General features: G+C 38.2%; 1 protein-coding gene and 1 long non-coding RNA gene across 3 annotated transcripts; one reads left to right on the top strand and one right to left on the bottom strand.

Moving 5' to 3' along the window:
* The first annotated feature begins 772 nt into the window (after positions 1 to 772).
* FAM171B (family with sequence similarity 171 member B) lies at positions 773 to 36,367 on the top strand. 2 transcript variants are annotated; one of them, XM_056349998.1, is made up of 9 exons: positions 773 to 1,079; positions 20,584 to 20,652; positions 23,406 to 23,639; positions 24,362 to 24,454; positions 24,747 to 24,905; positions 26,018 to 26,185; positions 29,919 to 30,035; positions 30,825 to 30,948; positions 31,190 to 36,367. In XM_056349998.1, exons 1-9 carry the CDS (start codon positions 920 to 922, stop codon positions 32,523 to 32,525), a joined length of 2,460 nt encoding a protein of 819 aa, XP_056205973.1. In that variant the 5' UTR covers positions 773 to 919; the 3' UTR covers positions 32,526 to 36,367. The 2 variants fall into 2 exon arrangements, with proteins under 2 accessions (XP_056205973.1, XP_056205974.1); XM_056349999.1 differs by lacking the exon at positions 20,584 to 20,652.
* Positions 36,368 to 41,263: 4,896 nt separating this feature from the next.
* Positions 41,264 to 45,069, bottom strand: LOC130154091 (uncharacterized). Its single transcript, XR_008823605.1, has 3 exons — positions 45,004 to 45,069; positions 41,899 to 42,116; positions 41,264 to 41,630 (listed from the first exon to the last, which is right to left on the bottom strand). It is a non-coding gene; the product is annotated as an uncharacterized LOC130154091 (long non-coding RNA).
* Positions 45,070 to 72,089: the final 27,020 nt, after the last annotated feature.

The raw sequence follows: 72,089 nt of genomic DNA on the forward strand, positions 1-72,089 counted from the left end.
GAAGGTGCAAGTTTCATCTGTCCAGATGTGCTGCCTTTGCTCAGGTGTAGCAGTCTGAGCTGCCGGTCAACAACTTCAGGAGTTTTTCTGTGAGCCCACCCTAGGTAACGTCCATTCCAATTTTACCCAAGTTAATGCGTATCCTTAATTCTAACACACGTGTTGTTTGATATCAGGACCGTTAATGTGAATAAACATCTAAGTAAGGCAAAGGCACGCTTGTGTGTGGAATGAAAGCTTTAGGAGATGCTACGAACACAGCAGGCTCACCCCCGCGCCTGCCGCTCACCAGGGCCGGAGTACGGGCGGCTCTGAGCCGGCACACGGCAGTCCGAGGCGTCTGCCCTCTAACGCGACGGGATGCTCCGGGGTTGCAAATACGCCTTGGCGCTCTCAGCAACAAGCGTGGCCGCAGCCGACTTCAACGCCGCCGGTTCGGAGGGGGCTGAAAGCCAGCGAGCGCGGCGGGTTTGATGTCCGCGCCCACCCGGCTACAGACCGCAGCGCCGGCCGGCCCCGCGCCCTCCCCTCTCGGCCCGGCTCTCCCTGCCCTCGGCCGTTACCGCCAGGCGTTAACGGCGAGGCGCCTTCGGAAAGCCGTTAGCCCGCCCCGCGCTCCGCAGGGCCCGCAGGCAGCGGGGCTTCCCGCCGGGGCGGCCGCCCCCCGCTGCGGAACAGGACCCCCCCAGCCCGCGCCCACCGCCCCCGGCCCGCCCCGCGGCCCCGCCCCGCGCTCAGGCCCCGCCCCCTGCACGTCCGAGGGGCGGGGCGGGCTCACGGCTGCCCGGCCGGCAGCTGCCGTGCGTGGGGGCGGCCGCTCGCCGCCGCAGTCCCGCCGCCGCCGCCGGAGCCGCTGGTCCCGGCCCCCCGCCCGCGCCCTCGCCCGCAATATGCCTCCGCTGCCCTCGGGCTGCTCGACATGCCGGGGACCTGCGGGCGCCTCTCCTCCCTGCTCCTGGGGCTGGCGGCCGCGTTGCTGATGGGGCGGCCGCCTCCCGCCGCCGCAGCCGCCGCCACCCTCCCGCAGCAGCAGCGGGCGGCGCTGCCGGGGGGCGCCCCCGCCGCCGCGGCGGCCTCAGGTACCGATCCCCGCCCCGTTTCTCCTGCCGCCGGGTACATAGCCGCTTCCCGCCTTCCCTGCGGGCATTCCGTCGGGACCCCCGCTACCCGGCGCGTCCCGCTCCTCCGGGGTGGGGGCTCGGCGCCCCCCTCCGCCGCCCCCCCTCCGGGCTGCTGGGGGCCGCGCCGCTGGAGGCCGGGGCCGCGTTGCCGCCGCTGGGCTGTGAAACCGGGGGGGTTGCGCTGCCGTGCGAGGGACGGACGGGGGGGTCCACCGCTGTGCTTTGCATGAGGCAGGTAGCGGAGCCGCGGCGGCTGCTGCGGGGCGAGCGGGATCCATCTTTAATGTCCCGGGATCTGCCGGTGGGCCGGGCGGGGGGCGCTCCCGGGGCCCGGCGGACGGGCTCGGGGAAGGGCCCGGTGCGTTCCTGCCCGCTGGCAGGAGTCACCAGGGCGAGAGGTGCAATATACGTATAAAAATATATGTAATGTTCAATTATTTATTTGGATGTACATTTGCATCAATATAAAAATAAATAAAACCCCAGCTGATAACGTGTGTAAGCGTCTCGAGCCTGTCAAAAATGGGTGATGGGGCTGGTGAGCTCGTTGGTTGTTGCGTCTCCTCTGCAGAATGAGGAAACACGTCGTTTATCCAACAGCTGAGAGTATGGAAATCATGTGCTTATGTCAGTATTAGGCCGTGGTGCTACGGTCAGATTTGTGAGGTTACCCCCTTGCAGAACTGGGGCAGGTGATGAGGTGTTTGTTCTGTCACCCGGTGTAAAAAATAATGTGTCTGTTCTGAAGGCTCAGGCTCAATTGGGATAAAAACAGTGTTCTTCTTGACGTATTGCCTTTCACCAAAGAATTTCAAAATGGTTTCAAACATGAATTATTTAAGACCTTCTAGCACCAAGGCTCTGTTTGGGCATATCACTGGAGCATATGTTTCATTTTTAACATGTATGCATGTTTCTATTTCCAGTTGACTTCAAGAAGGTATAAAATGTTCTTCGTTTTAGTCATATGCTTAATATTTTGCTGAATTGAAGCCAATTTGCAAAGCTGCCAAAGTATGTATGTTAATTAAGAAATATAAGCAAAGATCTTGAGTTATGGTCTTTACTTGTAACTTCTTAAAGATGTAGAACAAGAAACTAGGTTTGGTAGACTATGAACACATTTAAATCTTCCTGATAGGCTCTTTAAAATGCCTTGCTTGACTTGCTTTTTGGTTTCCTTCTTGTGTAGCTTTGTTTTTTGGGTTTTTTTTCCCCAAAACGTTTAAAATATAGGGCCTTAAAGAAGGGTATTTGATAAACAGCTTGGTTCCTGGTTTTCATTTTCAGCTGATGCTTTTTCATTATTTTGTTTCTTACTGTGCTTTTAGAGGAATATACCATTAATCACCAGCAAACCCCATTTAGACGGCATTGGCAGCATTTCTGACTTGTGCAGTGAATGTTTTTCTCATTAAAAATTGAGTGGCAAAAAAAAAAGGGGGGGGGACGACACAGTTTTTGTAATTCAGTGATCTTCTTTGGTTTCAGCTATTGATTTCTTTTCAAGAAGCTCTGTTACTTCGTTGCCTTCAGCCCTGGCTGAAGTCTTTGTTGGTACCAAACAATTTGATGCTCTTGGTTTGCTGTTGTTGCTGTTGCAGACCCACGTGCCTAGTTGCTGTTGCTTTCTTTTATTTGTTTATTTTGCTTCATAGGTTTTGAGGTATGAGAGTCCTGAAAGTGCCTTGTAGTATGCAGCTTTCACAATCAATCCCAGTTTATGAATGTTAAAAATGTATTTTTTGAGCTGATCCTCAGCATTCGTTTATGTTATGTTTAAATACAGTTAAAGCTTTATTTTACTGGTTGGCTGGCTTTCTAAATGATCTTGATTAATTTTTTCTTTCATAAAAAATCGAAAAAAGGCAATAGTGATGAATCTTTTTCGTAGCAGTGATTAGCTGGTCTTCATAACTTTCATTATTATGAAGAAGCTGCTAATAACCTTTGGAGTTTTGTGTGGCATTTCCTTTCAGTAAAGCATGTAAGTAATTTTTGCTATGTTGATGTTTTTGAAATTTTAAAAAGGAAGAGCCTGACTCCAGTTATGTATTTATCGGATACTAATGTCTTATTCCATGAAATTATCTTTTGATGGTTTACAGCCAAAAGGTAGGGAGGATAAACGGCTGTTGCTTTTGCAGCAGAAGACTGGCAGCAGAGTAATCCCTAAGGGGAACGCTCTGAAGAGGCCACTCCTGCAGCAGCTGCAGGTCCTGTGCTGGGAACTCCCAGGCAGGCAGCGGCTTCTGGAAGTAAGGAGGAGCCTGGCTGAATTTGGATTTATGCTGCGTGCTTGTGACCCCGGTGTTGCTGGAGCAAATGAGCCTTATCCTCCTAGAATAGGGAAGGTGCTGTGCTAAGGCTGAAGTTCACAACCTTTTCTCAGTTGATGTTCCTGTATCGATGTCCCTGTTCTGTCGAAGCTAATTATTCAGTTCTACAGATCAGTTCCCTCCTGGATTAACACAGGCTTCTGCCAGTGTAATAATTGTGCTGTCTAGAAGAGATGCTAAAGTCAGCACAGCTGTGTACAAAAGTTTTGAGTGCGGACTCTACTGCTGACATGTAAATGCAGCAGTGAGAAGGTAGTTGCACATCATGACTGAATAGGTTTTCTTGCTAATCTCCTCTTTCTCCTCCCTTAAAAACAACAACAAATTCACTGCTGCCAAAAGAAATAAGTAAATTCTAAAGCAAGGCAGAGAAGACATGCACAAGAGGAACTCTGTTCAAGGAGTTACTCTGACTTGTGTTATCTAAGGGATGTAGCTATTCCAAAATTCAGCCATCACCACCCTAACCAGAGAGATCCATCTCTCTCTCCTCAGTTTTTTTTTGCCCTGAAGTGGAGAACCTGTCTTGGTTCCTTGTTATTCATTTTTTCCATTTTCTATGTGGCAGTTCAGAAATCTGGACTCTGGTGTGCAGAAGCAATTGAAGAGAAGTTGCTGGGAGCTTCAAATAGTCAGTGTTGAAGTCAGTGGGCTTGAGCACAGAATTCAGTAAATTATAGTCCTGGCTTTGATCCAGGCAAATCTGTTTTGGTTTTCTTTGTTCCCTTTTGTTTATCTTTATTGAGATGCATTCTTTACAGGAGATGTGAGTTGTGTTCTTTAATATTCACTGTGGTTGGGATATTTTGGATGTGGTACATTGTTATTCTCTTCATAATGCAGATACAGCGCAATAAACAGAGCAGAGACCACTAATTGAATAAGGGTTACTTAACTGCATCAGTTCCATGGCAGATCTGATGTGTGCTGAATGTACAAGATTCTTCTGGAAAAAACAGCAGTTGTGTAAACGGAAGCTGTCACATTATGTATAGACAGCACATAGGATGACATATGCCATCTTAATGTTGGAAGTGTTGGAAGTTTTTTTTCCATGTTCGAGACCTTAAGTTAGACTCGAACTATGCTTTAAAATAGGTGTTATTCCTTCAAGTTTCTGCCCTATAACTACATGTTCTATGCTGTGGGTACTCTATACCTTTTGTAATCCCAGTATAAGCAAGAAGACTTGACATGGGTTTGTTATAGACCATTCCCAATTTGCTTTCTATCCCAGAATTCAGAGAAGAAGAAATTTTTTTATTAGTTTTTTTATTATTTTTTTTTAACGCAGGTGACTTTGCATACAATGGGAAGATTAGCTTGATTTTTATAGGGTGAAATTAAAAAGTGGTGGCAGCTAATGGTGGTCCTGAATAAAGGAGAGGAGAGAATTGGAATAGCTGTACACATTTCTGCAGTTAATTGTTGAGACTGATCAGATAAATACGTGATTGCTGGCAAACCCAGAAGAATATAAGAGATTACTTTTGTACCTGTTGGAAACAAATACGCTATTTGGATGCTGCCTGTGAATTTGATCCTGTGCCCATTTGTCAATAGTGACTGCTTGCATGTGATGATGAGTTGCTATCTAATTCAAACCAGTATTCCAGACAAGAGATTTCTAGTTAAGATTTTTCTAAAAACTCTTATGTATGTTGTCTTCTTGATCATTCAAGGAGGACATAACTTTCTCGTGGTTCCTTTTTATTTGAGATAGCGCAACAGAAATATTTCTTTGACACATTGTAAGTGTGATTTACTGATTTGGTAATCTTTGTTTTCAGTGATTCTGGTTGTGAAATGTTTTTCCTACTAACTTGCATATTGGTGTGTAGGTGGTACTTGGATATTTAGAGGAACATTTGGTTTTGATATCTTGTTCTGTTAATCTGGGTTGGAATCTGAGTGATAATATATAATGATGCACTTTTTTAAAAAATGAAGTATCCAGTGCTGTGTGACTAGCTTGATTGTCCCTTTGTGGAACAACCTGTATGGTTTACTGTCTCTGTAGTCACTGGATAGGGGATGAGTATGGCAGCAAAAAATTCAGTTCTGTTCTGGAGCTGCTGTCGCAGTCAGATACAGACCCCAAGAAAATGAGTGAGGAGATAAAAGCTATATAGGAGATTCTGTAGCATTCCTATAAAGAAGGAAATACAGTAATTTTCACTGAGGGATTATGTAGGATGCAGTTTCTGCTCCAGAAGTCAGGGCTGTCTAACTAGGGACTTCTGATCAGCACTGTGGTTAATAGATACACAATCAACAGCACAGCCTTCTTCTCTAGTGGCTAATGGAATATACTTGGTGTCGGGAAAAGGTTTATTGTTAAGTTGTCAAAGCTTACGGGTTAAATTGTAGTAACTGTTTTCTATTTGGACGTGGAGGAGATGGTTTGCAGTCTTTACAATAAGACTTTTGATTTGTTTTAGGTATATCAGATGTAAACATTTGTTGGGAATCTATGTGTTTCTTATATGGAAAACCTTAATGAAACTTTGGAAAGCTGACTTCTGATTGCATGAAAAATAATTTTCATTATGAAGTAGAACTCCAAAAGTATTACATGCACACCCCAGCAAAATGGCTTAATGCAAGCAACTTCACCTATGGAAATACACTTAGAAAATGTCCTTTGGCTTGCTGTTCACTTTTCTCAGCATTCTCAGCCTCTGGGATTTGCAATAATAGTTTCTCAGCTAGGTGAGAAAGTAAAGGAAGAATGTAAGACTTAGACTTGTCCTGATTTATTTGAGCTGATGTTCTTAAGTGGCTTAGCTTTCTGTGCTGATCTAAGGCTTAGTAGTGCAACAAAATATCAGGAAGGGCATTAGGACACTGGAGAGGTGATAAAGCGTCAGCAGTTTGAGACAGAAATAAATAATGAAAAAGATATATTAACAGATAATTTCATTCATGTGTCCATGTGTTCCATGATTTAGGTCAATCAGTTGCTTATACAAGAAAAAGAAGGGTTTGGGGTTTTCCACAGTAGAGCACAAATGAAAAAACAGGTACTTTTTTATTTTTCAGGATGAGAATCAGTATAAACAAAAAGGTACTGAGGAGTTCTGAAGACGTAGGCAGCTCTCCTGAGTTGAAAGCTTGCTTTTATTAAAGCTTGTAATGTATTATACAGCATCACACTCTGTACTTCAGAAAACTTGTTTTCAAGAAACTTGTGCTGATAGTAGCTTTCATTATAAAGAACTGAGAGAGACAAGGGCAGAAATGTGTTTTAGTATTCACAGAAATGGGGCCCAGAGTTATGCGGTGAGAAAGTGGCAGGAAGCGAGGGTAATCAATAACATCAGGAAGCTACCTATTGCAAGGTGGTAGGTTTTGCGGTGCTTATTTATTTTATTAAAGTTTCACTATTTCTTGTCAATCTGTTGGCAGAGGACACAGCATCAAAGGCCAATTGATATGTAAAAACATTCACAGAATTGCTGTCAGGCTGCGAAAAAGGCATTTTCGGGATTTGGAACGCAACTGCTATCTGGGTCACTGGGGATCTATAGCTTGCTTTCTCTGTGAACTAGCTCAGTAGATGAAGTCTTTGAAGACAGACAAAGATCTGAGAAGAAAGCTTAATCAAAATAAACTTTATTTTTGTCATATCAAACTTATAAATATAGTGCAGGTTGCTTTGTTGTCTTGAAAGTTGCATTTTTTTTTATAGACTATATTCTTCTTTAATGAATGGGGATTTAAAGCACAATGTGACAGAGCAGTTGAGTCCTCTGTATTATTCCTGGTATTCCGTTTAATTCCTAATTCATAGATCTAGCAATCTGGTGTGCAGTAGGAGCACCCAGATCCCGTGATCAGGAATTTCCATTGCACCGTAGGGGTCAGTGTACTCTTGAATAATGCTTATGTGTTCAGTAGGGTAGAACTACCACATCTAGCTCCTCCTACCTAATCGCAACTTGCTAGAGGTGTTCCAGTACACCTCATGTTCTCCTAAACTGTCATCTGCTGCACATCTCTACAAGAAACTGTATTCAGCAAGCTGCAAGGCAACTATTGCATTTCTTGCTTTGTGTTTCTATCACTACATGTTGTAAGGAGTATATGAGGCTTGAGAGCAATTTTGATGCCAACACATGCTGGAGGGGAGGATGTGAGAGTGCCCAGCTTTACAGTTGGCAGTATGAAAGTGCATTTGCTGAAACAGCCTGTGCTGGGGACCTTAAGGTTAGAATGTATTGCCTTGTCATTTTCGGAGGGACATAGATCAGGAAGGGATGATGCTCAGACCTTCCGTATGAGAAGGCACACATATACCGTATTATGAGCAGGTTCTTGTGACTAGGAGATAAACATCAACAGGCATAATCCAGTGTGTGTGGAGGACACACCAAAAGCACCAGTTACCTTAAGCATAGCTTCTCGGGCAGAACACTAGACTAATGTGTGGCACCAGCAGTTCTGTCAAAAAAAACTTGTCTTGTACGCTATGAATTTCACAAGCAGTTGTCAGCTGTCTGTAGATGATGTGAAAACAATCTCCTCCCATCTCAGTTGGACTAGCTGCCATAACTTTCCAGCTTTCTCTTCCATCTTTAACCCAGGCCCCAGGGAGGCAGCAGACTTCCCAAAGAAGTGGGTCCAGCCGGCATATTGGCTCTTCTGTTCCCTTCAGAAGGGAGCCTGCCATGACAGTGACCTGTCTTTTCTTTTACTTGATGGAGCAGTTTTGATGCAGGACATAGGCTGACCTTACCTCGGCGACACCTCCGTGCTAGGTGAACCATCGTCCTCGTCATTGTTCAGTTCCACTTGCAGAGCCTCATAGCTTTTATGCAAGAGCACCTGGGAAGGTGCATGCATGGCTCAATCCTGCTGATGTGTGTTCTTGTCTGGTGTAGCTCCCAGAAGCCATCCTGTGTGACCTGCTGGGATTGGCAGGGCTGAGGAACGATGTTCTTTCCTGTCTGTGCATGTATAAGCCCCCTAAAGCTCACCAAGTGCAAACATGAATCCTGTTGGGTTCCCATGCTATCCTTATTCTTTCCCCCTCAATTACTTGTCCTTCTCTCTCTTCCCTGAGGTTGTGATGATGCTTCATCGTGGGGGCTCTTCTGGTTGAAAGATGTAAGTCAGACTTCAGGGCAGAGTTGTTACCCTTTACAATATGGAAATGAGACAGTTGAAGGAGATGGATCACCGGGTCAGATCTTCCTGCTGGACTTCCCACATGACCTTTCTCACTTCAGCATTCTGCACTTACTGCTGATGGTGCCAGGTACCTGAGACAGTGCGGTCCTACCAGTGGAAGAGGCAAGAGGTGGCTTCTCATGGAGGTTACGTGGAAATAAATTGTGGCTGTTGATGGGTTAGAGGGTAAAAAAAATCTTGGCAGTCAACCTGATTTTCCTTGTCTTATTTTGAAAAATGTGTCTGTTTTGGTCTTGGTCTTAGGTGTACAACCGACACCTATAGCAGGTTAACCTGCAAATGGTGGTGGATAGCTGTGCTGGGGAGTGGGTTTTCTGTGTTGAATATGATGCAGCAGTTACAGGTATGAGTGCGAGGCTCATATGGAATCATGTGCATTAAGAGGTCATGAAGCTGCAAAATACAGAGAATTCACAACTGCTTCATCATGTCCCTGACAGGCTGCTGTTGAAATGCATTATTGACATGACCACTGCACCCCAAAAGCACTCTAAGGTCTGTGGAGTGTCGTTCGATTAATGAGCGCTTTAGCCTGTACAACTGAGTATTTGCTTGAGCACTTTTACTAAACATGGTGTAGTTATAGTCAGATAAATTGGAGCACTGACCCATTATGATGCAGTTTTTCTTGCAGGAAAGAGCTGAATTCAGGTGGTTGTTTGTTTGGTTTTTTTTTTAGTTTGTAGACGGTCAATAGTAGTTCATCTGCCTCTTCTGAAATGTGTTCTTCTGGTTGAGATACGACTTTTATTTCTTGACTTCTTATGAATCTTTTACCTGTATTCAACAACTGAGCTTTTCCACTGGAGCGTGCCTGTAGCTTTCAGGTTTCATGCTGTAGGTTGTTTTATTTGCAGGTCCGAGCAACCCTTTAATTACCCTGATTTTACTTTTACAATCAGTATTTCTGGTTTTATGCACTGCAGGTGTTCTTAAGTTAGGCCATGCAAGAAAAAGTATGTCTAGTGTTATTGAGTAAGGCCAAGCAAGTTAAAGTACATCTTTTCACCCCATTTCCTTAATAAAGCATAAGATTTGCATCAGGTTGTGAGCACCAAATTATCATGGGATGCTGTACTCCTACTAAAACATCCAGTCAGATTTGCTAAGTGTATTAAAATTAGCAGCTGAAATAAGCCACCATCAAGTGAAGATGATGTTTGTTCTTGGTTTTTTTTTTTCTTTCAGTGTTTTCTGTGATTTGAAAGTAACTATGAAGATCTGGAACCATGATGGTATGTAGGCTGGAGGAGTCTCTAGTCTGACCTGCTTAAAGCAGGGTTGATACTGAATTCGGCTGTGGGAGTTCTTTGCTGTCAGGCCATGAAAGCCTCCAAGAATGGAGAACCTCTCTGGACAACCTATTCCAATGATTGTCCTCAGAGAGAAAAAAATTTTCCTTGTGTCCAGTCAGATCCTTTCCTACCCATTTGTGACTGTTGCTGTTTGTTATCCTGCTATGCATCTGCCTTCTGGGTAAACTCATGGGTTTTGGAAGGCTTGTTCGGGTCCCCCAAAGCCTTTTTTTTGCAAGGTTAAACAAGGCTTATTTCTTTGTGTGGGTCCAAAACTGAATGTGGTTTCCAGATGCAGTGTAGCGAGTGCTAAGTGGCAGGTATTAATTACTTCTCTTGCTGTTTGCTTTGCTTCTGTTGATGCAGTGTGATGTGCTGTTAGCCTTCATCGTTTCCAGGGTGCACTCCTGACATGTTTAGCTTATTGCTGGCCAGGACTCCCTGGCGTTCTCAGCAGAGCTACTGCCCTGCCAGTCAATCTCTTGTTGGTACTGGTGGAAAGGGTCAGATGCATCGTTTTGTATTTATCCCTGTTGAATTTCACCCGGTTCCTGTTGGTCCATATCTCTGTCTAAGTCCCTTGGAGCATATTGACTGCATCCTCAGCTCATTGGCACCTACAGACTTTGAGGGTGCGTTTTGTCCCCTCCTCAAGTCACTGACTTGGACTTGTACACAGCTATGGGGTGTGTCAGCTGCTGCTGTTTCTCTTGAAACTTTTGCATTTCATTTTGGGTAGGCCGTTTTCCTCTAATGCATGTAAACTAGGAGAAAGTGGGATTACATCCTTTGCTGCAGACTTGGGGCTGTTTTATAAATATGATATATACAGTTGGCTCAGTCCATTGAAATAGATACTAGTGTGTAGCATGGACTTTTGGTTATGAAATTTGTTAAGACACCAGATTTATTATAAATTACTTATTATTAATGACTTTATATAGGCAAGGCTCCCAAATGAAACTGAATGGAACACTCTCATGTAAGTTATTTTCTATGAGGTAGCAAATCTGGCTAATAATTTATCTGTGCTAATGCGAGCTAAACTAGAAAAAAGGTCAATGATGTCAAGATATTTGAAAATATAGGCTGTTTCGCTGGAATAAATAAGGAGGTGCTTGCCCTCTCCAGCTATTATAGACACTAATGAAGTTATAAAGTTTTTTTGGGTCATTGTGGAAAATGTTCCTCTTATTTGAAGGCTTTCATTAAGTGACTGAACAGGAGAAATTAGTAGTTTGATGTGCTGGATTTACCCAACATAAGTAGACTGTGTTTGGAATAATAGAAGTTGTTAATAACATGAATTATGCCTTGTGATAATTTATCACAGGAGCTTATTTCATTGTTTGTGAGAGCAAGGGAGAAAACTCACTGGGCTGAAGGAGAGATTTTTCTTTGGATTATGGACCACTGATGTTGAGAAAATCCTGTAATTAAATTGACTGGAATGGAGACCCAGCAAAACATTAGTGAGATGCTGTGTAGTTTTGGTGCAGCATTGGGCAAAAGAATCTGTCATGGCTGAATGCCTCTTAATAAGTTGTCAGGTTCCTTTTCCCCCTTTTGTCTGTTTTTGGGTTGGTTTGGGTTTTTTTACTAAGCGCAGTATAGATAACGTGTCCCTCTACAATTCTGCCTCCTGGATTTTTCAGTGTTTCATGGAACAGATTGTCTTAGAAATACTTAAGTGCATTTGCATCCCCCCAGTCCAGTTCTCACAATGTCAGAGGTGCTGAATGAATCTGAGAATCTGGGAAGGAAAACTGTTCCGTTTTCAGTCTTGGTGCCAATAAAAATATTTCCATCATCTTAGAAAGGTTTCCATGGTGCTAAGTTGTTTTCCAATTATTCCCTACAGGAATTTGGCCACTTGCTGTGAAGGGAGAAGTTGTGTGTCTGTGGTGGTGGTGGTTGTGTTGGAGACACGGTTGGTGGGCAGCGTGTTCATCTCTAACAGCTGTCCTTCAGCTGTGGGTCCTGGAGCACTTCATCCTGTGCTGAGCGGTAGAGAGGCAATAATGATTTGGTGGCAGTGGCCGAATCATTAATATATGCATTATTGACACGTACCTCAATGGCATCCATGTGTGCAGAAGAGTTACATTATTGTGAGGGTAATCTTGATTAAATTGTTTTGCCTTATCCTATGATCTGATTTGACAGATCCTTCTCTTTTTTTTAAACTCTTTTTACGGCATCTGTGGAATTTTATTTAATTAGAACTAGTAGGAATCTGCAGTCATTTTCTTCTGCAATCGTTTTTCTAAAAATCAATTGTCATTTATTGTTGTTCTATGCTTTTTGATCATTCATTTTATGAAACTCAACTTTAATAAAAATTCATGTATGAAAAGATGGTAGATTGTTGGGTGCTCTTGTTGCTGCAGTATGGATTTCCTAACCAGTGCATTAAAAAATTCCTGTCCTGCATGTACAGGACTACAGTTAGGAAATGTTGGCCTGCAAACTTGCAATTTTATTTTCTCCATATATGTCTTTACGCACTGGCCTTCTTCCAAGGGACTAGAGGGTCTTTTCCTATAAGGGAAGATAAACAGTGCTGTAACATTGCAAATAGTTTTCTTTAAGTAGTATGAAATTATGCAGCTTTGGGGGAAGAAAGGTATTTTCAGGAAAGAAGAGTGACCAGCATGTTATTGAATAATGTCACTGAATACAACAGTAGCTTTCCTTTGTGACTAGTGAGTAACGTGCACTGACGTTTGAATTACTAGTTTGTAGGTTATATTATAACATTGTGAGTTTATGCAGGCATATTTGTCTTAAGGTTAAAACCTTCAGGGCATTAAATGTCATGTTTGAAGACAGTACTGCTTTGTTTTCCTTTTGGGTTTTTTTCTACTCTGCCAAATTAAGGGAATGTTTGAACTTGCACAGATTTTATTTTCTTTTTCCAGCTAATTCCACTCACTAGCTGCCACTAAGAATAACGTGAAACTAATCTGGTACCTAACCCACTGAGTTAAAAAAAATTGATTCATGCTATAGGGTTACTGGAATATTCTTACCCTGTCCAATTGACTGTTAAAGGGTAGGTTTGACAAGCCATTAGAAATTACAAGAAATGGTCTCATTTTGTCAAGATGATGCATAATGACATATTTTTTCTGTTTACATAATGAAGGTTTGATTGTAAAGTTCATGAGTGGGAAATGCATGTTTACTTATCACCTAATAGGTACTTGCAGTTGCACTGGTGGGTATTTAAGATAATATTTTAAATAGTACATTATGTGGATTTTGATGTTTTCCTTCTGTACGTTTCCACCAGTATTCTATAACAAACTGTGGATTTTGAATATTCATTTTTTCATTCTTTCAACAATGATGCAAGGTAGAATGATACAGGTAGTCATCTAAAAAATAAAAGAGCAGCATCGTAGGTTTAGTATTAGCCAGTGAGTAAATGGAGCATGAAAGAATAATCTTATAATGGCCTCTGAAATGCCTGGGCAAAGGTGTTCTATTTTGTAGGCTTCAGGAGCTCTGTTGCTAGTATTTAATTGCTCATTCACGTCTTTCACTTGCAAATTTATCTTTAGTTGATATATAAGGTTTTTTAAGATTTTTGGTCTTGTAATAGTAATCATTTATCTCACTTACCTGAGATTACAGAAGATGATATTTAAAATGAATGAATTCTAAGTAAGTGAAGCTCTGCAGACTGCAGCATTTCATCTTGTCTGCTCCATCTCCCCCTTGCCCCAGGAAGGTGAATTTCTGAGCTTCCGTCTTCCATAGTAACCAAAGGAGGCTGGCTGATGCAATGAAATAGCAGCAAATAAAAATGCAAAGTTGCTATGGTAATTGGAATTGTCATAGCTTTACTAGCAGGTGTAAATTTTGAATTGTATTGAAGTTCTTATTATTTATGACAATATACCAGTACAGCAAGACATGTGAATTATAATGCTGTAACAAAAAATCCTGTGAGTTCTCATGTTCTGTCTTGAGTGGTGAAACATTCTGATTTTAGTATGTGAATTGAATGAGGAAAGCATCTAATGGTGAAAAAACACAATGCAGCTACTTAGCAAATGAGTACCTTACCACAGAACACGGTGTGCACTTAAAAATGTTTCAGTGGGTTTTTTTAATGACATGTATACCACACAGCGTTAAAGGAAAACAGGAAAAAAAATCTGATGTAAATTTCATAGCTGCTTTCATGTCTACATTTCATAGCTCTTGCTTAGGTAGCCCATAAAAGTATTGAAAAGGAAATGCTTGTTTTCTTTCTATTTTCTTTATCTAACTAGGTGCACTTGAAAGTGTTATGGGGTACGTTCCCACTGGATAGGTGAGTTGTTAGCAGCTTTATGGATTAGCCTGATGACGTTCTTGCGTAGTTCTTACAAACATGATCATTCCAGGAAGGTGTTTATTGATTATGCAGTAGTAATCATGAAGGACACAGTCTATAGTGATCCATTTTATTTTATTGATTTTGCTGGACCTTAATTTCATCAATGTTTGGTTCGTGTCAACATTTGTGGAATGAATATCATGCTTACTCAGGTTTTTTTATGCATCTGGTCTGAGATCTTGGTTGGAAGTGTAACCATTTATAATAGTATTACTCAGCTGTTGGTTGTAGAAGACAGTTGTTTTGCTGTTTTTATTTATTTAAATATTTCATTAAATCAGTCCACTTGTATATACAACAGATCTTAAAATTGAAAAAGCTGAAATGTTATTTTACCTATGCAATAGTATAGATTTTGAGCTCTAAGGCTGTGCAGATGTTAAATTGATCCAAATCAAATAAAATGATTGCAAGCATTAGCAGTTTGCATGTTTGTGAGGTGTGGTAATTTTTTTAAAAATAAAGAGTTCAAGGTAGCGCTGCAGGCAGTATCTGTGCAAGTGTGTCACGGAACTAGATAGCTGGAATGTTATGTCTATTTGAAAAATACTAGGAGTTTCTAAACTCTCTGACTTCTCTGAAGAATTAGCTGATGCTAGATGAGTATATCCTCTATCAAAAATTGAAAGCTCAAGTTTGCCAGTGTTGAATGTTGTCCATATTTAGTCCTGATTAGATTTTATCTTTCTTCTAAGTTGCTTCTGAGTTTGGAGGAACTGATTTCAAAAGTTGTGGGGAAATTAGTTTGTTGTTTTACACTGATGTAATGGCTATTTGCTACTATGGAAATTGTTTTAGTGCCTAAGTACTCATAAGGTATACATTTAAACTAATAGTTAAGGACAAGATTTCTAGTAAGATTTCTTTGTAATTTTCTTTACCTTCCTCATTAAAAAAGAAGTAAACATCCTTTTCCTCTGTTGTTTGCTTAAGAAGTGTGTTTATATAGGCACAGGCATAGCAGACAAAATAGAACCCCTGAAATAGGTTGGTGTAAGAGGAAAATAATTATTCTGTTGAAGTGCAACAAAGTTGCTTTAAGTAAATAAATTCAAAAGCATCAATAAAAATTCGGTGTTACTTCTATGTAAGGAAGTGGTGCTAAGTCTATAAATTGCTGGAACAAAACCCCTAGAATATATGACTGAGAAAACCAGTCTATTTCTAAAGTAGTGTGATTTTTCTATTCTCTCTGCTACCAAAATCCCTTTTAGAAGGGAAAGAGGCCTTGGTCATATCTGTAAAATACACCACACTTTCATGTATTTCAGTAGATGGTCAGCTTCTCCATGCTGTCTGATGCAGTTTTATTATAACATGAAACTGGATTTTGGGTCTGTTTTTGAACTAAAAGAATAATTAGTCTTTGACCTACTAATTTACTTAGGACCTTGAAGTTTGCTCAGGATCATGTGCTGATTTGCTGCAGGCAATCCCCTGTTGTTTTTCAGTCTGCTAGATTTGAAGTCTCCATTTGAGGTGTACATCCTGATGGGTTTGATTCAATGCAGTTAATTTTATGTAATGCAGTTACTCCCCTGTTGTTGGTTTATGAAGCTTGCAAAAAAACCTCACCTTTAAAAAAAGTATTGATATCTTTTCATGATCAGCAATCTCAAAGGCTAAAATATTAGGGGCAGTCATCATCACAGAGATTACTCTGAATGCTGGGAGGTAGGAGACAGCAGAGCTCCACCAAGAGAACTATGAAATGCATGGAGAAATAGGAACTGGGAAAGACTGTTTGCAGAAAGCAATGAATGAGCAAGGATGACATGGTTTTTATTTGAGATTATGGTAGATTGTTGGGTTTACATCTTTCCTACACTGCTGTTTTGTTCAGGTCTTAAAAGCAAACGTATCCAGTTGTTTCAAGAGATGCAGCCTAGTCTTCATTCAGAACTGAGGAATTGGATAGTGTAGGAAATGTTTTCTGACATAAAGTTTTTGTTTCTTCCTAGTAAGGTGGGAAGAAGGGCCACTCGAAGACTACGGTATGTGCTGGAATAATGCATGTATCTACATGAGTGAGCCTCTAGTAAATAACTTTTTTTTTTTTTTCTTACCAGTGTACAGGTGCTTAAGGACTCTGGCACTGCGGTCTGCATGTGCCTATCACAATATACATTATTGAAGTAAGGAAGCATTTCTCTGTAGCTGAAAGAATGGTTTATTTGAAGAAAATGTGAAAGAAAATGTTTGAAAAGCTCTCAAAGTTAGAAATGTATCCCCCCCCCTTCCCCCAGCAAAAGCTCACCAGAGTAGCCTCATGGGTGACAAATCCCCCACCTAAGTAACAGTGTGTTCAAGTTTTTTCTAATTTCTAATCTATTACAGTTTTTCTTGAATATGAAGGAAGTGCTTGTAGAAGACATCTGGGTTTGACTAGATTGGGTTAAACTGTCTCCTGTAAAATGACTGTAACAGCCGTTCTCTGTGTAAGACACTGCTTTTCCCCCTCAGGATCTAGCCTTAGCTCCTTCATAATTGGGATTTTGTTGATGGCTTCTGTGGAAATTGGTTGACCAGAAATAGGGCAATGGGAACACTGTGGTGTCCTACTTTCTCAGACCTGGTTTTACTGCCGAGTCCCTGAAGTCAGTGATGTATTTTGTGCCGCTGCAGAAATTTGTGCCAAAGTTGATCTTCTAAATATAAACCTTAAAGTTCAATTTTGTGTTAATTTTTTTTTTTTTTAAAGAGACTGCTAAGCGCTAAGCTACAGAACTGTACTGTATAGATTATGTGGTGGTAAATGTTGATTAGCTTCGGGTTCAGATTTATTTAATATTATTTTTTTACAATATCTGTGTATTGCTTAAAAGCAGTTCTTTGTAAGTCTCTATAGTTGAACACTATTGAACAGCATCCCTGACACAGGGCAGTAAAATGTCAGTTTTTCTTTCTCCAAAGTGCATTTCAAAGAGCAGTCTATACTTGCTTTAAAATTAGAGTAATTGTTCTGCCATTTTACTTAAAAGATCAACCTAAACAAGGGCAGGCTTTGGCTATGACTGTAACCCAGGTCTGTCATTATGCACCTGTTTTCTTTACTGGTCACTTCATAGTTATAGTTAGTTGCATGGCTGTTTGCTAATTAGATGAAAGTTTTAACTCCTGGAGTAATTCCAGAGAGGGGCAGTACAACTTTTAACCTTGTGCTAAGTGCAAGAATGAAACTGTGTCAGCTAGTTCTTAGATTTCAGGTGTTTTCTCTTTTCAGCCAGGTAGAATGATTGTATCTGTTATCCTGTGTGTGTGTTGTTTTTAGGTAAATGTAGCATTCTCTTTTCCAGATAAATAGATTTTTACACCTGGTTAGGTATTTGTTGAATTTTCTCAGACCTTTTGTGAACTGTGCGAAGTTCTTTGCTTCTCAGTTTGGTTACAACGTATTCAAAATAAAATGTGTAGATTTTACTTGTGAATAATGAGTAAAGACAAAGTTAAAATTGCATACTGAGAAACATTCGCAATGTTTTTTTTTATTTTAGTAGTATTCCTGTGTCATTTTAGGGAGAAAAAATATTCTGCATCTATTTTATGCTATTATTTTAATCAAAGGAACAGCATATAAATAGCATATAAATGTCTTTATAAAGAATCACATAATTAGTTTTTAAATCAGATATTCTGTTACCAGTTTGGAATATGTAGAATTGTTTGTATAGAGTCAGAAATGTCTTTATACATGTACATGCCCATCTGTATGTAGGGTCTATAAATGACTGTATGGAGTGAGAGAACATAAAAAGAACACTGAATAGCAAATGAAGACTATGTTAGGATGTAGGGGTTATTAATGAGATTTGCAGGCTATTTGATATCTATATGAAGCATAATTGGAAACTGGTCGGAGAGTTTATCCTAGTATCTGACAGTAACTCTCAGAATATAGCCATAAAATAGTTATTGGAGTTTAGGGGTCACCTATTATGTCATTTTAATGCACTATGCAAGGCAGAAAAATCTGTACTGTGTCAGTGCATTGTACCTTAATAAAGAGCAAAAGGTAACCGCAGACTGATGGTGCACTGTGGTGAGGACAGCTTACTTCAGCGTTAAATCATTCCATGTCAGTTAGCTGCTGCCACAACTCACCTTTATGTACATGGATTTTTAATGAGCTTTAAAGGTATAATAGGCTTTTACTTTTTATAGATATGCTTTTGTAGTTTGTCACTGGCATTACTGTAGTTTTAAGGAAATTTTAAGAAGTAATGATTGGGTTTTGTGTGTAGGAGGATTGCTTTTATATGCCCTTTTTTTACTAAAGCCAGATGTGTGTTGACTGTCTAAATTATATATAACATTGATTCCTGCCCGCTCCACCCCCCCGTGGTGATATCCATTGCAATACTGAATGTGTAGTAAAGCCTGATATTCTTAGAACATGTGATTTCTTCTTTACAGATCAGCATACCTTTCAAATTCCTAATTATATTAAGCCAAAAAATACAGTGTTCTATGAATGTAAAAGATGGAAGAATGATTGTTCAGTCAGCTAAGACCAAGCAAATTGCACAGCACGCATTTTATCTGCTGAGCTGTTAAGCATGTAATACAGTGTAGACAGTTTTCATAAAACACATGTAAGCATGTGCCTAGTCTGGCATGGGTTTAGACATCTCTAGGCAAGGATGAGAAAGGTCTCTTTCGAAGGAAGAAACTAATGAATAATGTAATTGTAGTTACTGTTCTTTCCGCTCCATAAGATAATCACTTAATTGGGTAGTTGTGTGTCTGAGGAGGGTAACTGCCTCCTTCGAGGTGTAGAACCTCTTTTGCTATAGACCCTTGTTGATAAATAGGAAAAGGGATTTATGGCTGGGCTGCAGAATGTGTAGGGGTGCTTTCAGGGCAGTGCCCTGCATGTGTGTGCTCACTGCTATATGTCACAGTTAATGATACGTGTAGTTTGGAATATACTGCTACTTGTAAGGTCTCTGGCCTTGACCATGTTAATTTAATCTCCATAGATATGGTGATGAGATGACACGCTTATCTTCAGGTAGACTTTAGAACAAATTGCATAGGGGTGTTATAATGAGAGTATTCTTTTTCGCTGTTGTGTTTTGTACCCAGCTTACAATTCCAGGCAGTTCTTTGGCTTAATTCTGTGATACGATTTCTGAGTTAGGACAATGATGTGAAGTCAAATTCCAGGCATTGGATGATGATGCTTGAAGAAATGAGGTCATTTTACTGGCTGTGACATTTCTGAAGTAGCTAAATGTGGTAGAAGGCCTTGCTTTCCTTTGTCAACTGCTGCATTTGTATGAACATCTATCAGCAAATGTTCAAATGTCGTAGAAGCTGGCATTTCCAGTGGACTTGCCAAGAGACAAATCTCCCTTCCTCTGAGGCAGCACAAATCAAATTAGCTAAGACTGAGTTCTTCTGATTGTAGGAGTTCTGTCAGATCTGTTTAATATTGAGACACAGCTGACCCACTTGTGTTTGGCAAGTGTTAGTGACCAGAAAAAAAGCACAAGTTTCATCTATTGTTGAATTTTTGGTTTTGTTAAACAGTTAACTAACAGTTCATTTTTGCATCTGAAATGTTTTTCAGTACATTTTATTGTGATTTAAAAATCCTACCACAGCCATCTTCATATTTGAGACTTAAAAGTGTCCTTAAGGACTTGTACGTTAAGATCTTTCTAAAAAGAAAATAAAAAGCAGGACTTTCTTAGATGTCTTGAGTGTTAATACGACATGCCATTAAATGTCTGTTGAATTTGCATGTTAAAGGCATTTGAGGGAGTTGGTTTGAGGAGGAAGTTGGTCAAGGGGTGTCATGTTTGGGAAGGTACAGATCAGTCATACATGTGGTACAACCACTGCACACACGGTCTGAGCTCCTGGGATTTTGTGTTTGTTTTGCTTTTAACTAGGCTCTTAAAGCTGGCCTGCCGTAGGATGCTCTGGTACACTGTTGTATACAAAGCAGTGGTGAAACGTAGCTGTGAGGGAGGAAAATTATTGTTACTGTTGGAATCTGGCTTTTTTAACTGGGATTTTTTACATATTGTCATTTCACTAGTAGTTGGATTCAGAGGCATAATACTGTGTGCCTGTCGTGTCTTCCACACTGTTACTGTTGAAGAATGGAGAGATTTTTATTATTATTTTAAAAGTCTTTCCAAAACCATTGCACACAAACTTCAAGTGACTGTTAGCAGAGTGTATTCTGGTTGATATTGGTAAATCTAAACGATTTTGCTTGTATATATTGCTTGCAGGGAGGGAACAAGTCCCAGCTAACTGGCATACTTTCCCTTGTCGGAAAGACTCTTGTGTTGGCACAAAAGGTAAGGCCAAAAGCAGTGAGAGCTGGAGACAGTCCCCTTTAATCTGTTTCTTAATATTAGCAGGTGAGAAGTGAGCATTTTTCACTTGGGTTACTGCTGTTTACATATGACAGTAATACACAGGCAATTGCTCTTCCAGAGCTTGCATTGTATAGGGCTGTGCCTGTTTCCACATGGGAGACCTTTGTCTCGGTAACTCCCCCCCTCCCCCCAGGATTTCAGTCTGCATTTACAACTACGCTTCAGCATCTTCTCAGCACCATTTCAGGCAAGAGTATCTGTTTTGAAAAACTGCGGCAATGTCTGAACCCGTAGAAGAAAGAAGTAAGGAAAGTTGAGCATGGCTACAGGCAACCAATGATATTTGCCAGTTCACAATGAGAAAAAGTGAAAACAGTAGACCTTTCTCCATTTTTGCAGTCTATTTTTTTTTTTTTTTTCAGCCAAAAGCTTCTTAAAAAAACCTGGGGTTTAATATGGATGTAACTGAAGGGGATAAGAAAAAGAAATATTTTTGCCCAAAATAACCTTTAAATTTACTAACAGCTGGAGGAGGAATGCAGCGATTCCCCCACCACTGCATTTTCGTTAGGCTTTTTGTTATCAGGAAGTGGAAAAATACACACTAAAAGGGTGAAATGATTGGAAGGAAGTGTCTAAGTGTATTCTAGGTTTTCATTTTTTTTAATGATATATTTCAGCTGCTAATACTACACTCTTTTTCTTGTGACTTAATTCCAGCTGGTAAAATACTACTTTAAACTAGACATTTCTGGTATTGATTCTTACTGGCATGAGCTTGAATTTTGTACAGCTGAAGTTCTTACCTTTTAGGTAACAGGTCATGGGATACTCCTGGCTTCGAAGCCATTACAGGATCCAAATATCATACACAAGTCCTTGCCCTATTTGGTTACCTTTTAAATAGTCGTTGGCCAAGGGCCAGTGACCTGTCTTCCAAATTTTGGAAACCACTCGAATCATGCTAGTGTATGTGTAACTGTATCAACACCTGGAAGATCTGTTTAGTAGCCATAATTTGCTTACATGACATAAATTATTTCTTTTAATCATTATGTGATTTCAAAACCCTCTAGCAACACCAGTTTAAAAGCATTTTTATTCTTAAAATATCATGCATAAGGAAAAAAATACAGATGACATTGTTCTAAGATTATTGTGCTTTTTCTGTTCTAATCAGTCAAATATGTTTGAATACCACTGGGATCTCTTTTTGAAAGTATATATTAATTTTCACAAGGAGACGTAGATTTTTCTGTAACAATGTAGAGAATCAAACTGGCACAGCTGGTGAGTTTTTGCTGCGTATGCGATAAATAGTAATAAATTAAGGCCAGTGTAGCTTTGGTTGTGTGCAGGTTATTTTTTGCTTGAATATATGGTATGCTGCATGCATACAGCAGGTCTAAATAAATACTTATTTCAGGGAGTCCCAACTTGGATGTCTTCACTACATACTGTGGGGTTTGTTGTTTTGTTTTGTTTTTTTAATGGATTATGCTCAGCTTCTCAAGGCCTTTTCATTTAAGTCGAGGTCAATGGTAGTAATCTCTTGGTGAGATGTCCATCTCAATTATAGAGGAGATAACATAATGAAATTGAACTTATGTTCATTATGAAATTATGTAGATAAATTTCAAGCAATCTTAGCCTGATATTTGATGTAAATAGAAATGTGTATTCATAATTAATGTATTTGAAAATTTTTGGGTATAATGTAGTACAGTGGTGTTGAATAGCATTATGTCTATAACCAAAATACTGGAAAATCAGTATTTTAAATATTTTCAACAGTGATCTATACATATTTTAAGGTAATAAATTAATTTCACACTAGATGAAACATGGAATTCTGTCTATTCTCACGTACCTGCTGTCTATGAAAAGACTCCCTAATTATTTGTAATTAAGGTGGGAGAGACTGAATGTAATTAAGAGCATCTTTGAGACTCTTGTTCAAGCATACTGTTTTAAACATGCTGCACAGTCACTCTGATTATGATCTCTTAAAAGGTATCGTAAAGGAATGTCAAATCCTTTAATTAGCAGTAGACAAATACTATTTAGAAGTTGCAATACAGAAGAGTGAAAACGAGACCAGAATTGTAAATCTGGGAGATGGTGGGAGATCATAGTTTAAAAGAGTTAAATTGTCTGGATGCATTTGGTTACTTCATAATGATCTTGAACATGTGAAAATAAACATGTTATCCCACAGTCTGCAGACATTAGGTTCTCTGCTTTTAGAAACTCAAGGTGCATCTTCCAATGTGTGACCCAAGCCGAGGGTTACGCTTGGATAACAAGTCCGTCTCTATTATCAGTGTGATCCTGCAGAGCACTTGCCAGGCACGTAGAGTCTCACGTCACAGATGCATTGTTCAAGCTTAAACAAAAAGAGGAAGAAGTGCTTTGTAATTTTGGGTTTGTTTGGTTTTTTTTTTCTGATTGGTTAGGTGTTACATTTGCTGAGTTTGGTAAATGCTTTTTGGCATCTTTGTGCCCCATCTCAAGGATTTTTGCTTCCTTCTTCTCTGTGGTATATAATTATGGGATATAAATATGGGGTATGATTACCCCTCCCTTTGGCCAGAGCTTACCCCTTGTTGAGATAGAGACCCACTGTACATGATGAATAGCTAAGGCATAAACTGTAGGTTTTCTTTAAAAATTTAAGTTGTGATCCTTAGTTATGATGTATTATGACCTCTTGTTTTTCTTTCTGTTAATAGGATCTGTTTTTACACTAAAAGTTCAAGTAAATGACATCATCAGCCATCAGTACCTGCAACAGGCAGTTGTAGAAGTGTTTGTTAACTACACGAAGACAAATTCTACCCTTACTGGAAACAATGGAGCAGTATTAATAAAAGTTCCTTACAAATTAGGATTAAGTTTAACTATCATATCGTACAAGGATGGTTACATGTTAACACCTTTGCCTTGGAAGACTGGGAGAATGCCAAGTACGTAAGAGCCTTACATCCTATTATTAAACTGTATCTGCCGGTAATTAAATTTCTGTCTTCCTCAGCAGTCGGGGTAGTTACTGTCAACTGAGAAATGACTGAATTAAGTCAGTCAAGGGATGTGCTTGTCAATGCAGACATAATGGTGAATGATCTGTTAGAGTTATCAAAATTCTTATTACTGTAAAAAGAGAAAACAGACCTTTTTAACTCTTAAGTAGGTTATATTGCCATACCCGAGTGTATTGTGAGAGATTGTTTACCTAGACTTAACAAAGGGCTGGTAATGTGTTTTGACAAAAATCACGTTGTCTTAGTGATTTCTGGAGTGCCAGTACTTGTACACATACTATGACATGTATAACTGTAGTTGTATCTTCCTTTCAGCAGTGCTTCTTCACAAGTTTTCATGTTTAACTATTGCATACTTTTTAAAAAGTGACATGATTTTTTTAAAAAAAATCAAGATGGACTCTTAAAAATTCTAGCCACTTGTTTATCTATAGAAGGTATGAGACAGTAGCAAACATACACAGAGGTCTTCCTGCCTAGCCACTAAAATTCCTGCTCTGGACAGCAGGAGTAATTTATTTATCCAGTTCTCAGATGTTCTCTTTTGGTTTTTTTTCAACTGCTCTTTTCACTATTCCTTTAGAATCGGGGATCTTGCAGGATTTTTTTCAGTTGCACTGTCTAACAGATGTTACCGCTTTCCACAGTATACTCATCTGTGACGCTTTCGTTATTCCCACAAAGTCAAGCTAATATATGGCTGTTTGAAGATACAGTCTTAATTACTGGAAAGCTGTCTGGTAAGTTCGTTGTATGCAGACCATAATCTAAACGCTTTGTGATAACCATCTGTACACATACCCCCCAAAAAATAAATCTAGCAATTTATATTCTCATGTACTACTCAAAGCCAGATTTTCAGTTAATTGTGTAGCTGTATGTGTGGCTGTGACAACCACTAGACTAGAAATACACAAACCATGGAGAAAATGGGTGAAAACAGGTTGTTGTGCTAAATTGATTTCTGAACAGTTACAAAAACACTGTTTGTGTATTTTACCATTGCTAAGACAAGACATCACTCTTTTACAGATGCCAAATCTCAACCAAGTGTTCAGTTTCCAAAATCTTTAATAAAGCTTCCACCAAACCACAACATTACAAATGTTACAGCCTATCTGACAGTACCAGAGCAATTTTTGAAAGTGGACAGCTTTCTCTATACAGCAGGAATTCTTCTCAATAAATCAGGTATGTAAATACAGTATTTAAGTGTTTTCCCAAGAAGAAGAAATCTTCAAATTGTAACACATATGAGGACATAGTGTTTCAGCGTGTGAGAAGGCCACTACATGGCTTGTTTGAACTTGTCACTGTCCTTTAATTTTCATTGAATTAAAATAATAAGATATTGATATCTTGACTTACCTATTTTAAAACTTTTCTTATCTATATTTTACCTCTGTAAATGTAAAGCGTAAGGGAATGAGCATTGTTTCTCCCCTTTGAGTTCTTCTTTCAATGTCTGGCATGTGTTTTAAATTATTCATATACTCCTAAAGGAATAAGCTTCCTTTCAGGGCATGTGGAAGCTAATTGATATCTGATGCACAAGGAGTTTTCTCACAACCAGCTCCTAAGGGCCTGCATAGATTTAACATTATTCTGGTATTTACTAATTCTGTTTCAGCGGCTTTCACCATCCTGTCGTTTTGTGCATTCTGAAGTATCTGCGTAGTGTAAGGAAAACAAAGGAAACAAACTTTCAGGTTGCATTGTAAAGCTTTTTATATGAAATGTTTCCTCTGAGTGCTTTGAGCCTTATGATTAACTATTCGGTTAATTATAACTGCCAAATTAGGAAGTTAATCCTTACAGGAAAGTTTAAGAGGACTGCTCAACTAAGGAGAAATTCAGCAGTCATATTTGCATATGTCTTCAGTTTTGATTCAACGTTACATATATAGCAATTATACAAAACTCCTCATATTATCTATATTTCACATAGGTTAGCTTTTTTGTAATCAAATCATCTGAGGGGAAGAACCCTTTTTCTCCCACCCCCAAGCAAAGTTTTGCCTAACTATTGGTTCTACAGTCAGCATTGAACGTGTATTTCAGAAGTCTGTTTCTCTTTTAGAGATATGGTATAGAAATAACTGGGTTTTATTTTAATCACAAGATTTTTAAAAGTCCAGAAGAGATGTTGATTTTTACTTGACCAAGTCGGTGACAGCTGACTGTGTAGCTTGATGTGAATGAGGGCTTGCCTTTAGTTAGAGGATAGATTCTTAATTCTAAATGTTTTTCTTTAAAATACACTATGAACGGAGAATTACAGGCAAGGTATTTCTCATATTCAGGTTTCAAAAGCATGGAATTGGCTCCTCTTGCTGCAATATGTGTAAACGTTCTTTTGACTGGGAAAGAACTGAAAGTAAATGGTCCCATTCAGATTACGCTTCCTCTTCCCACAAGTACTGTAAAATCAGGAGATGCTATACCTGCATGGACATTTGATATGAAAACAGGTAAGTGGACTACATTATTTGTTATTCTACCTTTTAACACAGGTGTATAGTTTTGGGCACATGACATTGTGTGTCATGGAACAGTGATGGCACTAAATATATGAGGTGGTGATAAATAGTCATAATTTTTCTTAGTGGTTCTGTATTGGTTTTTGATTGACTAGCTCGAGTTGTTCAAAGGAATTTCCCTGCTTTCATTGGTTCAAAAAGCTTTAGTAAAATTCATTAGCATTCCTATTGAACAAATTTTAACATAATTTTTATTTTCATGGGAGGCTAGGGATTCAGGTAATGTACCTTAAAAGGTGATGTTAAATTTTAAACCTGGTAATTTTCTGAATGCCACCTTAGAGGAAAACGAATCGGAACTGAGGATTTGGATGCTTTTTTCCTAGAGTATAGCTCTAAAGATCCTTTGGCGCAGAAAATGGAATAGATATTACTTCAGTTAACAAAAGCAATTCATAAAGTGAAATGAAGGGGAAGTAAGAGTTATCAAAGGGAACAACACAGTTCTTAGAATATGCATGGGAAAAAGGGGCTGGGGATTAGACATTCCGGACCTTTTGTCATCTCTTCATGTCTAATTTTAGTCAAGAGTGAGTAATGAGCTGCATACACTTATCCCATTTAGATGTCCTGTATTAGGTGTGTGTGCATGACCGTACTGATTGTCTTACATTGTACCTTACACTTTCCATCACACTTCATCTTGAAATAAGCTAGTGAGTGCAGAGGGTAGTGTCTTACTCCTTATTAAGGCAAAAAGCTGTTATTCCACTGTTGGAAGTACAGGAGAGGACATACACTCACAAAGTTTTGTTTACATGTTCAAGAAATAAACTTACCATCTTAATGAAGAACAAAGAACATTAAAATTTGGCTAGGTCGTCTCTTGCGAAAAGTGTGTATAGGGTAAGTTTTAATATAGAAGATAATACACCTAGAAGACTTCAGAGAGGTAACTGGCGATTAAAGCATTCTTCATCAAAGAAAGAGTTTTAGTCTGATATGGTAAAATAGAACAAAAGGTTTTAATTTCTTGCTACCACAGCCACTTCTGCCAGCTCCTGTGCTCATCTGTACCTATGCTGAGCTGTTTTAACTCAATAAACAGAAAACTAGGTCAACAATGTTACTAAAACAAAAAGTTGACAGAGCTAGAGCAGCTCTGTCACATGGTTGGGTTGGGGTATAAAGCAGCGTAAGGGGTGTGTGTGTGGGGGGGTATGCAGGTGTTGAGGGGCCTACTCAACATGTCCCCTTAGGCATGTTGGCACTGAGGGCAGAGCAAGAACAGGAGCATGGCATGCTGACCCAATAAAAATAATTACAACAGACATTCTTTTCCTCTTAGACGAGGTGTACTCTGATAGAGGTTCCATAAAGGTAAATATTTTGTGATGGGTGCTCACTGAGGCATAGTGTTTGCATGGAGCCTTCACTGCTGGCAGAGGAGATGACAAGGAGAACTGCGGAGAAGGAGGGAGAATTGTGGGGGCTTTTTCTTCCTCTTCCTCATCTCTTCTCTACCATGAAAATTTGCAACTGTATTCGCTGTTCTAGATGTTTAATCTTAAACATGTTTCTTGTATTTTTACCTTTGATCTGACACGTGCAAAGCGACTTTTTTGTAAGGAAATGGAGTAATAGCAAGGCATTCCTTAGTCAAGGTTCTGGTGACTGGGGACAGCTGAACATCTTAGCCCACCAGCAAGCATTCGAGACTGTCCGTAAGTAGCAGTAGGCCCTCATCGGAGCTGAATGGAGGGCTACCACTGCACTGAATAACGAGGCTCTGGCATCCAAGATGTTGCATGTGGGATGTCCCCAACAAGATGTTGACACGCACTTAAATTCTGAAGTCCTTGCGTAATATGTCATAATGATAATAACCAGACCTTCAGTGTCAGCATCGATAGTGGTAAGAGAACGGGTCTGTGTTTGGTGTTGCGTAGACTGGTCCACATGCACCAGAAAAAAAAGACAGAAACTGCTTTCACATGTCTGTCTGTGCAGTGTTTGTGGGATTACTTGAAGTGTAATAGTATTGAGGCTGTTCCTGGAAAATAAGCTTTGTAATTATATTCCAGCTGCCATAGGTGCAGAATTTGTTGATGTATATTGAATGTGGCTTCCTTCTTACTAAATATTTTGCCTCATTAGTACTGAAAGTACTTTGTGGATTTTAATACAATTACAAAAAAGCAAGCTTGCATTGCAACATTAAATTGAGAACAATATCCTTCTGTTTGAATGGCAGTAAATCATAGAGAATATGTGCTTACTCATAAATCACTTTTTAATGTTTTTCTTTGGACTGTTTTCTATGGAATATATTGGGGAGGAGATAGAATTTACTGAAGCGGAGGACAGCAAAGATTATATATAGCTTCTTACAGATTTTTCAGTCAAGAGAACTTCTGGAGATCTATATTATTTGGATTTTGCCTTTTATATGTGTTTTGTGTTTTATTTTATCTGCCTAACAGTAGCCCACTCTCTGTACTTGTAAAACAATAGTTTTGCAGTGTAGTGACATCTTACCTTAGAGTTGGTAGGACAGAGAATTTGAGGGTCTGTTGTTGTTGCCTTCATACCAGAGTTAGGGATGGAAGACTGTTCCAGCTGGTCTTGCTCCTGAGTCTGGACAAGTGGTTTTTCAAGTAACTAAGAAACCACCTCTTTCAGGGCTCTAGGTGGTTTCCTGCTGCTATTGCCCTCTGCCAGCCATCACAAGTACCAGGAGAAGGCTGCAAGTTTTACTGCAGATGATATTTTGTGTATGTCTGTGCGTGTGCACGTGTGGCATATGTCAGTTCTCATCTTTATCTCCTGTCTTATTGATATTTCCTTTGATTTGCTGTAAGAAGGGTCCTGGAGGAAAGTTGAAATTATAGGGCTTATATGAATTATACTTTTTGTATGCTTTGATTATTGTTTTTAAAAAGCTGGTGGTTCTCCCTCCTCAATACTTGCAGTTTGAAAATGTAAGGTTGTTTATATGGGTTGTTTTCTGTTGTTACAATTTCACAGATGGCCCACAATAAATGTGTTCAAGTGCATTAAGTATAATTCTGTCTCTTCTACTGCATGCTTTATTAATTGTAGAGACTGGCATACCATAATACCTTTGCACAGCCAAACAGATGGTGTGGAATCTGTGTCCTCGCAATAGACCTTCCTTGTGCTAACTGAACTGTTCCTGCCTGGGGGCAGGAAGGAGGACAGAAACATTAAAGACAAACATTGATTATCCTGTTGTAGCCTATTAGATGAAAATGCTTTCCCACTAAGTGCTGCTAGCTAATGTTAAACTGGTATTCGTATGCTTTAATTACCTGCTTCTTGATTTTGATTTTTTTCAGTCTTTGCCTTCATACATGCTTACGTTCATATAATAGGATTTTTTAAATTATTTGTGTGCATATCTATGAAAGACATTTGTTAACAGAAAAAGTATTATATTAAACTAATTCTGGTAAGTAATGTTGATGCTTTGTTTCAAAGTGAATGTCCACACAGGGATATTTGCAATGAAATTGTCAAGACACAAAGTTTGCATGTTTAGCTAAAGCTGTGTAATAATAGTGTATGGGCCAGAAGTTTCAGTTTTCCTTGTGACCTTGTGTATTTTTGTTAATAGTTTAGATTTGAGGTATGGAGGAATCCTGCACAGCATGTGCAATATTTTGTCCTTTTTTTTCTTTTTTTTCTTTTTTTTTTTCCCCAGGTGCTTGGGTAAGCCGTGGGCTAGGAATGGTAAAGGAAGCAGATGGTCAATTAGTATGGACATACACTGCTCAACACTTAGGCTACTGGATAGCAGCTCCACTGCCTGGAACAAGAGGTATTGCAACTACTGGCAAAGAAATTACTGAGTAACCTAAGTAACAATGTATTACAAGGCTGTCAGCCTGATTGTTTTATTTAACAACAGAAGGGGAAAAATGACACAATAATTTCAACAGTTGGATAACTTCTGCTTGAATCCTGATAGTGTGCCTTTGTGCATATAACCACAGAACTTAAAATGCTATAGGGGACAAGTCCAGACTGTATTTGAACTTGTATGTTTATACTATAGCCATCTTTTGGAAGAAGCCTGCAAGGGAACTGTGATTATGAAAATCTAAAAATTAGTGGGACTATAGCCCTTACTGTTGACGCTCATGTATGACAGGAGGAAATACAGCAAGAAAATTAGTCCTGGGCAGAACAGTCCCAGTGGATTCTGTTTTCCATAGACATGTTGCATGTTTTGTAAATTCATATGAAGGGTGAATATGGATTCTTCATATGAATTCAGCATTTAAAAACAGATAACTCTTTCTGTCAGAAGCATTAAATAGGAAATTTAGACCATGTTTCTAAGTCAGCCTGGGCAACTAATACAAATGTAATTTGACTGTAATTAAGTGGATGGTAAGGCTTTAGTACTTGAGATGAACCATTGTAGCCACTATTTGTGTATTTTCTGGTTTGCTGAAATAGCAAGGTTAACTGGGAAGGATGAACATAGTGTCATAGAACACAAAATCACAGGAAAAGTACGGTTTATTAGCTACAGCCCTGCATATCAAGTGGAATGACTTGTTTTTGAGAACTAATTCTGTTCTGATTTTGTTTGATTGTTTAGAATCCATTATTAGTGCGGTTTCCAAGGACATAACAGCCTATCATACAGTGTTCCTTACAGCCATACTGGGAGGTACTGTTGTCATTATCATTGGATTTTTTGCTGTTCTTCTTTGTTACTGCAGGTAAGCAAAACCAGAAGCTCTAATAATCTCAGCATGAATGAAATTTGATTGATCAAATAGTCTTTTGAGGTTGAGACATGTTCCCTCAGCTAAACTATAATGTGTAGTTTAATATTTCTTCAAAAATTACAGTTACTGCTGTACTGAACTTTGTGACGTCGTATTACACTACAACTTCTTAACCAAAATATAATCTTCAGTCTAGTATGCTCTGCAGTCACCTTGCATCTCTTTTGCATAGGGATAAATGTGGTCGGACACAAAAGAAGGAGAAGAATACAACTAAGCTGGAGGTCATAAAAAAAGACCAGACAACATCAACAACTCACATAAATCACATCAATGCTGTCAAAGAATCTTTCAAGTTGAAGGAGAAGTCACAGTTATATACACCGAAGACTTCTTCATACAGCCCTCAAAGAAGGATGTCCATAGACACAGAAGATGGAAAATCACGAGACAATTTTAAAATCTACACAGAGGATGCTCCTTATCAGTCGTCCTGTCAGACTGGTCAGCCAAGAAATTCAGCCCATTCGTTGGAGCCCAATGCTGGAGTTAGGCATTTACAGCAGCCGATGCATAGTAACACTGCTATTTCCCAGGCTCCTAGGGACATCCAAGACCAAAATAGATACCTTTCACTGAAAGAGGAGATGTATGGGCTTTCCCATATCCCAGAACATCTAATGCATATTTACAATCAACCTATTGCTATTCTTCAAACCTCTGACCTTTTCCACTCCCCAGAACAATTACATCCTGCTAAATCAGCAACTCTGCCAAGAAAAGGGCAGTTAGTATATAATCCCATGATGGAACCCATGAATCGTGATGGTTACATGCAAACATTACCGAAAATGCCAGTGCACTGTCATCCGCAGCCTTCTGTCTGCAGAGATGAAAACAGTACCTTAGATAGTGAAGAGGGCTTACCTTCTCAAACGTCAAACTGGGGCCGGTACACTAATAGCTTACTGGAATCTGTCTCCGTTCCTGGGACATTGAATGAAGCAGTTGTAATGACTCCATTTTCATCTGAACTTCAAGGTATTTCAGAACAAACATTATTGGAACTCTCTAAAGGAAAACCATCTCCGCATCCTCGAGCATGGTTTGTGTCCCTGGATGGAAAGCCAATCGCTCAAGTGAGGCATTCTTTCATAGATCTGAAGAAGGGCAGAAAAACAGAGAGCAATGATACCAGTCTGGACTCTGGTGTGGACATGAATGAGCATCATCCTAGTAGGAAACTGGAGAGAGAGAAAACTTTCATTAAAAATATGCTGCATTCTAAGATCCTTTACTTGGAAGATCTGGATCTGAGTAGCAGTGAAAGTGGGACCACTGTTTGCACTCCAGAGGACCAGGCTGTGAGGCACATAATGGATGGAGGGAATGGGCCAGTCATAGAACAGCGCGATGAAGAAGGTCTAAGAAGAAAAACTATTTCGGGAGGTCATGAACCGGCTGTCTCTTCTGCTAAAAAAAGAGATAGACTGTCTATCACCAAAAGAGATAGCAAAACCAATATCTGGAAGAAAAGAGAGGAGAGGCCACTTATTCCTATAAATTAAAAGTGTTCTTCGTGGTGTTGCTCTCCCTGCTGGTTATTGACCTCTTGGCTGCTTCTGTAATTCTGCAGTGTTGGGTTTACAAGGGAAATGTTGTTTTCTAGTATCAAGAAAAGTTACATTTTTTTTAAATACAGATTGAGTTACTAAACTTCAACTGGGCAATTTATATTCAATGTGAATTGAAAACAGGGAAATGCTATTATTAAGATTTTCCAGTTTCTAATTTTGCTGGCAATATAGGGAAGGCCCACATTTTAATTAGACTGTCATTCTTGGACGCACCTCTGGGAATGCACGGTGAGAAATGTAGGCACATATTTTAATTTTTTTCATACATGTTAATGTGTTGATAGACTAGTTAAAGCCATTCCTCAGCCTTGTTCCTAATCAATGTGACCATCTGTACAGTGTTTTATATGTGAACTTTTCTAGGGATCTGTTACTACTTCTTTGTATAATGTAAAATGTTTCGTCAGTCCCACAACACCAGCAGATGAGCTCTGTGGGATTTATCAGCAGAGCTTTGTAGCGTTACTGCCCTCCCTGTGTGCCCATCCATGTGCAAAAGGTTGGCGTGTCATATAGCAGTGACAGAACAGAGAAGCGTACAAGCTCTGTGGCCGCTGCAGTTCGTCGTCCCTGCTGTCTTAAGATGTTACCCATCTGCTTTGTTTTAATCTGCTTTGTTATGAACTGTGGACGCTGAAGACTGACACCTGCTATCAAGTGTCCACATCCAGTAGAAAAAGACTGGTTCTGGTAGCAGTCAAAGCTGCTGCTACTTGTAATCGCCATGTCTTGTTTTGGCTTCGTTGTCAGTTAAAATCTTCTGTTCTGCATGCTGTTGAGCCCGTAGTGCTCCACAATGTAGTCCCGAGTACCTGCCTATTTGTAAATTAGAGTTTGGCCCATAATGAAAAAGTATGCAAGTTTAGGCAAATTATACCTTTGAAATAGTTTCATTTAGCAAGAAAGTTCAGCACTGTTGGTTTTTATTTTATGTTTTAAAACAAATGGAAGATCATCAGAGGTTTATGTGCCTACATTTTGCCAGCCTGAGCTGCTTTTGTCTAGGTTGTGGATCACAGAGGGGGTTCAGCAGGCTTTAAAAGTTGGGGAGGTTTATGAGCATGAGCAAGCAGATCACAAAATTTGGTCTATAATGCAATATAACTACTACTTATGACTCCTCTTAAATTTACCAAAAGTCATGAATGCATGAAATGTAACTAAGATATGTATAGAGGAAAGAAAAGGCCATCGGATTATCCTTTATTTTTAATGTTCATCTTGTCAAAGTGATAGTTTCAACTTTGGCTAACAGAAAAGTAGATGCATCCCTAAATGTGCTTCATATAGTATATAGAATGTCTTTCCATGGCTTTGAAGCTGTTTCCCTGATGAAATAAGCTACAGCATTTTGGCTTTGGCAGTTTGATTATAAATCATCCTAAAAAAGCTTTATAAATATTTCCCTTAGAGCTTGGTTAAGGTTCTGTACCAAGACCCAAACATACACTGCCTGTATCTGATTTGTGGGGTGAGATGCACTAAGTTGTCTGCCCTGTAGTACACTCAAGAGTTGGGAAATTCCCTGTGCAGCTGGGCTTCTGTGAATATTTACTCAGGAAACCTTACTGTGAAGTATCTCTGTTGCATTGGGGTTGTCGGTTGTCTGGTCCACTTTCTAGAAGAATATGCAAAGTAACCAAAACGGTACTAGCAGTACGTCAGTCCAGCTTCTGGTGTGCAGTTGCTTTGTGAACAAAATAGGATGTTCTTGTTGAGTTCACAAGCATGAAAGTGCAAAATAAGTTTTTTGAGATAGGTGTGCAAATAAGTCTACAATTAAATTGGCCAAAAGAACTAGTTTAATTGTATGATTCATCGACTTCAGGGGTGAAGATGCCTTTGGTAGTCTTTTTAGGTAACTGTAATTCAGTTTTCTTATACCTAATACATTTCCACAATACTTTTTTTCTATATGCAGTTGCACTGGATTTTGTAGGTGACAAAAATCTAGTCCCAAATACTGATATTTTCATCCTTTGCTTTGTTATATAATTAGTAGGAATCAATTCCTATATTTTGTGTAGATGCACATTTCTTCTGAAAGCTGCTTTGACTTTTGAGGTTTAATATTGCCCTGCTCTTAGAGTTGCATCAGTTTGAATGGTTCCCTTTTCAAAAAGAATATTCTGTTCTGTTGAACATAACAGAAAATCCCTGACAAGCCAATGGTTTTGAGGAGTTGATATTAAATTGATATGTCTCTATTTGTAATTTTGTTCACCTACAGTAACTTAAAATATATTGCAGATTTTAATGTATTTTTTTCATTGTATGTACCAAAAAGACCTAATTCCTCAAACTTGCTTGTATTGTTAAAAAACACAGACTACTGTAAATGGCTTTATTCATATGAGTTCAAAGGAATGAAGTTTTGCGCTCCACTGTTCTTGTTGTGCACCAGAGTAGGTATCTGGTCACCAAAGAAAAAAGATTAGAAGTGTTGGAAAGATCAGTTAGAACTTTGGAACTTCAAGGCAATGGTGCCAAAAGGTGTAGTGATGTAATGCAGATTCTTTTCTGTTCTGCTAGCTGATCAAGGGCCAAGAGTGGAGCTGGGTTCCGTACCATCCTTCTAGAGGAGCCTTTGGCTGTCTGGATTAGTCACAATTTTACCCTGCACCTATGGTAGTGCAAAATGGCCCCTTTAAAGGCTGTGCATCCAGTTGAGCTTTTAGCCAGCAAAGCAGGTCGGAGTGCAACAGATCTTCTTGCAAGAGTTTCTTTCTGCTGGGCTTCTCAGTACTAGGAGGAAAGGTAGAACAAAGTTTTCTGAAAAATAGGCATCTCGTCATACGTAGGATTGGTATCTCTACTAGATAGTAGCTTCTTCCTTTGCTTAAGGAGGATGTGGACATTTCTTGTAGTGGAGTATTTAAGTTCTTTTCTGGAGTGTGCACGCTGCAGTTCTGGTAATACCGTTTCCGGGACTGTCTTTGGCTGTTGCTTCTGTCCATGCCAGTCAAGCAACAGCCGTCTTTGCTTGCTTTGTAGATCCCATACACCAACTTTTCTGTCTGTAACTTGCTAGCATGCATCACATAATGTCTTATGCTGCTGGTTACACTTGAAAAGGCTTTTCTAAAGCAGAATTTTATACTGAAAATAAATACATGACTTCTTTTCTGTGTCAGAATATGAGAAAATTCCATTTGATTAACAGGAAAATTATACTACTGTCGGAAAATAAAAGAACTCTGGTACCTTATAAGCCTGAAAGCAAAACTGATTTGATGATTAGGGATATTATTTACCAACATAGAGCTAGAGATAATGCATAGAAAATAATCCAGTATTGTAGGAATGTTTAGTTGTCTGCTTTGGTTTTATGCAGTAATTTGTACCAAAGAGGATGAAATTAATGGGCTTGAGTCTAAACTCTTGTCATTAGTTAAAAAGTAAAACAGGTTAACAATATTACTGATGTAATATTGTGCAAATTAAAAGAAAGTATATTACATTTGTTGTCTAGTACTGCATATTAGGAAAATCTGGAGATTAATTAGCCTGCTGAAGTGCCTTTCTCTTTCATCAGACTTATTTTATCAGTGGGACACCTAACTATCTGAAAAGCACATTATGGCATCTTTCTGTTAGCCAAATAAACCTCAATTCATAGTTAGAATTAGCTTTTATATTTTAAAAGGTGGATCAAGTGTTTTTTATGTTGGAATACTGACTCCTGCATGTTGATGATGATGCTAATTGTTGTAAACCCTGTTTTTTGTATTTTATGTTTAAAAAGAAATTAAAAAAATATATCTTTAGCAATCTGAACAGTAGTATCTTTTAAAAATGCACATATGGGACCTGATTCAGCTTCATAAATCAAGAGTGTCTTGAAGCCACTGGATTTACAGGTATGAATCTGATGGGCATTTAAACTTCAAAAATGAAATTTCTATGTGTTTGTATATAAAACTATTATAATGATAAAAATCCTTTTTTTCAGCTGCTAACACTTTCTGCATCTATGGCAAGGAACGTATGGAGATAGGTATTTAATTCTTACTTTCTAGAAACAATTTTTACCTCAATTTGGAGCCTAACTTGTATTGTTTATATAACCCAAGCTTTTCCTCTTTAATTTTTTTTAATTCAGTGGAATTATAAAAACACAGTAATATGCCTACAGAGTTAAAAATAAGCATTCTTTTATAGTAGTTTGCACTAATTTGTGCCACATTTCTAAGAGTAGGCAGCTGCCTTTGTGTTAATGAATTGATATGAAAGGTGGTTTAAATTACTTTAATCTGAGCTTCATTTTCTTTTAAAAGCAGTGTTCTGATTACCAAAAAAAAAAAAAAAAGCTTCAGGTAGTTTTCCCCTGCCAGTCTTAAAAAAACCCAACAATGTCATTATCGGCACTCTCAGCTTGAAAATTATTTTACAAAATTATTTTTTTTTTCCAGTCTCTTTAAGACCTAGTGAACGTTCCTATATTCCCCCTCCCCAAAATGTACTGGTACTTTATTCCCCAGGTAACTGATTCAGTTCCTTTGAAGCACTTGTTGCACTTCAGTCCATGTTAGAGCAGTAGTTACAACCTCTTACTGTGTAGAAAGTCTCTTTTCAGTGCTTGTTAGAGCATGGAATTCATAAGAAGCCTGGCTCTGAGATGCTGAAAGGTAGGTGAACTGATGGCACTGACTGTGCTCACCGCCTTGCACGTTGGAGCCTTATATTTCACAAACAGTTCATTACCTTGGCAATCATTTTCAAAAACACTCTAGTATGGATATTGTTCATGTAAAACATTCTTGATATTCTGCATCCCGGTTTTAAGTATTTCTACCTTTTTTTTTTTTTTTTCTACTTTTTTCGGAGGTGGTGTTTCATCTCTGTATTTACTACAGTATCAGTGTATCTGTTGCTGAAATTATAACTAAGATTTGTAAAATGTTATAGCTTATGCAATATAATAAAGATTTTAAAAAGTCATCAGTGCCTTTTCTAATGTCTTTGAAGTCATACTTTTTTAGGAACATACCCTTCTCACTTAAACTTTTTTTGCTAAATGTTACTAAAATTGTGTATTGCTTCCATCACCATAATTCCGATGACAAAAGAAAGTTGTTATCCTTAAGTTTACCAGTCCTAATTGTCACATTCTCTGTTCCATTTCTGCTGAAGAAAGACTTCTGCAGCCACATTAAATCAGTTTCCTGTTTCTTGGTTAGTGCAGCTAAGATTATTCCTTGTGTAAATTGATTTTTTTGCAATTGGTAAGAAGAACCCAGAGAAGAATATTTTCTCAGGTTTTGTTCTTATGTCTAATCTCTCTATTTTCCATTCTTTCATTTAGAGACTTTTTGTGGCTCCAAGAACAAATAAAATATTGTTTCTGTATGTCTGCACAGTGCATGAGATAGAGGCATCAATTCCAGCTATAAATAAGCTCAAAGTACTTAATTACGGGTGGAAGAAGACAATATTGTGAGATAGAAGATCTTAAGCTAAACTGCAGGGTGTAATGTCCTATTCTTAGTTGTGTCTGACAGTAGTATTTCTCAAGCATTTTTTTTTTCTAAGCTTCACAAAAGCCACATTTCAGTGTTTTCACCATTGTTCAGAAAGCCTGCAAGACTGCAGGCAAGCACATTGCAAAGGTTTTCCTACCATGGGGGGCACTTGCATGAGTTGTGTGATCACTCCTTTAATGCTCTGAGAAACTACAGTCTTCTAATAAACTATTGGTTTTCTTTTTACTTTCACAGCTTTTTTTTTTTGTATTTTCAGCCATCCTGAGAAGTAATTGGGTTTTTTTAACCATTGCAAATCCATTAGATACTTCAAAATAGATGGAGTGAAATTACTGCAGGGTGCTGAAGAAATCACAGGAATTTTATTTCCAATTGAACAAAAGAGAACAGTATTTTCTGGCATACTCCACTTACATCTTAGTCATTGGCTAATCTGTAAATACAGATATTTATGTCGAAATTGACTGTAGTTTAACTTGTTCTGTGTCATCATAGAAAATGCAAAATCCAAACTATACAGATTACTTATTTAAATAAGAATTAAAGTACATGTGACTAGGTGATACTGGGTTTTTTGTTCTAAATAAGTTGTAAAATGTGCTATCAAATTTTGATTTCTATTTAAAAAAAAATTGAAAAAATCAAGTTGTAAATCTGACTAAGCTACAAGAATTTCCTGTTTTTCTTAGATTCTTAGACTAAAACTTAAAAATGGCAGGTTCTTATATATGTCTCTTTGTTCTGTTTAATCAACAGCTGGCAACTGGGTTGAAATAAAAGCATTTCTCATTCAGTCAGGCTTTACATTTGTTGCAGGTATTGAGGTTTAAATCTTCATTCCAGATTATTGGTAATGTCAACCTTAAAACCAAAATTACTAAAATTTAAATTTTATTATATTACCATTTAGGGAATAATTGTTAGACTCGAGGAATTCTTTGGTTTTTCCATCTGTACATGATTGAAAATGGCCAAGTGGGTGGTTCCTGTATACTCCTTGGAGGCTTAGCTTCTCTTTTGAGTATTAACTACCAGGAAACCATATCAGATCTTACAGAATGTACCTGATGCTATAAATAGGTGGGTTTCCATCTTACTTTTACTATTGCGCATTTGAAAATGGGATATCTGACTCCATTGTTTTCAGCGGTAATGTTGAAATGAGTCTGGATTTATTATACCTCTGAATAAGAACCATTACCTAACTGGTCTTTCAGGGATATAAAAGCTTTCTACATTTTACATTTGAGTAATTTACTTGACTGAAGGTTTAAAACTTGCAAATAAGAAATAGTGATAATTTTACATGTATGTGGCTATTTTCTGAAATTACATCTACACCAGCCAAATCAGTTGCTCCATTTATTTGAGAAGATTTAATATATGAGCATTTCTCACAGCATTGAGCAGCACTGAGTTAATTTTTACAGTACTTGCAGTTCATGACACTTTATTAGTCACTTACTGTTTCTTGGTCTCTAAGAAAACTGGATGTGGAGTATTAAACTAAGAATGTTATCTAAAACAAGACAACCATGAACTGGTATGCAGTGTAATTCCTTCCAATAATAAATGTATTTTTCTTGTTTTAATGTTCAGATTATTATGTTTAGGTGGTGGTCTTGTTATGAGCCTCCATTGATGGCTGACGTTTCCCACATACTGTCCGTTTTTGAGGAATGGCTTCCTGTGAACAAATTGATTTCAAAATTCAACTTCCTCGGATATCTTAGAGTTGTGGAATTATTACAGCTATCTCTTTTGAAAATAGCTACTTTGTATTGCCACAGTCAAACTGGTGCTGGCGTCTCAAAGCATTATGAATGTCATCCTTTTTAATGGTACGGGACTTTGCAAGGAAGGCTGTTTCAAAAGAGCTTAGAGTGTAATCATTAATATGCCTGGAAAAATCACTTTGATTTCTACTGCTGTTCTTATCAGATTCTCCTAAATGGAGGTTGCTAAAAAAATCTTAAATCCTTCTGGGACTTTGGCACATCTTTGCTAGAAAGTTTTCTGGAGCGACTCTGAGAATTTTCAGATTATATTTCCCTGAGAAATAATACATTTCCAGATAGGTAGATCCACTGGTTCCACTTGCTTTGCAGGTTTGCTAAGATTTGCATGAGAGCCTGTTGGGTAGTTTCAATGTTTGGCTGGCATATCCTTCCAAGTCAGAGGATTGTATATGACATATTCATCAATCGGATGCGTTTCTTTGCTGCAGTAGCCAACAGTTTGTTTCTCTGCGTATCATCTCCCATTTTTGTGCAATAAAGCTGTCAGTTAGGTTCTGATAATTTGTTGTATCAAATATATATAAGTGAAAAAATAACATTCTTAAAAACACTGTTAGCCACGGAATAGTTTCACTATGAAAATCTAAAATATTTTTTCAGTAATTTTGCTATGTATTTCTAAACGACATGGAGAGAATTATTTAGTTTTCTAGGTATATTTAATTTTAACTATGTTAAGATTACTTGTTGCTTCATTAGCAGTATTAATTACTGTATGTGCTTTAAAATCTTTTTTTTGCCCTTTCTACAGATACTGTTAAAGAAACTGTTAAAAGAATATTTTATGTTTGTCATGATAGGTAGCATGGAAAAAAGTAAGTATCTTCCTTCTCCTGAAGATATAATGTCTCTTTTTCAGCATTATTTCCTGAGTTAAAGCTTTTAAATGTTCTTTCTTGGGCTAATAATTCTGAACACTGTTGAAGAGCTCCCCATTTCTTATTTCTTTTCTGTAATGTGCAAAAGTAATTGAGACAAATTGAACTTGGAGATGATAAACACTCTTTTAAATGATGATAAGAGAGGCTGAGAACAATTCAACAAATCTGTTTCCTAACGTTTTGATGTAGCAAATACAATTAAACATCTTAAGCAAAATCTCTAAAAATAAAATTTGGAGAATGGCAAAAGCCAGTGAAACGTTCATGTCATAGGTGATACTCAACACACAGAGTACACCTAAAAGGAAAACCAAACCCACATCAACAGAATAAGGAGCTAGGGTAACAAGCAGTTAACATGTTATGATAAAGTAGTAGTTAAATTTATTTGGAAAAGGACAATCCCAAATACCTACTACAGAACTGTTTGGAGATGTGTCGCGCTAAAAGCAAGTTTAAAAATAAAAAAAACCCTTTGCTTTGTTTTCCATGGGTTTTTATTTGTTTACAAAGCACATATTGTCTAGTCTGTAGGTGAAAACAGTTACTTACAATAAAGGCAGAGAAATAGGCAACAAGCTGTAAGATATACTCAAAGGCGTATCACTGTCAAAATACTTGCTTAAAAATACTTGTAGCACATAACATTGGAAACACTCTACAGTTACTAGGAGGGATTCCAAGGTGCCTATCAAGTCTTGTTTGTTGCAGTCACATGTTACTTAGAGTTTCTGAATTCTTCTGCAATGATCCTCAGAGGTGCAAATTTTTCTTCTCAAAGTGGGTATTTCACTACAGTCATTCTCCAGTTGGTCTTGGTGGTCAGGCCAAGTTTTCATACATGTTATGTGAACGTTGTTACCATGGCTGTATCTACCAAAACAGAATACCAATTTCTTTAATCTCCAGAAGCATATAAGAAAAATCACATAGCAATGCTAAGTAGTCTTCCCTTTTCTTTTCTTCATTCCCCTCCACCCACACTTCAACTTGTAGGACTGCTGAATTTTTCCGGATTGGAAAAGGCCTATAACACTTGTTAGGTATTTTTCCTTGCATATAGAAGCTAGCTATATTAGCAGATCTTGTAACATTTATTCTATCATTAAAAATGTAGCAAGACAAAGAACAAATTGTGTACTTAATCTGCAGGAAGTGATGAGAAGCATTTTCTTTAATAACTTCTCCCAACAAGTGGGGCAAACATCCTCTTCATCAGTTTCTTTCTGATCAATGCATCTATCATTCTCCCGGTATAGTGTTTGTGAGAAGAGTTTCCTCGAGGTTGTGTTCATTCTTGATGCAATCGCTGGAGCCTATCCTCCCATTTCTTTCCAGAAGACCCAACTTAAAAAGCATCTAGCAAAAGTAAACAGAAAAATTAAAAGCATTTTGGCAGAACTCCACACTTACCTCACTTGTAATAATTTGCCATTTATGAAATGCAGTAAGTACTCTCTAACAAATATTTGCAGTACATTTCAGCCCAAAAAATAATAAACTCTTTTTAATAACTTGCACAGAAACTGTTAACAATATTACTTATGCAAGTTCTTACCTAAAATAGTGTCCAAGGGAAAATTAAATCAAAAATGTTTCTAAACTGTGAAGTTTTCAGTAATTATTCAGTAAGTTAAATTTGGTTCATTAAATGTATTGATGAAAGCAGCATTTAATCCTAAGAGGCCTTTGTAAATAGGTTTGTCAGAGTAAAAAAGTTTTTGCTTCTAAGTACTGGGAATGAACAACTATGGAGGATTTTCTAGAAATACTGTTTCTTGGAAAGATAAACAGCATAGTGTTTTTCTCTCTAGTCACCTCTGTTAAAAACAAACATTAAAAATGCTTTTCAAACCCCAAATAATTACGCCCTAGACCATCATTTGAAACATGGAATAAAGAAGTAAAAATTTCTGTAATATAATTCACGACGCTTGTGAATTGAATGTGTTTTGCTTCTCATTCAAGATTCAGGAGGCTAATCTCGTAAATGCTAGTGCTTTAGTAAAACACTGAAGGGCCTTCCTTGAAGCTTCCTATTTTCACAAGGAGAAGATGATGCAAGGTAGGAAATTTCTCTGCTATAACAGTCAGCTTTGGCAAATAAGTCTGTTCTCTGAAACTCGGACGGGGAACAGTTATAGTACCACACATCACTATATTCTGTAGCCAGAAACTAGTTACAAATTCTAGTGATGAGTGAAGATGAAAGCCAACTTGCTGGTTTCTGCTGAACTTATTTTGCCTATACAGAACTTCCAAAAGTAAAATGTTCTGAAATCTAGTTCAGATAGAAAAATACAAGCTAGGTTCTGACTACGTGCAACTGACTATGTTTGGGTTTGTATGTAACTTTTTTAATAAGTGACTTCTTGAGTGGTGGTTATTCTTTAGGGTTTGTTTGTGTTTAGCTCATTTGTTACTACTTGGGAAAAGACCTCTAGACTAATTATTTTGTGGGATGTTTATTCTCTGTGTTGTTTGAGTTCCTAAGGTTCTAGGAAATGAAATCTAACAAGCCAGTTGAGAATCTGGATCATAGTAGCCTGACTCATGCCAGAAAGCTAACCTGGCTATAAAGATTATGCCCACTGGACTAGTAAACTTTGTGGTTTTGGTGACAGAAAGCCACAAATGTCAAATAAGTAAAGGATTCCATTTTGCACAGCTCGCTTACTTCAGATACCCATAGCTTTGAGGGCGAGTCTCCATGACATCTGCAGCATTCATGAAATACTGAAGTTTACATGATGTGAAAGTAAAAACATCACCCTAAACTAGGAAAGTCATTGCAGCTGTATTAGTTTATGCTGAAGGACTTGCTTACACAAAACTGATAAAAGATGAATTGTAGTTCTATAGCTAATTTTCTTAAATGAAGCAGTGAATTTGTAAGTGGCTACCCACTACCTTAAGAGCACTAGATTAATTTCAATACAAGATGCTTTTATAAACCAGTAGCTTTTGCTGTATGTATTTTAAATTGTTGCTTTTCCTGCATATTATTTTTTTCTTGAAACTGCAGTTGTCGTCAGTGATAAAACACAAGGTCTTCTGTATCAGAAAAAATGAAACAAATTGGAAAATGACTGGGAGTACTAAACTTTTTTTCAAGTGGAAGAAGGGGAGGAGGAACAAGATAGTGATCTGTAAAGAAATTTTATGAAAACTTGCGAGGACGTGCTTTGTGCATTTGAGGTGCCTAAGCTCTACGTGCAAGCCATAACAGAGAGGCTTGTACTTGCATTTATGATCTCTTGGTCATCAATGCTTTTTCAGTAGTGCCCTATATTTGTAATCAAAATACCTGATACGTAAAAATATCAATTTAAAGGTAGTTGTTTAACTTGACAATTTAAATGGAGCAGCCTTATAACAGTTTTACCCGTTCTTACATTGCGTGATGAGAGAACTGAGTAATCTTGCTGTAGTAAAATTGGTTTAATGCATTTAAAGCAATTCAATGAAATTAATTTAAATCAAGGGCATAGTCCCACTCCACGATTACCTTTGGCTCACTTCCTTCCACTCTATTAGACTGCAAAAAAAATAGCCTAGCCCAAACTCTAGTAACTTTATGTTGATGAAGTGGGGTTTGGTTCAGCCTGCCCCAGTGCAGGGCCAGTTCTGCGGGCGAGGGGGAACGGGGCGAAGACTGGGCCAGCAGGAGCGTCGGCGGGACCCGTGGGGGCAGGTGCCGCGCGGCCTGCGCGGGCTGTTGGCGGGAGCCGCGTCGCTATCTTCGCGAGTCTGACACGGATCTGGCCCGGCTGGTTTTAACACCAGCTTTATCTTTGCCCCGACAGAAACATACCTCCCGCCCCTCTCCGCCTCTTCCGTGCTGAACCCGAGCAGCTCCGTGCAGGTGGGCGGTGGCGCCGCGCTGCCAGGCCGCGCTGCTCAGCGCCCCGGCCCGCTCCCGCCAACGCCCGCTCCCGCCTCGCCCGCCGGTCCCCGTGGCAGCGCTTGGCCACCGTTACCAGGGGCTCCTCAGCGCCCACCCGGCGGGCTGCCGGCCTCCGCGGGCCGCCGCTCCCCTCAGCGGCGCCGCTGCCTGAGGCGGTCCCTGCGGCGGTCGTCGTGCCCAGCCCGGGCACCTGCGGGCCTCGCCCTTGCTCCCCCGGCTGCCTGCGGCGTGTGGCAGCCGTGGTCTCTTAAAGCCGCGACCGCCCTCGGTGTGTGGTGCGAGCTTGTGCTTTCCGTTATCGGCGGGATCTTTTCAGAAAGTGAAGGGCCGCCGCCTCACCCGGTTTTGCTCTCTTTCCTCGGCACCCGTCGGTTCTTTTTAGTGCGCTTGTAATACCCGTGGTTTGACGTGTGCGTTCCGTAAAGCAGAACAGGGCGGGAAGCACGTACCAGGAGGGCGGGCCGGCCTCCATTTTGTGTCGCGGTCGCTAGGGGGGACTGTTGCACTCCCTATAGACTAAACATGCGTTTGTTTCACCTTTACGTTAAAAGTTGTCCCGATTCTTCAAACAATTAATCGTTACTAGTCCTTTGATAATATCAGAGTAATTTGTATAGTTTTTACTGGCATATAAGCAGATATAACGTGGTGATGGGGGCTCTAACTCCCATTTACCTTTTTCAAAGGCGTAAGAAAGTCTTTTCTTGTCCTGTGCTACCTTCTCTGAGATGCTTTTTTATTACAGAAGTGACTAAGCCCTGCTGGGAAGTGACAGAGCTCCCAGAAAGGCAGGAAGAGTCAGCAGAGGGGCCCCCAGGGATGGCGGAGGAGTTGAGCTGAGGTTATGGGAAGGCAGCAGGAGCCTGGGGCCTGGCACCGCGCCACCGCAAAATGGATGCCACCCACCACGGCAGACCAGGAGTGTCAGAGAAAAACTGATCTAGCTGCGGGACGCTGACTCAGATCAGTGCAGAGGTGAGAACAAGGTTAGAGAGAAAGTTGGTTTTGAGTGCTAGGTTCACAAAAGAAACAGCTGGGGACCCTAGGGCCTGGGGCAGAAAGAACTGTCTGCTGTGGAAGGCACTAAGTACACAGGGACTTGATAGTCATATGACACAGCAAGTAGGTAAGCTGGCCACAAGTGTGACTTGAGTCGACTCAAGTAGACAAGTAGAACTGGAAGGACTCAAGTGGCTGGTTTTAACTTTTTTCTTAAAGTGATGTGTCAATCCTCAGAGTTTATTCTTTCAACAAATTTCTAAGGGCACCTGCCAGCTGTCTGAGGCTAAAGGGTAGGGAGCTGGACGAGGATCAATAGGCAGTGTCCCCTGGTGCAACATTCTTAAGCAAAGTCCTTGGAGTACAATTTTTAGCTAGGTATCACAGACTTTCTACAAAATCTCCTGGGCCAGCTTGTTCATGTCCTTTTCTTTCTCTTCACCACTGTGCCAACTCTCATGAATGATGTTTTAGTAAAAAAATACATTTCGCTTTTTGATGTCATAACGTTAACAGCCATACAGAAACGTATCTGCTCTGACCGAAGAGGAATTTTAAGAGTAGCTAAGACCAATCCACGGTCTTGTGATTTCTGCAATTATCAATGCTAGGTTTGAGAAAGATACCTAGCAATCCATGTGCGTTGCTGTACTTCTGAAGGATAGGATTATGAACATACATAAGGGACGAAGTTTCAGATTTTGCTGAACATCTTCAGAGAAAGAGCTTCAGAAAAGAAACTGTTGCAGTTAATGTTACAGATTAACAGCTACATGGTATATATTTTGGACACACAATTTTCCCAAGTTGTGGCACAGGGAGTCCTTTCACTGAGCACATGGGGCATGTTGTTCTATTTGTTTATTATGTATAACATGTGATAGACAGTTCCTATTTACAGCCACAAACTGTACCACAACATGACACAAGATGTGTAATTTTTCTCTTACAAATTAATTGGCTTTTGAAGTATTCCTGTTCTAGAGCTTGTCTGGTATTGATTCACCTTTTGTTCTGTCTGGCTTACTAGCCTCAGAGTACAAGCGTTCTTAACCCTCATCCTCTTGAAATGTTACTGAATGCAAAATGACACTGTTTTCTTCACCATCAAAGCAGATCACCTGATACATATCTTTGCCAGCATGCCTAGCAGCTTGAATAGCATATTCCTAGTACAAGAACCCTCACACAATGTGGCAAGATCCAGCTGTATTAATGGTCTTTAGAAATAACTTTTGTGTAACAGTGCCTTTTTTTTCTACCGTTCTTTGGGACGGCATGTGCCTCTTGATTTATTTTATTGTATTTTAAGGCAATGAGAGCTTCATCTTTAATGTCAGTGCATAACAGCTTCTTGAACTCCTAAGTTTTGTTGACTGCAAGAGGTACAGATAGGTGGTATTATCCATCTATCTAAACTGTTACCAGGAAGTGTCCAGATAATGGTGGGTTATTTCACCCTTATGGGATGCAGTTCTGAATACTGCTACAGCCCAGTTCTGAATTTAATTTTGAAGTGGAAAGTTGAAGAAAATTTCAGTTCCCACCTCTGTGGAAGATCAATTCTCTGTTTTCTATCTACTTGGCAAGTGTCTGATTTCCAGAATTTAAGCTACATGAAATCATACAGGAAAGGGAACTCTGCCCCTCTCTTGTTGAAATTGTGCTGTTGTAAATCAAGATTGATTGCGCCAGAGAGCAGGAAGGTGACTTTTTATCTTGCTAGTTTATATACTGGTCTATGCACATGTTTTTTGCATAATCTCTCGGTATTAAACTTTATTGAACACAATATGAGTAAGTAGAAGACAGATACACAATATTAAATATTGACTGATGCATAGGATCAAAAATTTTGGAAATCAAAAAGAATTACTAAATTTCTGCAATATCCTGGTAATCACGAAAATAGAAGATATACCTCCTGTCAGAGATACTAGCTTAGTGGTAAAAAACCAAAGTATTGAAAGGCTTAAAAGGTAGGAAGACTTTGTGGCTTAACGATAGACCAGGACTGAGGAGAGACTAATCATCCTGCTTCTTTTGTAGACTTCCTGAGTGACCTTGAGCAAAATTGCTAAGTGCCTCAGTTTTCTATCTGGAATGTTTCCTTTCTCCTTTTCCCTGCCTTGTCTGTTTAGATCATAAGTTTGGGATTTGAATTTGTTCAATAGAACACAAACTTCTGTGAGCTCCTGGAACTGAACAGTACTTTCTGAGTAAAGCCATACAGGTAACAAACTCTGGCACACATCAGCTAGCCGTATTCTTCCCATGTAATTTCAGAAGCTGTAAATATAAGAAAATGCAACAAAGACCCCAGATCAGAGAAACCTACTTTGCCTCTTTCTCACTACCAGAAGTATGACGCTTAGGTTCTGACAGATACCTGGAACGGAGCACAGCATTGATAAACTGGGGCAGATCTGCGGTGGAACATTGCGTGTTCAGTCTTGTCAATAATCTTGCATGGATGTTATTTTAAAATATATTTTAAAATAATATGGAAATAATATTTACTTATTCTTATATTGATGCCATCAGCATCATCTCCAGTGTGATTTCCTGACTCCTAAATGATTTAGGATAAATGATACATTCTTAATATACTTTTGTTTAAGAGGACTAGGGTTCTGAGTGTGAAACACGAAACTTTATTATATGCGACTGTGTATTAATGCTGGTACAGGGGCAATGAAAAACCCCAACAAATTAAACTATTTTCCTTGAAAAGATTTTTGAGTGCTACAGTTGCTTGCCAGGTAAGGCAACTGCAGATTTGTTTTGGTTTTTTTTTCTCTCAGTTACCTAATGTAAAGTTGATGGATTACATTTTTTTTTTTTTTTTCTCCTTGCATCCATCTCCAGTTGAAATGGCTGGTAATGTTCCCTGTTATGTCAGTGGACATGCTGAAAAATGACTTTTTAACTGGTGTTGTCATAGCCACAAATTGAGCATATCAAAGGAAGAATTTGGTTTCCTGAATCTCTGCTCATAACCTTTTCAATCTTGTGTTCATTGTCATTGTTCCGTTTAGGTTTTGGTTTTTTCAATGATTATATGAAAAAAAAAGTCCAAGTAGTATTTTTTTCTTTTTTCAACTGATGTGTTGATGTTGTTTAACTGGTTTTGTAACTATGTAGTGCAAGGTAAATCAGATAGGTGTTTTAGCAATTTTTAATAGCATGATCTTTGTTAAATGCTTAATATGGTGCTTACAGTATCTGGCAGGGCAGTAAGGATGTTATCTTAATGATAACTTACCAATATGTTTTTCATTAGGTATGGGGTTTTTGTGGGAGCTGGTCCATGATCTTACTTTACCCCAGTTCACCTAGAAGGCCTTGCAGATAAACAAAACCCCCAAATGAACTGTTTAGTGGGCAAAGTTGTGTATAATGTTTTATACAATACGTGACCTTTAAAGGTCTACTTCAGAAGTGGAACAGAGGAATAATCACTAAGAAAAATTTATTTTGGCACCATAAAGTGAAGCAGTCTTAATACTACTGAGTCATGTCAAGTGATATGAACCTAAGTTTAATGTGTGGTATATAATTCTTCCTCTCCACTTTTGCTTCAGTTCAGTTTTTACAAATGACATTGTCTAGCAGGGACTCAGATTTGCAAAAGTGTGTTTTTAATGACATTAAAAAAAGATTAGTACTGACAGTTTTTTTATATATATTTCCTATGTGGGGCCAACTCTTCCAGCCCATTTCCTTCGGTGATATCTGGAGAGGATCTGATAAGCTTTATACTGCTTTTCACAGGTCAAAGGGCATTGTCTTCCCCTTCACTCCAGCTGCCAGCAACAAAGTCAGACATATGTTATCACCATCACACAGGAAGCTCTGAGCCTGCTTGTGTTCAACAAAGTACAAATACAGGAAGAGCGTCAGGTTAGTTAAAAGCTGATGGAGCTCTGCTAAGGTAGTATATAGCTAATAATACTATAAACCAATAGGGCTATTCTATATGCTTTGTATGTTTCAGTATCGGGGAAGGGTGGTTATCTACTGTTATCTATTGTTGATCAGTTTAATATTACTATAGCCTAAGTACAGGTATCCATTTCAAACCTTTTACAGGTGGTATCATCTGACATGGGGCTCCATAATGTTAAAAGAGTAGTTACTTACTCCATAAAAAGTAAAGCTGCAGTGGGATTACGCGATAATGAATTGAAGATGAAGTTCGTCTGAACAGATACAGTTTCACACTGCCAATTAACAAACAGAATGTGAATTGCCTTATATTTGTTCTAAATTCCCTCATTTAAACATACAGTATGTTGATAATGAGATCAAAATGATGTACAATATATTAGTGAGTTCATGTAATGAAATGCTGTGGGTCATGACATCTTAGCATTGGTAAAAGTAGGTTTTCCACTTCTCTGTAATTTTGGAATGCAAAATTGGCTTAACAGGAGCTCTAGGTTTTTAGCACTGATAGCTAGTAGTTTGGAACCATGTTCATTAGTGCTAAATTTGGAACTGTTTGCAGCTTGTCTTCTGCTTCCGGTACATTGTTTACTGCTTCAGGAAAGTCTTCCCAATATATTATATGAGTTCCTATTCTCTGGCTTTTGCTCAGCACAGAACAAATCAGGTCAAGCACACTGAGTTCCAACTCCTGTCTCTAAGGACCAGTTGAAGCTCTACTAAGAAGTGCTGCTACTACCTGGAAGTTCTAGGCCACACCATAAACAACACATACAGATGTTTGTGGGAATCGAGGACTACAGAAATAGAGTTAAGCCCACTACTTGCCCACACCTTTAGGGAAGTGAGGAATGGCGTCTTTGTTCTAGTGACAGTGCCAGTGTGTGCAGCACTGCCAGCACTGCATCAGTGAACTGTCTTACTGCAATTTGTCCCAACTCTCTACCTGCTATGTCTTTGTTTTCACACTTTCAATGGCTATGCCAAGAGCTTAATATACTTTCAGAAAGGCCTTAAAATTGCTTCCTGTGCTGAGCTTGTTAGATTACTTTAAATGTGAAAACAGTAGTTGGGATTTAGACTTCCAGAGGTATAGATCCAGCATCCAGTGCCAGTGTCCTGCCACTGTGGATTGCTCTGTGGATGGAAGCAGTAAGCTGATATGAATGTCTTGTGAAGAGATATGATAGATGAGTAAATAGGACTCAGACCTAACCTTCTGAGTTCCTAGTCCACCTGTAAGTCTAGCAGGGGACGCCAAGAGCAAGAAACGGTACATTCACAGCAACTGAAGCTCAGAGACCACGGTCAAACTCTTCACCTAACCCAAGGGATGGCACCACCTGGAGTCAGAGGTTGTCCCTAAAGACTACTGGTGTTAAACTATTTTAGGTCACTGCCCTGAGGTAGAGAGTAACAGTAGCAATAATAGTTACTTGAGCTTTCGGTCATGACCTATGAGAAACAGGCCATCATGGCAAGTAGCTGTTGCTGCTCCATTATAGAGGTGCTACTGTAGGTATAAACAGCTAGCCTCTGCTCATCATCCTACTATGGTCCTGTCAGTCTCTTCTGTTTTACTCATGAGTGAAAGTGCTTGAACGTGGTTTTATATTATAGTCTGTATCATTACTGCAGACTTAATTTGTGGATGTGTAAATGTCTGTTTTTACAATACATCAGAAAAGTTTGTTGGGATTTTGCTGGGGTGATAGAAAAGGGAGAGGAAGTGGATCGTTAACAGTAAAATATTATCTACCAGCTGGAAAAGAGATGTGTGACCACATGACATGGCAGAGCTCGTGCCTGTGTAGGCAGGATGAGTAGATATGTAGTGTCAAGCATGGCTAAAGGTAGGAGCAAGGGCAGGCAACAGAATGGAAGATAGGATGTTGAATGAAAAATTAAATGAGAGTTATGGTTTTAGCTAACAGTATGGCCATACCATTCTACATCTGCTTTAAGCTTGGCTAAAAACAATATACCTTTCCATGATTTCGAACTGGATATTCATCACTACAGCAATTTGTAAGTCATACTCAGCCTCCCTTCTTGTTAACTAAAATCCAAATGCTGAAAAACCTACGCTCACCAATAGAGTAAAAGATAAAAGGAGTCAGTGAGGAAATGTCCAAAATTAGACATGTGGTGAAACTAGAAAAAGAAGAGCTGAGGCTAAGTGGGATCTTTTATTCAGTGAACATCTAAACTGCTCATTTGGAGACAATAGCCCACCCAAAGAAGATATACTTGGAGGATGTGTGCTTGTGGTTCTACAGGACATATGACTGGTATTATTTTTCTTCTGTAATTATTGAATTGCTTTGAACACTCAACCTTTTGAACAAAGATAGTCAGTGGACTAATTTGAGTTGAACTGTTGAGATCCAGTAATTTGGTTCAGATAAGGTCTGAGTAGGCAAGCTGTTTGAATGTACAATTGATCATCTTAATTACTTTGAACCTTTTGATCTTTGTCTATCTGCAGTTCATAGAAATGGCATTAAACATGTCAAGTTCTGATAATCTAGACTGATTCTTAGCAATTCTGTTCAAAGCTTTGTATTGCTTAGTACAGATGTCTGTAGCCTCCAGTGAAACAACTCTGAACTATATATGCAGACTGGAGGTACTGGAGATGCTCTGAAGAACAAAAAGGTTTTCAAACACATCTGATGACAATGCACTTTCCTAACTATTTGGGAAACAACTAAGAGAGCTTTTGTGTCTCAATGGACTTATCTCTATGAAGGTTTAGAATGAAAACTTTGCAATACCATCAGCGCATCAGGGGGTAGTTCAGAGCATTTGTATCTTGAAAATTTTCAGAAAGTGGTTTGCACAAGCACTTCAAATGTTGCTGTGCATGTTGGAAACAATAGGCTCTTTCGTAGTTATGCTCAATAGGAGGCTTGTTAGCTTGGACCAGTATGTCTGTACAGAGTTGTCAGCCCATCAGAGCTCTGAACTATGATCATGTTCTGGACCCCAAATACTTTTTCAGTCTGCATAGCAGAAAGAAACCACTTCCAGAGCAGAAAGAAACCACTTCCAGGACTTTTTCTAGAATCATGACACTTGCTGAGACAAGGGTGAGTCTGCTGCTAGCATAATCAGCTGAAGGAAGGGACACCTACCAAGAGATAAAGTCAGATTGCTAGGGAGCTGAGGGGAGATGCTACCAGACAACAGCTCCCCTCGACTGAGAGCTAAATGTCAAGGGGTGAGAAGTAGGCTATAATTTGGACAGGCAATTGTGTGCTACTGTGCTGGTTTTCAAAACCAAGCAACAAGAGGGAAGGAATGAACAATAAACTGGATGAATTTACATTGTATAGAGATTGCATACTGAGAATATCTACAATGTATTTTATCTACCTGTGGATAAAATCCTGGGTTAGAAATTATATTGTATAGGAAGGAAGAGTCAATCTAATCCTTTTGAACCATGATAATTTACCCTGTGCTTGGCATCCTGCTTGAGTTCTGAAAGTAATTAGCTTTCTCATACCTTCCATAGGTCTATGAAGAATTTCTATTAACAGCAGTGAAAATTGATGCTGGTGGTTTCCCAATACACCGATATTACATAGGCACTGAATTTAGCCATTTGTAGAGTCAGTAAGCTGGTGTAGTATAAGATGGTATTCTGTTCACTGTTGAAATGAGATTTCTGAGATACAAGGTCTGTGAGTAGTTTCATGTATGTGTGTAGATAGATGCAGATACAGAGAGAGATATGTCAGACCAGCTCAAATTTTAATGGGCATTTTGCCACATATGTTCCTCCATTTTAGTCACTTGCCCTTCTGCAAACCATGTTTGTGAAGAATTTAAGCTAAAAGTGCTCTGATTAAAGAGAAGTTGCTGATATTATAGTGGTCCTGAAAGCTATGTTTATTGTGCAACACCAGCACAAGGAGTTATACTGAAATTGCTTTTTATATCCATGAATCACTTGGGTTATACCTGAGGATTTTTGTGGCATGGAAAAATTCCTAGATGATATAAAGCCACTGGAGCTTTTTTGGGTATCCTCTGTTTGGAGGGATAGTAGGCATAGAAACAGTCCTTAAGTGACAGAAGTGGTAGGAATTCATACTGACTGGTAAACGCTTTTTGTTTTTATCTTGTGCAATTTTATCTGATGGCTACCTCTCTGTGTAAGTTATGATAGAATCATGACTACAGGAAGCCAAACAACTATTACCTAGAGAGCAAGCAGAAACAGAATACGCTCAGTGTACTGTGTTGCTTTTCTTCATATGATATCTGTTCTGATGTTGGGAAGAATGCAGAAAAAAATAATTCCATCTAAGTTATTTCATTCCAGTCTCACTATCTTTCTAAAGGAATTTTATTTCGATGGAAGCTGCTTCATCCCGTGACACTGTGCTTGTTTTCTGATCGTTTATCACAAGAGGGCGGTGGAGTTCTTTGTAATTTGTACAAGCTGATGTCAGCTTTAACTAGGAGAGCGTGCTTTGGTGGCTGTTTTGGGGTTTTTCAGAATAAAAGCAGCCCTTCCCATTGTGGACTTATTGTTGGATTGTACTGTTTTTAAATAATAGACTATAAAATAGTTGAAAAGCTTAGGTCAAAACAATGAGCAGTTAGTAAGAAAACAATTATTCCATACTGCTTTTTATTTTGTACTTCAATGGCAAATACATAATTGTAAAAATTAGGATGTAAAAAGCGTTCTTGGGCATGGTCATACTGTTAAGCAGTGAGATTCACAGAATAGAAGTTGGGTGGAAATCTCTGATAGAAACTGCATTTCTTTAGGGAATCATTACAAGGTGAATCCAAGTATGAGCTAACCAGGCTAAAGTAAATGAAAGAATGATGTTTTGTGCACCTGTTTATGCCAGCATCCTGTATAATGGCTATCCTCTTTTTTTGTGGTAGAGTGGCAAATAACAGTGCCCTATTTCGGAATCCTCACTGTGAACAGATTTTGGAAAAAGTAACAATAGAACTCTAGGTCCATTTGTTTTTTTTCCTGGATAATCTCTGAAGAAACTGACAGGTTAGAGGATTCTGTACATCCTTGGCTCATTCATTCACTTCTAAATATGCAGATCTAGGAGGAGAAGTGCATTCTTGAAAACTCTTGGGGAAAAAGCACAGACAGTGATATGAAAATGACTAAGCTTCCATTTCTCATAATGGAATAGGATGATGTGACTGTGGAGGTGATGTCTTTCACATTTGGTGAAGAAAAGGTGTGGAAAGGTTTATTCTCCAGGTTCAGAGAAGAAAACTGCTGTCTCAAATGGTAAATGATGGCAAAGACTTTGTTTCAAGCATTAGGGAATCATTATGATGCAACAAAGATAATGCAGAAATCCTGTTTCTGTCTGTGGGGAAATCTAAATCTCCTTGTTATAATTCTGGGAAGAACTTAGTCATTTCTCTTTGAAGTATTTTTTATATGCCCCTAATTCTTAGAAAAACTTTTCCACTCCTATCTACATTAGCCACGTTCTGTGCTTCTATTGTGTTGTCTGTATTAACTGCCTGTAAGCATTATGAGAGTTGGACCTTTAGAAAACCTCACCTCGCAGTAATAAACTACTTTCATATTTTGCAGTCTGGCAGCAATTCAAGATTTTTAAAACATCAGCAATGCTCCTGAAAGATCTCTGTACACAGCTGAGTGGCTTTGCAGGGCTGTGGCAGTGGCTTTTTTGTTTTATGCCTTAATGTTTCCAGTGTCTGAGAACTTTTATTACGTGAGTTTTCTTAGAATTACACTAATAGAATGCAAAAAAATGCAGTATTTTTAGGAAAGAAATTATTTCCAGGTAACAGTACATATACTTTGAAAAATATTACTTTAATAAATGCAAAGTCAGGAAGAATAATTTTTAAACACTGTTAACACATATAAAAGCATATAGTCAGAAGACTGTGCATCACTTGTGAGGAACAGCATAATGGAAGCCCATTTTTTGCTCCTGAGAAGGAACACAGCTTTTTCCTTTCAGCTTTGTTTAGTTTACTTTGATATTCTGTTGAAAATCTCATCCAAAAAAGGAAAAAAGAGGGGGAAAAAAAGAACAGAAGAAAAAATCTCTTGGGCATTGTATGGGTGAAAAAAATAGCTTACACTTAAGTGGGTTTTGTCTTAGAATTACTGAAGAATTAAAGAAGGATTATTTCCTCACTGTTTTCTACTGTTGTTATTGAGTTCACAAATCAAATGTAGGGCATCATAAAAACTTGCCACAATGTGAGCTACAATTTGCTTTGTATTTACTCTTGGGAACTTTTTACAAAGGTCAGCACAAGTTTCATTACCCCTCCCATTTGTGTTTTCCCACACTTTTCTTTTTCCCACACTTGAACGAATCTATATAATGCTTGCTTATGATCATCATGGTGTTTTATATTTAAAATGTGACACATATTTTTTAACCCAAATATGATGCAAATTCATTACTGGAGTTTATGAGATACTGTCATTAACTCTGTCCCGTTTTCTGTCAATAAAACGAGGACCCTTTCCTCTTGTTTTCAAGTCAGAAATGCTTTTCCTTACATTTGCAATTGATTCTCCACTGAAGAATTTTTCAAATTCTTTTTTTTTTCTTTCTTTTCCTCACACCACTTTTTCTTTACAATGCAGCCTGAACATGCACATGTGCTTCAGCACTACTTTCTTGTGACCCAGAATTCAAAATGTGAGGGTAGGCACTACCTGTGCGCCATGAACTGTAGACTGCATGCAATTTACCTCTTCCTAGCTTATTATTTGTTCTGACCTTGGTACCCAGCTGAAAGATGTGAAGAAGACTAACAAAATCTTATTGTTTTGGCAGGGATTGCTGTCTCTAAGAACAAGACATGTAGACACAAAAGAAAAAACCCCATTTTTATAATTTTTTTAATTTCTGTTTGAGACATCAGCTAGAGAGTTTAGATCTTTTGCTTTACTAAGAAATTCCTAGTTCTTTGTTATATGTGATAGAGTTTCAGATTTATACAGCTTTTAAAAACAGCTGCTAATAAGGAAGATTCTTGTAGGTCACAGTCTTCCTGTCATAAATGGTTTGCTCTGTTTTCAGCTGTTCAAATAAACATACCTCTGCTTCTTGTCTTCCTGCTGAGAAATCAGTACATAAGCTCAAAGAAACAGGTTTCATACTATACTACCAAGCAGAATATCATTTTGTGTGGAAGACCTGCCTACTGATGCTGTTAGTTTTACTTATTGTCTTTTAATATTAAAGATATCAAGTTCTACAGAACTTACAAGGGCGACAGTTAACAGGGGATCTTACTATATTTGTATATCTTTTAAGACATATATTTGCAGGGTACAATTATTTTTCTGTTGACCCTGTTTTGAGCAGGAGGTTGGCCTACACAACAACTCTAAGCTCCTTCCAGCCTGAATAACTTCATTATTCTATGCTGGAGACAGTTACTCTATGATATGAGTAACCCATTTAACCTGTACAGGTTAGCCTGATAAAAGACCAGATGGCCCATCAGCTGTTGCTCCTGGTATGTAGTTACTGTTTTCATGTTGCTTTTCGTTAGTCTGCATACAGGCAGAGCTCTTGCATTGTGGAATCCTGTTAATCTCAGGTGAAATTTGTGTACAATCTGGGCAATGAACCAAACAGAGTGATAGTGGCACAATGAAGCATTCAGCTCTGGAATACCAAGCCCCAGTGATTTTGCATTGACGCCAAAGCAGTGTTATCCCGTGATCTTGGATATCCTTTGGTAAGAACTGTGGAGTATAATATGAGTAGCATATGCAATACGAATGATGCAGATTTACTGTGTGTTTAAGAAAGCCCATTTAAAGACTGCACAGAGTATTATGCTTATTTCTCTGAGATGTGCAGAGGCAGCAGCTAACTCAATTTATAGCTGAACTCATTGTTGACTCATTGTCGATAATGGGTGTTTTCTCATACACGACATCAGATGAAGTTAAGTTGTATTGTGTCCTGTTCTGTTAAATAAACTTCTTTCCTCATTTTCAGCACAGGTGAGATGCTTCATTATAATAGCTATAATACTCTTCCCAAGTAAAAATACAATCTGAAGGAATGGTAAAAATAATCTGTCATATATTTCAGTTCTGAAAATTAATAGAGCAAAATCAGCAAGCAAAGCTCACAATTATTAGCCTAAAACTTTTAAAATGACAATTCTTCTGATACAAAAAAGTAATGAAAAAGCGGGTTAATTTTGTTTGTGAAAAATTACATAGAAATAGACACTTCAGGAAAATTTTGTGGGGCAAAGAAATCAATCAAGACTTCTCTGCCAAAAAATCAGTATTAATGGTAATAAAAATTAATGTTTTTTGAAGAACAATTAATAAAAATTTCCTGACCAGCTTTATTTCCAATTATTTTATTTGATAATACCTGTATATACTGCAAAATAATTCTCTAGGTAAAGAGCGTGACATTGAAAAGCAGTTTGTGCACTGGCATATATTAGCTGTGGGAAAGTCACCTTTTCACAATTCTATTTTGCAAATGTAATTCCAGTAGCCTAAAGGTTGTAAACACTGGTTTCTATAATTAAGTGTACCTTCACTTGCTCTTTTTTTAATTAGTTATATTTTTCTATTATAAGGGTGGTATTTCCAGTATTCTGTTCCCGTGGGAAGTTTTATTTATCAGCCTCATCAGATGTCTTGTTATGAAAATGTATACCCAACTCCTTGCTAAATTAGCTGATTATTTTGTATCAAATATCACCATCTGTTCTTGTAATCTGACAAAAATACAGATGATCAGACTAGAGGTGCCTTAATGTCCATGTGAGTTTAAAGTTCAGATATTAGATACACTGGCATAAGCCGTATCTTCCTTCCTACCATAGAATTGAGCAAGAAAAGGATTAGAGGTGTTGGTTCTGTAGGTTGTTCCTGTTTCATTGCAAAGGAACACCCTCAGAATGTGGGAAACTAATGTCTTTCTCTTGAATGCAGACTTGAGTGCTGTGATTATCTTTACTTGATCTATAGACCAGTTTGCTTTCAGCAAACATTTGCTAGATGGATGCTGTGGGGCATAGTGGGAATGGAGTTAAAATCTGGGAAAGGAGCCTCTGGTGCTGCTAAGGTTCACTTTTAGTAAGCAGCTGAGCTTTGTATGGTGCCATAAATCAGATAGCCATAAAAAGAAAAATCGTTACACAATTCAGAAGGAAGTGGAATATGATAAACTCCTGTTTACAGCTGGAGTGACTTCCTTTCAAGCCCTCCTCCTTTAGGAAACACAAAAATCACCCTAAGCTGTCTGAAGAATGACTGTCTATTGAAGGTATTCAATGCATATTCATTCCTGCTGCAATGGACCATAGACACTTTAATTGGGGACTCTGGGGCTCACTTTGCTGGGCACTGTCCAAATGCATAATGAAAAGGCTGAGCAGGCTCTGAAGGCTTTACGTTTTAATTACCAGACAAAGGAAAGGACTTTCTCCTTCCTGCCTACTCCTCCAACTGTAGGATATTTGGTGATAGTCTGTAATTCTGGCTAAGATGCCTTTCTTGATGGGGAACCATAAAATTACAATATAGCTACTCAGTTTGTAAATGGATTTTCAGCAAGAGCAAAGCTGCTGAAACTTGTACGTAATTGCTCTGCTTCATTAAAATGCTGGAACCCAACACAGCTTTTAAATCAAGGCCCAAAGCACTACACTGAAGGTGGGCCATAATCTTCAGTTTGTGTTCTGTCGTTCATTATAAGCTAAATTGATGTAGTGTGGTCATCAATGGAATACAGCTAAACTGATGACTGTCAATAGTATTTCATGATATTGTAGTGTTTAGGAATTTTATTCTTGGGCCCTGTATCCACTGTGTTATGCAGGGGAGCATACACTACAAGTGATTGGCCCTGTGTTAGAAAGTTTGTAATCTACACATAAGAGAGAAGCTAATAGACAGATGAGGAATCAATTACATGGTCAAGATGACATGAAAAAATCCCGTAAAAGTACATATAAAGAAACTTGTTCTTGAACCCTAGAGTGCCTTTTATCCCATTTTCCCAGGAACAGAAAATTGTTAAGCCTCAGCATTTTGGTGAAATAACGTGGCCAGTCAACAATAAGCTAGATGACTTCATGTGACTTCTTACCAGTTTAGTTTTCTCTGTTTAACTATGGCATGAGGGAATATGAAGGAATGAGCACAGTTTTTATTGACTTTGCTGCTTAGTCTTCAAATCATGATGTCAGGCCTCTGCCTAATACTATGAAAGGATGTAAGAAGTGTTCAGTGTTTTAACCTATGTACTGTCTACAGAGAATACAGTTTTTCAGTCTACCCAGACTGCTACGCCTGCCTCTCTAAATTATGTGATTCTGACTAATATAAGCACATCAATTTTTCCTTTATTAATAGTGCCCAGTGTTAGATGTGATTATAAAATACACATCTTCATTTGTAGCTTGGATTTTAGAAGTCCCCATAGAGCAATTGAGGAAGTGTAAAAAGACCAACACGAAATGTCCTGGGATAATTTCCAAAAAAAGCAAAGCAATAAGAAATAGAAATGAAAATAGTGTCTTTAATTTTCTGTCCTAAATTTTAGAACACAACTACTGTTTCAACTTTCTTGTAAAATCATACTGTTATCGTTTTGATATTTTTCAGCTACTGCAGACTGAGAAATATTTAAGGCTGTAGTTAGTGACTCTCTCTGTTCATGCCTCTGCAGCCCCTGTTTCCCAGCTCCTTTTAATGTTGTGCCAGCTCACCTAGACAACAGGCCTGACAAATAAGAAAGAAAATATATGCATCAAGCCGTAGTCTCCATTCTCCTTGCTTTCCTCCCCAATTCTAAAGAAGACTGTGACCTGTGCAGACCAAATTGTGTTGGGCTTGGTGGTTTTCTCTCCATTGCTACCATAACTTTTGCTCTTGCCCGTTCATGGCCTGCTTTGTCTCCAAATCAGTTCATGATGGTGGCCCTGCTTAGAACAAGATATTGTTTCAAAAATTAAGTCAAAAGAGCTAATCTAAATTGCAAATATATTCTGAAGGGATTAGGAGGAAAGTTTCCTTTTGGAAAATTTTGGAAATGGATCCCTTAATTTTTACCTTGGATTTAAATAAATCTTCTACAGTTATGAGACTTCCGAGACGTCGAGGTATGCCCTCACAGATCATGGTAGCATAAGGTATCCAGGATAATAAAATAAATAGGTCTTGTATTTCTCTGCTGGCTATGGAAAGATGGGTCCATGCTAGAATTTTGCTATGTCACTGTCAGGATTTTGTGGTCCTAGTGATTTTTTTTTTATTATTATTCAAAACATTAAAAAGTTAGAATTTAAGATCCGATATCAAAACTTCCCATGCTAAACAAAACTTCCTAAGGCCGCACCTGTTACAATAAGCAGTTCTACTGCATGTAGTGGGACTAGCCATGTTATTTACAGCTTGATTTACAATTAAGTGATTTACTGAGGACTAGCCAATGATACTTTAATCTTACCTAATGCTTCTTTATTTGCTGTTGCAGGTAATATATACAGATAGAGAAGGGAATCATACAGATTGCTGTAATGAGAGTTCAGAAGACTAACCTTACTAAAATATTCATTGATAATACACTTCTTGATAAGGATTAATTCTTATCTTTATTAATTGTACAAAATTGTTGGTTCATAACACTTGTATTCGCACTGAGCATAAAATACTACAGAGCTGATGCTATATAGTCAGGACTGATGATAAAATCCTTGGTGGTTCTTAGTCTCTGAGATCAAGGTGGTAATTTCTTCTCTGATTTTCCTTGACTCTGTGTGTGTTCTTATGCTTTGCACACTCCTTTCCAAAAGAGGTGTCACACCTTCTCGGTCACACCGTTCACCTTGGTTTTGGCTTTGCTGGTCATCCTCCTTGTGTGGTAACGAGGTTGTGCTGTCTATTTTGTTTGATAGCTTTGGTTACTTGAATTCCTAGTACACATATGCGCTCAACTGTCTTTACCTGTTTGGTCATTAGACTGATCATGTACTTGTACAAAATTTTTGTACTTTATATCCAGTTATGCTGTCACAGTATTAGAAATACTGTTGTTAGTTACATTATTTCAGTGCAGCGATATTTGGGTCCAAGGCAAGTGAATATTAATTATATCTTTATTAGCACAGTTACAATTTATGAGTGTTAAAAGGCCTCTATTTTGCCTACAATGCAAATTTAAGCAAAGATCAAGAACAGTTTCTCTTAAGATAAAAAACTTCCTGTAAATTTCAATAAATTATATAACAGATGAGGTCCAAATGAATAAATTATTATTAGGTTCAATTTCATCTCTCTCCTGGAAACATGGAATGAAGAGTATTAAGGAATATATTTTTTAGGTTTGTCACTTCACTATTAGTGTTCACTTTTCTACATGAAGACTGTGATTCCTGACATAATACATGATACAAAACTGGCATCTGCATTACAGTCATGAGAGACACCTCAGAAATTATTTTCAGACTAAACACTCATTTGACCAAGCCCTGCAACCATCTAGACAAAGGTGGTTGAATATCACACAGTGAAAGGCAAATCTAGATTTTGCTTCCATCTCCCCGGGGTATTTTTTATTTCTTCATATAATTTTCTGAAGGAAGACTCAATATCTCACTCTCACAGAAGCACCTGCTTCTCCCCTCACCAACTAACAGTTGGCAGCAACTGTTTGCATTAGGCTACAGCAGACACAAGAGGAGGCTTTTGACTTTTGGAAGAGCTTTCTTTGCCAAAGCAGCTGTTCCTGATTTTCCCTAAGGAAAAATCGGAATTCTGGATGGAAGCCAGTTGGACGACATGAGTTTGGGTGTCTTTCACATAGAGTTATTGCATTATACTTCCTAAGAAGTTCAAGGAACTTTTAAAGCTGATTTGTAACAGGCTATTGATTGTCAGTGTAAGAACATAAAGTAATTTCTAAACTGCCATTTTCTGTCAATTCTACATGTGCATTGTTTTTTGAATTTTTAGATATAACTGCAAAACATCAAGTTCTAAACAGATTTTTTTATTAAACTTTTTCTTCATAATACCACAATTGAATTATAATACTAGATATATAAATCTCTAATATCCTGATTACTGGCAGCTCTTCGTTCTAATGTTTGTTCATTAGAGTACTAACTAACAGAAAGAGCAGGCCACAAAGGGAATGCAAGTGTCGTAAGAATATATCAGTATTCCACAGTAAGAAAAAAACAGAAAATGCAAACATTCTTGTTCAAGGGCTACTACAGCAGCTTAAAAACTGCCTCACAATCAGCCAAACAGTGGTTCAGCCAGTTGATTTGGGATGTGATGGTGGAATTCTTTTCCACTGGCTTGTATGAATTTTCCTCAAAGATAGCTAATCCTACAAGGCAGGCAAATGATATCAGATATTTTTTTAAATGGGGTAAATAATATATTTTCATAAATTAGGACTGTTATATGTAATGGCCATTAGATCTCACACACAATTAGTTTTGCAGCTAGCATGTTACCTCCAGTGGATACAAGCAAACATAGTATCCCTGCTGCTGGAAAGCCACTTGTATCTGTCAGCGCATCTGACTAGGCAGAACAGAGATGATACCACACTTGCTTGCTCTTATGTTCTCCCTAGTCTAGCACCTTTTTCTCTATTGGTCCTCAACATATTGAAGTAGACATGTTGAAAATGGCTGAACAGGTAATATAAGATTTTGCAATGCACATCCTGCATAGTCTCAAACATCTCTTTGAAAGTAACGATTATTTTGGTTGGTGATTCAAAATGACTGATAAAAAAACCCCACCCCACCTAACTTATTAAAGTATGCTTCTGCATCAAAAGAGTATGTAATGCAGAGGAAACAGCATCAGCAGACTGACTTGTATTGACTTGAAGTATGAATTTTGGAATAAAAAGTCCTTGAAACCTTGAAGGCTGTCCAGAGTCTTGAGTCGATTGTTCATGCCTTGTATGGGAGGCTGGGAGTCCCTTGGAGCATAAATGCTCCAGGGTACTTGCCTTTTGCTTTTAACTGCAGCTAGATGTGCCAGAAACCAGTAATGGTCTGAGAAAGTGCTGGCTTCTGAAAATAATTATTTAGCTTTATAAAAATGCAGAAATTGTCTATCCTGTGTTTTAAATGTTGTATTTATCAGCACCAATGGAGATCGTCTGCCCCTAAATCGAATACAGTGCAATGTAAGTTTGGTGAATTTCGCTCAAAGGCATTGCTTCTGATGGATTGTTTTCCTGCCTGATAACTTAGCTGCTAATATTTCAAGTTGTTTGATTAATGAACCATGCCTGTAAATAATTATATCAGCTATGTGTAGTAATTGTATAATTGTATTGGCTAACTTATTTCAATTTTTCTTTGCTATTGTGAAGTTCACACACTAATTATGTACCCCAAAGCTTTCCTTTAATTCCCTAATGTGCCCTACAAAAATGTATCTCCATAATAACAGAGTATGTCTGTCATAGTTAATTATACTTAATATTGTATCTATCTTCTCTTCAGCTTCCTTAGCACCTTCTCTTAAACTAGAGAGAAAATGTAAACTTTGTGGCATTTCCAGGAAGCTAATAATGATTTATATTAAAATAATGCTTATCATGTAAAGTTTACAGTAAGTAACAGCTGAAGTTTCTCTAAACCAATACACAAGGAATAATTTATTCCTCTATTCTAATTTATGAGTTTGATGAGCTTTATGAATGGAAAAAAAATGTTGTTCTCATTAGTTGTTGGCTGTTTTTAACAGTATCCACTAAAGCCTTTGGCTTATTTTTCAAAGGGAGTAGAAAATATACCCCCATGAGATTCAAGCTTGGTTAATTACATTTTGGAATAATCCAGACACACGCACTGTTTTCTTAATGTTCATTTTTATTGTGATATTCCAGGATCAAAAAAAAAAAAAAGGCATAGATTATGTTTGCCCCTCTTTTCTTCCCTGCAGACATATGCACATCTGGAGTGTTTAAAAAAATTCTGTTACAATTTGAGGTTAAGAGATTGTCTAATGTTAATACTGGAAATCTTTGTAGTGTTTTTTGGCCTGCAGTTTATTAAGCAACCTTACGATATTTGTACCAAAGGCACAAAAACATGTAGCAAAATCATTGCTACTTATCATCATGCTTATCTTTTGATTATGTTTCCTGGAGATCCTTTTTTTTCTAAATTAGGGATTGGAAATGGCACCATTGTTCCTCCATGGTCTGGAGCTGTTGTTCAGTAAAATGCAATTTGCAAAGTAAGTTAGAACCACAGTAAAAGGATTTCCCAGGTCCATTCTTTCAGAGAATTCTGAAAGGAGTGATGCATTCAGAGTGTGGTTCTGCAAGCTGTGAGTGCAACTCTTTGAAGTGTCTGAGTCTTCAAAATCCCTTGGTGGCCTCTGGGTTCATACCATGTTTTACAGTTCCAAGAATTTGGTCCTGCATGGCTGACTGGTTCAGAATGTGGCTCTTCATCAGCCTCTTCTTACACCCGTCTTTGGCCATGCATCCAGAATGCTAGTTTATGGGAACCTTGTGTGTATGTTCTCATTATTATGTAGGGCCGTAATTTTGCTTTCATTTTCACCAAGGCATTAGTAAGAATCTACAGTAGGTGTATGATTTACTGTTGTGAATGAGAGAAGAATATAGGGTTTTTCTTTGCACTCTCCCGAGAAAAAGTAGAATAGTATAAACATTTTTTAAATGACTGAGGAGCAGAGACAGGAGCACACTGAGAACTGCCTCTCAGCTGATCCAAAGAAAATACCTACAGCTGTATGTGAAACAATTGCAGGTAGAGAAGGTTACAGTATTGCTCAAGTACTGCTCTCTGCTCGCTTTGTGGGGATTGTTATTTCAGTGTATTTGTGTTGGTCATTGAAGTGATTTGTTCCGGTAGCACTAGTGCCAGGTGGTTTCCCCCATGCCCTTCTAGCTTTTTTGAAGCACAGTTGTGTTTTAAAATCAAAGCTAGACATGCAAAGCCATCCCCAAGGATACCAGGATTTAAAATTTAACTCACAACAGCCAATTTTAAATGTCTCTTATACTGAACTGTGTATTATTTAGCTATATAGGTTTATACTGCTTATGAAAGCCAGTCAATGAGGTATTACCTTTGACCTAAATGTCTGCATTTTGCTTTTCCACCAGTAAGTTCACTGCCTTCTCTCTTGTATTGTACTGAAAATTATGCCTAGCAGTTAATAGAATCAGAATACTTTTAACTTTTTTTCTCATTTTATCTTGATAATGTCTATCATTTCTATAATAGCATCCTGCTTCTTAAATGTGGCTGTCAGTATATTTCACTGTACCAAATATTAGATGTCATTAGACGGCATTATTTTAAATGTTAAATCCTGTGCATATTTCTTACATGGCAGAGAAGCATTTTCAATAAAGGATACAAATATGTTTCTTTTTCAAGACAGGTTTTGTCCTGAGGACCTATATTATAAAACTAGCATACCCTATTAAAGGCATACAACTGGGTTTTTTAGCAAAACTTCAGCACTTTCAAGCCACTTTTTTGTCAAAACATAACAAAAAAAATTGGCTGTATTATTTATTGCACAACTAGACATTAAACCACACAATCTCTTTTTGATTAAATGTCCTAATTAAATAATGCAGCTTTGCAAAATACTTGCAACCACAACCAAAACTAGCTAACTTTTGCTTTGGTGGGTTTGTTTTTTTTTTACACAGTCACAAAATTTAAAAGCAGATTTCTTGGCATGTGAGAAATCTTCCAAGTAATCCATGAGTAATTCATGATTCTGCATCAAACTCCAGCAACAAGAAACTAAATGTGGGAACATATTGGTATTATGAATTTGACCAAGTATTCAGAGAAGCTCCAGTAAAGTCATAAAAAAATCAGTCTTTTGCAGTACATGTTAAAGTTCTCTTTGATCTGTTTCTGTAGCTGAGACAGCTGCTTTTTAAACCAGTCGTTTAAATTCAGAAAAGTGTGAACCAGTGAATGAATATAATCTACCTTCCATTTAATGTTAAATAATTTAAAAGGAAATCTGTTAATTATTTATAGGAAAAAGACATAGTTATGAAGTTGTGGAGGACAGGTTTAAGCACAAATATTACAGCCAAAGATTGAGCAAGTACTATAAAAAACCAGATATTAAAATATCTGTAGAGTTTTTATTAGATTTACAGTTCCAGTTTTTATGTTTATTGTAATCCAGATCTTTAAGCAAGCCATGGATTCCTCCTGTCAAAGTATGTGACTTACAGTAAATATTTGTATGGATATCAGCAAAATAAAACTTTTGCAAGTCAGTAGTTTTACTAACCGCATGCCTACAAAAGCTGCAATAGCTTGAAATACATTCCTTTCACATGCCATAGTGCTGTTCTGAAGGGGAAATGCTTCTTTAAAATCAGCCATATCTAATCAAACCCCACCCAGTCTAGCCGCTGTGAAGATGCTGTAGATCTATCTCTTAAGAGGATATCTTTAATTAAAGAGGTGCCCTGCTATGTAAAATGATCTCCTAACCCCGCTGGATTGGAACAATGAGTGACAGGAAAGAAGCAACTCTATTTTGATGTGAGGGACTCCTACGCAGAGGAAGGAAAAGTCTCATCAGGAGACCTTCCATCTGCTTCAGGATGTACTGAAACTGAAAGGATTGCATGTTCCAAGGACAGAATTGTACATACTTTTAACTGTGCTATGTGAAGTGAATTCTTTTCTAGACTGACAGTAGATTTCTAGAAATCTGTTAGTCTAAGAAATTACTAGAAATTCCATTTGTGATCACTTTCTGATTTAATATCCTAACCATCATCCTGTACCGAATTCTGGTCTAAGTCTCTTATATTTTCTTTGCTGTTGCCGTACCATTTTGTACAACATCAGTAACTAATCACTGACAGCTGACAATGACTTAGGACTACCATGGTAATATTAATACTACTTTGGACAGGACAATGTGGCCTACTTCTCTCACTTCCCAGTGTATTTTGTGAAATTAGCATTGGTTTATTGCTTACAAGTGATTCAAAACTTAGAGTTCTAAAACGGTGAAAGCATTTCCCCTGATTTTGTGGATATGTTTTATTCAAACCTTGGGCAAGTTTTTCAATATACAAGTAATTTTCTTTGTGATTTGCCTACAAAACTGAGAGCTAAAATTCTTACAGAGCAATTTAGTAGAACCAAAGCAACTACAAAGGAGGACAGGAAGAACGTTATTTTTTGTAAATAAGATCTATTTGTTTAATCTACTCAGCACAAGCATTTTCTATTTTCAAAGTTGATTTCCTTTTCTATTGCACACTTCAAGCTGGAAATACTGTCTCAATCTTGTAATTAAAAAAAAACTGAATTGCCATGGAGACCAAAAAATTGAGGTGCTTTCCACAGACCAAGTAAGGAATAAGCCAGAATGGGAATGTCAAGGTACCATTTCTGGAAAATTTATATACGTAAACATAGTTATATGTAATTTTAAATGTCTGACTAGTATACTTTTCAAGTAACCTAGAAAAGAATGAACAACATTCCAAGCTGTGTGGTTGACTTTTGTTTATCTGTGGGATGGTTTACAATTTTACAGATGTTTTCCTTCCTATTATTTTAGGCAGAATGCAGAAATTAGGCTTAGGATTGTTAGATCTGAAGATTGTGTTTCTATGCTGGAGGGACACCTTGAATGAACAGCTGCCTGTTGCCCTGGGTCTTCTATTTGCTGAGGCAGAACAGAGGCAGAATGTCTGTCTGGAAATCCTTCCTGTTCCAACCCTCTAGGCTGTGGTCAGCTAGATGACCTGAGTCCACAGGAGTTCAGTGGTGGAAAACCACATAGGATATTTGGCATGACCAGCATTGCCCATGTCTTGTTGCATGATCTTGTGTTATATCTTCACATTAACTCTCTGGAGTACACACATTCATACATCCATGGCCTGGGCTGTATCAACAAAAGTATAATCATCATATCAAAGGATGTGATTATTATACTCACTTAGTTGTTAGTCCACACATGGAACACTGTGTCCAGTTTTGGTCTCCTCACTTCAAGAAATATTGACAAGCTGGAAAGGATCTAGCAGTGAACTACCAAGATGATCAGAGGGTTCTAAAACTTGAAAACTTTTGAAAAAATTTTCAAAAACTTGAAAAAAAGAAAGATTGAAGGAAGTCGGTTTGTTCAGCCTAGAGAAAATAATGCTTAGGGGAATCTAATGACAGTCTTGCAATACTGGAAGGTATTTATAGACAAGACAGAGGTTCCCTTGTCATTCTTCATCATGAGAACAAACTGACATAGGAGCAGGTTACCCAGAGAACTGGGGGAGTGTCTCTCACAGGAAATACTTAAGATTTAGCTGTCCAGAGCCCTGAATAACCTAATCTAAAGCCCCATTTTCAACCCAAGGTTGAACCAGATGATTTCCAGGCATCCCTCCCACTCTAATGGAGTGAGTTGGAGGATGAGATCCTGAGCATGGTTCTGTGCTCAGCAGAGTAGCCTAGTCAATGGCTAACCAAATGGGATGCCCAACTCCACTAAGGACTAAAGGGATAATAAAGTCTCAGGTCATCCTTCACATCTTTTTCCTCCAAATAGTGTGGAGTGCCTTTTCTCTCTGCAGTTTCATGCATTTTGAGGTCACTGATGTTATCCTCAGTACCCATCCCAGGCCTGACCCTACAGCTACCAATTCCTTGTAGCCTTAGCTGGCTACCGATACAGGTTTACGGAAACTTTGTCAGACTTCACCAAAAGGGCCCATATGATGCCTTTTTCTTCTAAAACTCCAGTGGACTGTATGGGAACACAGGAAATTTCTTTCAAAGAAACACAGGGTTGCTTGCAATGTTTAGGCGTGTGACTGCTTTGTATGAGAGGCAGCATGCCCCTTGCACTGGTGAGTCATGTTCTACAAACTTAAATGTCCTAAACCTATGACTGTTTACCTTTATTATTTCTTGTGTCCTCGCAGAGATTTATGAGCTGCTTTAGAGATAAAACCCCCCTCCAATTAATTTTATAAAACCAAGGCACCAAAAAATAATAATAATTTTAAAATGTCACTCTCACATAAATTTTTATATAAGATTAAATGTTTTACCGTGTTCTGCATACAGATCTGAGACTGCATCTTCCAGGCTAAATGGTGAGGAGCATATGAAATTTTATTTTCTCTTTTTGAAAATATGTTATTTCTTCTTAAATTATTCTGGTAATAGCATACAACATGGATAAATATTTCTGAGTCAGAAGATGTCTCATAGACAATTGCAGTCAAACTACTGCAAGAGGTGCTTACAAACTGGAATGTAGATTATCACTGGAATTGCTGCAAATGACAGTTTTATTTAAAATTTTTAATTTAATTTTAAAAACTTGATGTGGCATTTTTCAGTCAAAATTTAGGCAATAAATGCCAAAATTAGAAAAGAATCCTCAAAAACCCCTCTAATTTCTTTTATCCTAAGGGAATTGTTATTGGAGGCTAATACTGAGAAGTAAACATTCTGAGGCTCCTATTCAGCTCATTCCATCAGATTGAAGTTCACCCTGTCTAGGAAAGGATTTTTCAGCTATATGTTATCTTAAGGAAAACATTAGGCCTACATCCAATGAGTATCACTTGAATATCTTGGTATAGCCTTCCAGTCTGGATTCTAGAAGAACTATTTTATATGAAGATCACATGCTTGTAGAGATTGTAATCTGAAAATTGGGCAGTACAGTGGTACAAACACACCTGTGTTTTACTTTTTTTACTTGTTTTACTTTGCCACATCTACACATACTCAGATATCACAGCTAGACAATGTGAAAATAGTGTGACTTGCAGAAATAAAAATACATTTTACTTCATGGCCAGGTGGGACATGAAAAACCTGAAAACTGAATATTTAAGAAACTTTTCTCTTTCATTGATGTCTAAAAGTTTGAGTAAAATATCTTATTTTGGTGTAATATGGTCAACAATAAACAGAGCAAGAGAAGAATAATGGTTAGAAGCACCTAAATACTGTAATATTTACCAAGTTTATTGATTCCATTTTTCCAAGTGAGAGCAATTGAAGGGCATTCTGAATTACAGAGGCTAACTGCATTCAGGAGAGCACCTTTATATAATTTTACGACACTGCACTGGTAATCATACAACTTAAACATACCTAAGAAAGGCAGGCAGCTGAACTCCCTATGAACATGGAATGTAGGAGACTTTACATGTCATCAGAAATTGGTTTCATGTCACTAGGATTTATTAGAAGAATGTAGTTTTTTTACACCTGCATAGGAGCGTTATTTTCTTAATTCCTCTGTGATACATAGAGGAATTGAAGGAATACAGTATGGAAGGATACTTTTCTTTATTGCCTTCCGAGGGTTTCAAGAAAGATGTGGACTACAGTGAAACACAATAAGTAGAAAGATAGCAATAGAAGTTATAATTAGTAGAGAAACGCCAAATAAATCATCAAGATGACCATCAGCAAAATTTATGGCTGAAATGAATAAAGTTAAAAATGTATCAAAATTTTCACTCTCATACTAATGCACTACCAATTAAATATGTACACCTTCTTATATCTTTGGGATGTATTGCAATGGTAGGGGGGAAACAAGGAAATAATTATGAATGGATGGGAAGGGAAGTAAATAATACAAGTTTGAGAAAAAGAATAAACCTTTATGTTATTTTGTTTTTCTTCAAGGGAGCAAATTTTGTATTTGAACTGAATTCCTTGGTAACAGGTCTGGCTCTTACTATCATATCTGTCTTGTTTGCATTCAAATCAGATCAGTGCCTTATGAAAAATAAGAAAAAAAAGTTTATTGGTTTGTAAACTGTTGTTTATTAACTCTGGTGAAATTGTTAATTCAGAGCTGATTTAACTGAAAATGGCATAATTTACCAAAGTCTTCATATGACACATCATTAAAATTGAATTTAATTTCACAAATATCCTGAGTGCATATTAGTCAGCCTGACCATACTTCTTGTGTGGTAAAACAGATCTGCATAAAGTAAGCAGAAGCAGCTTTCTTTAAAAAATCTGAGGGTTTCATTATATGACTGTCTTGCTTAAAACCAATCTTAAGGTCATATTGTTACTGGCAGTAATCTCACATTTCTGGTATCTCCCCATGGTTGGCCTGTCGTCAGCTCAAGTAATTAGTTCCTTTTCTCCTTTCTAGTCCTCTCCTCCATTTTGGTTCTGCGTGTTTTCCTGTGTATGTCTTACCTGTGCAACTTCTGGACTTTCTGTAAAGTTTATCTGTTCCTTCTCACTATTATTATGAAACGCTTGAGGGATCACTGTTTATATGAACCTCTGTAATAATTTCTGAATCTACTGTACGTTTATGTGATCTGTAACAAACTAGTTCTTTGGCTCATTTTGCCTATTTCTGCCCTTTGAAAGTAAGCCTTACTTATAATGAATGTTAATTTTTATAACAGTAAAGCTATTCTCAACTG

This window comes from Falco biarmicus, chromosome 8 (genome assembly GCF_023638135.1).
Source record: "Falco biarmicus isolate bFalBia1 chromosome 8, bFalBia1.pri, whole genome shotgun sequence".
NCBI lineage: Eukaryota > Metazoa > Chordata > Aves > Falconiformes > Falconidae > Falco > Falco biarmicus.

What these genes read in the sequence shown, in the direction of transcription:
- FAM171B (XM_056349998.1), top strand. Translation starts at nt 920, where the DNA reads ATGCCGGGGACCTGCGGGCGCCTCTCCTCCCTGCTCCTGGGGCTGGCG. An exon ending in AATTACTGGAAAGCTGTCTG is followed by an intron (nt 24,455 to 24,746) that starts GTAAGTTCGTTG and finishes ACTCTTTTACAG; the next exon opens with ATGCCAAATCTCAACCAAGT. An exon ending in GACATTTGATATGAAAACAG is followed by an intron (nt 26,186 to 29,918) that starts GTAAGTGGACTA and finishes TTTTTTCCCCAG; the next exon opens with GTGCTTGGGTAAGCCGTGGG.